General features: G+C 38.2%; 5 protein-coding genes and 1 pseudogene across 5 annotated transcripts; 2 read left to right on the forward strand and 4 right to left on the reverse strand.

The window, feature by feature from the left end:
• Positions 1-247: 247 nt before the first annotated feature.
• On the reverse strand, positions 248-904 carry LOC126696078 (uncharacterized). Its single transcript, XM_050392860.1, has one exon. The coding sequence runs from the start codon at positions 902-904 to the stop codon at positions 248-250; it is 657 nt and encodes a 218-aa protein (XP_050248817.1).
• A 10,829-nt stretch (positions 905-11,733) lies between these two features.
• Positions 11,734-14,437, forward strand: LOC126695076 (uncharacterized). Its single transcript, XM_050391688.1, has one exon. The coding sequence runs from the start codon at positions 11,982-11,984 to the stop codon at positions 14,244-14,246; it is 2,265 nt and encodes a 754-aa protein (XP_050247645.1). The 5' UTR covers positions 11,734-11,981; the 3' UTR covers positions 14,247-14,437.
• Positions 14,438-43,806: 29,369 nt separating this feature from the next.
• On the reverse strand, positions 43,807-47,271 carry LOC126696079 (uncharacterized; annotated as a pseudogene).
• A 1,834-nt stretch (positions 47,272-49,105) lies between these two features.
• On the forward strand, positions 49,106-50,437 carry LOC126693947 (uncharacterized). Its single transcript, XM_050389998.1, has 2 exons — positions 49,106-49,387; positions 49,477-50,437. Exons 1-2 carry the CDS (start codon positions 49,220-49,222, stop codon positions 49,915-49,917), a joined length of 609 nt encoding a protein of 202 aa, XP_050245955.1. The 5' UTR covers positions 49,106-49,219; the 3' UTR covers positions 49,918-50,437.
• Positions 50,438-51,248: 811 nt separating this feature from the next.
• LOC126695077 (uncharacterized) lies at positions 51,249-55,141 on the reverse strand. The gene is made up of 4 exons (XM_050391689.1): positions 54,613-55,141; positions 53,934-54,152; positions 51,890-51,915; positions 51,249-51,804 (listed from the first exon to the last, which is right to left on the reverse strand). Exons 1-4 carry the CDS (start codon positions 54,988-54,990, stop codon positions 51,564-51,566), a joined length of 864 nt encoding a protein of 287 aa, XP_050247646.1. The 5' UTR covers positions 54,991-55,141; the 3' UTR covers positions 51,249-51,563.
• Positions 55,142-56,172: 1,031 nt separating this feature from the next.
• LOC126695078 (uncharacterized) lies at positions 56,173-58,313 on the reverse strand. The gene is made up of 2 exons (XM_050391690.1): positions 57,702-58,313; positions 56,173-57,046 (listed from the first exon to the last, which is right to left on the reverse strand). The coding sequence occupies exons 1-2, from the start codon at positions 58,296-58,298 to the stop codon at positions 56,624-56,626; spliced, it is 1,020 nt and encodes a 339-aa protein (XP_050247647.1). The 5' UTR covers positions 58,299-58,313; the 3' UTR covers positions 56,173-56,623.
• Between the last annotated feature and the right edge of the window lie 13,601 nt (positions 58,314-71,914).

The raw sequence follows: 71,914 nt of genomic DNA on the forward strand, positions 1-71,914 counted from the left end.
GCCTTCACCAACTGACCCAAGTGGTCACGCAAGGTTCTACAATCCTCAGTTGTATGTCCTCTCTCTTGATGATAGTGGTAGTAAAGACTCATATTTCGCTTGGATGGGTCTCTACCCATCTTATTTGGCCATTTAAAGTATGGTTCATTCTTTATCTTTTCGAGATTTAATAAATTGGCTCCTTAAACACCGAGTTGATCATTTGCGTGCCTATTCCTGATGATGGATTGAAAAAATCCCTCCTAGGTTAGTTATGATTGTATCCTCTTGCCAGAAGATCCCTTTTTTCTGGGAAGACTTTGACCTTTCCCTTTCCTTGGATCTGATCTTCCTCGACCCATTTGTGCTTATCAATGCGATCCATGAGTTGGGGCATACTACGGGCAGGTTTCTTTGTCAACGATTTCCTCAAATCATGCTCTGGGGGAAGTCCTACCTTGAAAGTCCTTATAGCTACATCTTCAAAATCACCATCTATCTCATTGAACACCTCCCAATACCTATTGGAATAAGTCTTCAAAGTCTCCCTTTCCCTTATGACCATGGATAATAAGGAATCTGAGGGCCTTAGGACTCTGCTACACGTCACAAATCTTACTGCAAATGCTTTTGTAAGTTCCTCTAAAGATCTTATAGAGCCTTCCTCCAGCTCGTCAAACCATTTCATGGCAACAGGCTCGAAGCTAGAGGAGAAGAAGACCTTGCACATAAGAGCCTCATTCATTGAGTGGATAGCCATCCTCTGATTGAAGTGGCTTACATGTTCCACAGGGTTGGTTCTCCCATTATAAATAGTAAACGTAAGTTGTGCAAAATGATGAGGAAGTTTTGCTCTGTCAATTCTCCTTGTAAAAGATGACTTTGAAATTTGATGAAGAGCCTTACTCATTGCATTATTCCCCATATTCCTAGAGGGTGATCTCTCTCCTCGCTTTCTCCTTTTTTTCTCTAGCCTATCAAGGCATGATGATGCAGAGAAAGGTTCGCTAAGGGGTGTCCTTGACCTTCGTTTATAGGTTCGGTCCCCTTCCTCATCAGATCCTTCACTTGATGGAGGTGTTGGATCATTTCCGTCGCTCTCCTAATGATGCAATTTTTTGCGCAAGTGGTCAATCTCTAATTTTAGATTCCGTGTTTCCTACTCATGTGAAGCATGGCCTCCAATTCTGGAATGGCTCTTATAGGTCTGCCCCGTATACAGAGTTTCCACCCTAACACTTGGGGTGGGATTATGCTTTCTGTCTCTCCTTCTTTCTAGGTTAATAAAGTGGTCATTTTGTTGAGAACCCATTGACTCTTCCCTGTCATGCTCCGGGTTGGCCATAACTTAGGAAGAATGAACTGCAAATGAACTTTCCACAGATGGCGCTAATTGTAGGTACTAGGAAATTGACGACCTAAGCCCACCAAAAACAGTGATGCCTTACTCGTCAACTCAAGCCCACACAATAGAATTTTTAAAGAGAGTGGGAAAAAAGTTCAAGCGTAATTCTGGGACTAAGTTCTGGTCTAATCCGAGGAACTAGAAGCTCTAGATGAATGATTAGGAATGACAATGGGTTGAGGTCGGGTCAGGTTGGGTTTCTTTATGCCCGAACCCGACCCATGGGCTTGTACTCATTACCTGAACCCGGCCTGTTTAATTAACAGTTTTTTTTTTTTTTAATTTTTTTGTTGCACCCAAACCCGCCTCGTCGAGCCCCGGCCCAAAATCACAAACCTAGAAATCAGAACAAACCCAAAATCACAAACGACAGAATATGTATGTAATTATCTTCGCAATCACAACATATTCTTGGCAATTTTCTTGCCATCCAAATGGATGCCAAGATCTAACAAACCAATTTGTACAAAAAATTCAACAAATTACAAATCCCAAAAGTTTTGCAAACCCAGAAATAAAATTAGCAAATTTGAAAATCCCACCAACAAAACACCAAAAAAACCCAACAAATTTGGCTAAAAAAAAAAAAAAAAAAAAACCTAAACCCAAAATTTGCTCACAAAAACACGAAAAGAAAAAAAATCCAAACCACACTGATTGTGGATCTGTAACGGGTGAGGGGTGGTTCATGGTGGATTTGTAACAGGCGAGGTGCTTGATTGCTTGATTGTGGCTGGGCTTATCGGCGACGATTTTCTTGGATCTTGTTTTCTGGGCTTGGTTTTAGTTGTGGTGGCTTGGGTGAGTTGCCAGTTGTGTGGTGCTTGATCGCTTAAGGGAATGCTTGAGGGAAGGCGGTGACAGCTTAGTTCGGTGACAAGATTGAGAGTGAGTGAGAATGGGAGAGGAGAGTGGGCAGCTGGTGAGTGATTGAATGTGTATTGTGAAATGAGAGAGGGTTAGTTTTAGGGTTTATAATTATGTGTGTGTATGTGTGTGTGTATATATATATATATATATATATATAGAAGGGTTTTTTTTTTTTGTAATTGTATTAACTTATAATTAACCGGGTTAGGTCGGGTCCGGGTTTTTACCAAAACCTGGACTCGACCCGGACCCACTTCAGGTTTTTTTTTTTTTTAAAACCCAAACCCGACCCTATTCTTTATCGGCCGAGTAAAACCCGACCCATTAGGGTTAGGCCGGGTCGGGCCCCACGGGTTGGGTAGCAATTGCCATCCCTATGAATGATACAAATTCTACATCAAACCTTCACTGTTCATCCTGTAGTTTATTTTTACACTTAGAGAAAAATTTCCCCCCCCCCCCCCTAAACTAGGAAGTTCCCCTATCTTATATATCCTTCCTCTTGGCATCCTAACCCTCCACCTGTATGCCTCAGGGCTTTCCTTAGGTCACTTGTTCCATCAGAGCTCTGATGAAGGTGGTAGAAGGGGCTTCTAACTGTGAAACTACTGCTCATGTGTCATTTCTTCATTTAATGTAGCTTATAAGGTTGTTGTAGTGTATTCAATGTGGTGGGGAAATGTATACCCTTTACCGGAAGCTTCCTCCCACCACCTTGGCCCTCCTTCCCTCTGATCCTTTCTCCTCCAAATGGGTCCTGTGGGGACCAACAATTGACGGGCCAGGCCCATTCGCTGATGAAGGGCCCAAAGGTCTAAGCAGAAAAAGGGTCATGGCCAGAGTTCAAGAATAGTGTGACCCAAATTGGCCCGGAGAAGCAGCCGAGGACAGTGCAGTCCTCGGCTGACTCAAGAATAAGGGCAGAAAGGTAAAAGGACGTGCTTGAAGGGAAATCCAAAATATCTAAGAAAAGCTTCCTCTGCCACCTTCCCCATACATATCTATGCGCCTAGCAGAGCCTTACCCATTAACTTTATGAACAACTCTCAACGACTTAGGTCTGGGACTGATGGGACAAGTATCAGTCTTGGAAATGTTGACCCTACACGTGGACGAAGGAAATTGAAGGCAGGCCAATATAAAAGGAAAATATGCAACCTAAAGAAGGGGAGATCCTTCCAGAGAAAAGGACCAAAAGGGGTGAACATCTCTAAATCATGCATGAACAACTTAACAAAACCATAGCCGAGTAAACATGACTTAGCCTTTCGACCCCACTCTCTACAAATGATATTGTACGGGTCCATTTACGTGCGAACCCAATCCTGCTGTGGTTTAACGCAAATCGTGCCCCTACAATTGGCGCCCACCGTGGGGAGGCTTGCGTGTTAGCTCGAGCGGTGGCAAGGTTGAGTTTCTGTCGAACAAGGGACTATGAGGATGCCTGTATCACCGGCGACACATTGTTGCTATTCCAACATAGGCTCCTACTAGGGGCTACGTTCCACGGTGTCAACGACATGGGCAAGCCTAGGGGCTTCAAACATCAGGTCGACTTCCTCCACCTTATTCGAGGAGCAAAACCTTCGGAAGAATAATCATACAAGTTTTGGACAGAACCAAGGCCTTGCATGGTCCTCGGACCCAAGCCTCTGGGGAAACCAACTACTTAAAAGGAATCAGACAAGTTTTGGACAGAACCAAGGCCTTGCATGGTCCTCGGACCCAAGCCTCTGGGGAAACCAACTACTTAAAAAGAATCATACAAGTTTTGGACAGAACCAAGGCCTTGCATGGTCCTCGGACCCAAGCCTCTGGGGAAACCAACTACTTAAAAAGAATCATACAAGTTTTGGACAGAACCAAGGCCTTGCATGGTCCTCGGACCCAAGCCTCTGGGGAAACCAACTACTTAAAAGGAATCAGACAAGTTTTGGACAGAACCAAGGCCTTGCATGGTCCTCGGACCCAAGCCTCTGGGGAAACCAACTACTTAAAAAGAATCATACAAGTTTTGGACAGAACCAAGGCCTTGCATGGTCCTCGGACCCAAGCCTCTGGGGAAACCAACTACTTAAAAGGAATCAGACAAGTTTTGGACAGAACCAAGGCCTTGCATGGTCCTCGGACCCAAGCCTCTGGGGAAACCAACTACTTAAAAAGAATCATACAAGTTTTGGACAGAACCAAGGCCTTGCATGGTCCTCGGACCCAAGCCTCTGGGGAAACCAACTACTTAAAAGGAATCAGACAAGTTTTGGACAGAACCAAGGCCTTGCATGGTCCTCGGACCCAAGCCTCTGGGGAAACCAACTACTTAAAAAGAATCATACACTTGCATGGTCCTCGGACCCAAGCCTCTGGGGAAACCAACTACTTAAAAAGAATCATACAAGTTTTGGACAGAACCAAGGCCTTGCATGGTCCTCGGACCCAAGCCTCTGGGGAAACCAACTACTTAAAAGGAATCAGACAAGTTTTGGACAGAACCAAGGCCTTGCATGGTCCTCGGACCCAAGCCTCTGGGGAAACCAACTACTTAAAAAGAATCATACAAGTTTTGGACAGAACCAAGGCCTTGCATGGTCCTCGGACCCAAGCCTCTGGGGAAACCAACTACTTAAAAGGAATCAGACAAGTTTTGGACAGAACCAAGGCCTTGCATGGTCCTCGGACCCAAGCCTCTGGGGAAACCAACTACTTAAAAAGAATCATACAAGTTTTGGACAGAACCAAGGCCTTGCATGGTCCTCGGACCCAAGCCTCTGGGGAAACCAACTACTTAAAAGGAATCAGACAAGTTTTGGACAGAACCAAGGCCTTGCATGGTCCTCGGACCCAAGCCTCTGGGGAAACCAACTACTTAAAAAGAATCATACAAGTTTTGGACAGAACCAAGGCCTTGCATGGTCCTCGGACCCAAGCCTCTGGGGAAACCAACTACTTAAAAGGAATCAGACAAGTTTTGGACAGAACCAAGGCCTTGCATGGTCCTCGGACCCAAGCCTCTGGGGAAACCAACTACTTAAAAGGAAGCATACAAGTTTTGGACAGAACCAAGGCCTTGCATGGTCCTCGGACCCAAGCCTCTGGGGAAACCAACTACTTAAAAGGAATCATACAAGTTTTGGACAGAACCAAGGCCTTGCATGGTCCTCGGACCCAAGCCTCTGGGGAAACCAACTACTTAAAAGGAAGCATACAAGTTTTGGACAGAACCAAGGCCTTGCATGGTCCTCGGACCCAAGCCTCTGGGGAAACCAACTACTTAAAAGGAATCATACAAGTTTTGGACAGAACCAAGGCCTTGCATGGTCCTCGGACCCAAGCCTCTGGGGAAACCAACTACTTAAAAGGAATCATACAAGTTTTGGACAGAACCAAGGCCTTGCATGGTCCCCGGACCCAAGCCTCTGGGGAAACCAACTACTTAAAAGGAAGCATACAAGTTTTGGACAGAACCAAGGCCTTGCATGGTCCTCGGACCCAAGCCTCTGGGGAAACCAACTACTTAAAAGGAAGCATACAAGTTTTGGACAGAACCAAGGCCTTGCATGGTCCTCGGACCCAAGCCTCTGGGGAAACCAACTACTTAAAAGGAAGTATACAAGTCTCGGACCCCCAACACCAAAAGGGCCGATACGAAATGGAGTAACATGTTTCTAAAAACATAATCAAAGTCGCTCGATGCTCAGTCACCCCCTTCAATGAATTATTTGGAGTTCATCGTTCCTCGGACAGCATTCTCGCGCATATCATGGGACATTCAACCGTTACCTAGGTTAGTTTCCTGAATTTAACTTATTGTCAATTATTATTGTGCCTGGTAGTATAGGTAAGTTAGAACAAATTAGAACGAGTTGAATCGTGTTTCAAGGGGCCCCTGCCCTAGGTAGCACTGAGAGAAAGCACACACGGGGAGTACACTCATTCACGAGGTGGTGTGCCAAAAGAACCATACCCAAAAACAAGTATATAAACTTCTATTTTTATTACGATGAAGAAATAGTACATCGTGCAATGAAAAGCTGGAATCAGCCTACGTCAAAGCTTACTACATGAGTACTACATAAGCACGAAAAAGAAAAATGCAAGAAAGCTGTAGAAAGCCGAGGAGGTATGTCGGAGGAAAGGTTGGCTACAGCTCCGAGACCTTACTCCTCCCCCGCACCCTTACCTGCCCATAACTCAGGCAGCCAAAAAGACCCAACTTGAACCTGACACCGTTGAAGAAAAGGTGCAGGGAGTTGAAGGTGATGGGGCTTTCTCTAAATATACACCTGCCGCAAAGCAGAGGCGCTGATGGAGGAAAACCCTTCTTCTGCCATACCAAAGTGTTGGCATGAACAGAGCCTGCTTCGGATTTTGGCTAAAAGAGGGAGAGACGCCGTTCTCCCTCGGTGGAGATGGAAAACTCTCCTGAGCTTGTGCTTCCTGTGCCCATACCTTACTGTTATAAGCCTCATGAAGACACGGCGCTTCTGCGGCGGAGACATTTCTTTCCTCCCAACCCTCACTTTCAACATGTTATGCCAAGAGGGGAGAACTCCGGATATGGGAGCTGTGATGTGGGAGAGAATCTGAAGGATTTGTGCGTATATAAAGCAACTTTCTCTCCTTCCCATTTATTGGAAAAGACAAGGTGATGGCAGTCAACTCATGTAGCGTCCCGAGAAACGCTACAGACAAAACAGTCCTGGCTCAACTTCCAACATCAACTGCAACCACAAGATTAAAGAGCCTCGTAAAGACGCACTTCGGTCATCGTGACATCAAAGAGTACCACGTGGCCAGAAGTTGCAGAAATATCTCTTAATTCATGGGCTAGGTGGATTCGTGGCCCCGGGGCCGCTTTGTGTAAGGGCCCAGGTACTTTGGCCGACGCCGAGCAGCGGCCATGGCCGAGGACAATCACTGTTGGGCACCTCGGGAAATGCTTAAAGATAGGGGAAACCAAGTACTGATGCAGACATTGGTCTTGGACAGAACCTAAGGCTTGCATGGTCCTCGGACTCAGGCCAAAAGGGAAAACCAAGTACTAGTGCAGACATTGGTCTTGGACAGAACCTAAGGCTTGCATGGTCCTCGGACTCAGGCCAAAAGGGAAAACCAAGTACTAGTGTAGACATTGGTCCCGGACAGAACCTAAGGCTTGCATGGTCCTCGGATCCAAGCTAAAAGGGAAAACCTAGCACCGATAAAGACCCAAGTCTCGGACTCAAGCCTAAAGGGAAAGATTCAAGCACATGGGATGAAACGCATAAGTCTTGAACAAAACCCAGGTTTTGCAAAGTCCTCGGACCCAGGCTGATTGGGAAATCAACTGCCCGAATGAAGAAACTTCTCGGCTTAAATAGTGGAAAGGGTTAAGTCTCGCGTATCATGAAAATAGCAGAACAACCTAATGATCGTCAACCTAAAGAGGCCATTCATCCGGTGGGTAACACATCCTCGGATAGCTACCTCTCACATCTTATCGGAGCATTTAATACACATCACGGCCAATTTTAAGATAAGTCTCATTCCTCACTGGTCGGATTGCCATGTTGAATAATAATTTTGTTAAAGTTATCGTGACATCTTTTTAGGAACGATTACCTTGGCCTTAGTTGTAATTGATTCAAATGCTATACTATTATGCCGAGCAGCGCTTTCGCATTTGCTAAAATATATAGACAAAACATACAAAATAGAGTAACAATCACTTTTATTAATATGAAAAATTGTTACAACATACAAGGAAGGGCTTAAACAAGCCTATACAAAAATGAACTGCTAAAACAGTAACAACAACCGTAACATAAATAAGTAAACCATCAAGTGTCTTCTGAACTCGCCTTCAAAGTCTCTCTGAAATCTATGCCTCAGAACTGTTCATATCAGGAGAAGATCCTTATACAAAAATAATGGAGGAGAAGGAAGAAGAATTAGAAGACATGGAAGCACTTCAGCAAGCTCTTGTCACTGAAGAATGCAAGGGAAAAAGAAGATGGAGGACATGAGCGGGAAGGAGGAGAAGAAGAGGGAAGCAATGAAAAGAAAGTAAAAGGAGCAAAAGAGGGAGAAGGGGAGCCATATTAGGTATGCTCATGAGAGAGCAGATGGAGATGACAAGGGAGGTTTTTGACTCAGTCACACCGGAAATAGGATGTGACGAGCCCCTGCTTCGGATTTTGGCTAAAAGAATGGGGAGACAAACCTTGAGTCTCCACCACCCTTGCCCCGACCGAGCCATCTCAAGTTTCGTTAAGGTATGGTGTCTCTGGGAAATGAGGGATTCATTCATGGTTGATCACTATGGGGGACGTGTTATCGAATGAGGAATAACCAGATGGAAGAAGTGGATTCTGAGAAGAGTCTAAGGGATTCGCATATGAGAGAATCACCTTCTTGTCTTCTCTCTTTATATAGGGGAAAAAGACGAGGGTACGTGACACGCTCCGATCCTCTAAGAAATCTGCTAGTAAATGCAAAACCGTTTCGTTTCTCCAAGCTATCCGTAACCGCTAGATTTAAGAGGCCTCGTAAAGGGAAGACATTAAAAGCGCACTACGACTAACCAAACGGAATAAACGCATCACGCGTAAGTCAAGGGAAATATCTCGTAGACCGGCGCATTCCTTGGGGAGGTGAAAAGTCGCCGACGTTGATCAAGGGCCGAACTTAATGAGCCGCAATAAAGTCTCGGTATTATCAAAACCCACCTTTCCAACCGAGGAGTTGGATAGCAGGGTTTTGAGGGGGCTATTGTGGGGACCAACAATTGACGGGCCAGGCCCATTCGCTGATGAAGGGCCCAAAGGTCTAAGCAGAAAAAGGGTCATGGCCAGAGTTCAAGAATAGTGTGACCCAAATTGGCCCGGAGAAGCAGCCGAGGACAGTGCAGTCCTCGGCTGACTCAAGAATAAGGGCAGAAAGGTAAAAGGACGTGCTTGAAGGGAAATCCAAAATATCTAAGAAAAGCTTCCTCTGCCACCTTCCCATACATATCTCTGCGCCTAGCAGAGCCTTACCCATTAACTTTATGAACAACTCTCAACGACTTAGGTCTGGGACTGATGGGACAAGTATCAGTCTTGGAAATGTTGACCCTACACGTGGACGAAGGAAATTGAAGGCAGGCCAATATAAAAGGAAAATATGCAACCTAAAGAAGGGGAGATCCTTCCAGAGAAAAGGACCAAATGGGGTGAACATCTCTAAATCATGCATGAACAACTTAACAAAACCACAGCCGAGTAAACATGACTTAACCTTTCGACCCCACTCTCTACAAATGATATTGTACGGGTCCATTTACGTGCGAACCCAATCCTGCTGTGGTTTAACGCAAATTGTGCCCCTACAGGTCCTCTCGTAATGCCATCTTTAATCCTTTTCCCTTCTCGGATCGGTGAAGTCCTTGGGTTAGATATATTTTTGCGGGTGGAACCATGCGATACTTCATTTTACATTCTCTTTGGTCCTCGGACGCTTTACACTTATCATTTAAACTTCAACAAATTTAAATTCTCTTCAAAGTAAAAGTCTATTAAAAAAAAAAATCTAAACTTTAATCCAAAAAAAAAAAAAAACCACGTTTTCTTTTTAAACAACAATTCAAGTTTTCTTTCTAAAAAAAAAAACAATATTTTGACTTCTACTCCAACTAAAACTCTATTATCAACATTTTAAGAACAACTAATTAGTAAATTAATTTATATTATTTGTTATGATATATTTCCTCAAATTAAGGGATAACATTTAAAAACTATTTAATTTAATAAAACTAAAAGTCTACATCAAAATTTTCTAATCTTAAAAACAGCACAACTCACGATTTTGTTTTTGTTTTTTTTCCTCAAGTTGCATCATTTAATATTTTATTAGGATATTAAGCTACATGATTCTTGACTAAGGGATTATAAGATTTAACAATAATTTAATTTAGATAAAACTTTATCATCTAAGTTTTTAAAATATAAATTCTACTCCAACTAATAGTTTATTATCAAAATTTTCAAAACTTATACACACACACAAAGCTATGACTTTTTGATATAATTACTCTTAACCAATAAAGTCATCCCTATAATTATATCCCACACAATACCACCCCACGTTCTTGTATTTTTTTTTTTTCACTTTTTTTTCCCAAGATACAACTTACACTTATATTTGAATCTAATAAATTCATCTTACTTATTGTTCTTTACTTCTGAATTTGCACAAAGGATATTATGCCAAATGAAGTTTATTATAAAGAAGCAAAACAATGAACACCTATTTAAGTTCTTGGTTATCTTATGTAAGTTTTTTATTATTATTTTTATTCTCAAATTTTGAAATTTTTGTGTATGTTTTGATTATTGTATTTAATTTGTGAGTGTGTTGATTTTTTTAATTAGACTATCACTAGGAAAAAAACTGTATTGTGGAACTATTTTGTTTTTTTTTTTTGTTTTTATATTTGTATTGGCTAGGGCATAGATTAAATATAATTAAAATAGGAATAATTAAACTCATTCCATATCTCATATTAAGAAATTAACCAAAGTACAAAGAGAATTTTAAAATATAAAAATTGATAAACACTGATAAAGTCTAAACTTTAAACCATTAGCACTTACAAGTAAAATTTTTTATAATTAAAATTACTTACTTATTTTAGAATTTATTATTACTATTATTTAATAATTTTGTTTTAGTTATTTTTTTTTAAAAAAAAAGCTTACATTTGAATTTTCATTGAGTCATTGCACGGGAATAAAACTATTAATAATATAACTAAAGTTACCTTCAGAAAAAGAAAATGAAGCAATATTGAAAAAAGTAGGTGTCACACATGTAAAATATCATTGTATGCAACGCCACATATATATTTATTATATCTCTAACTAAGATTATCATATTGACGAGTACTAATATTTTGGTAGATACTTGGTCATCGGTTTGGACAAGGGAAAGAAAGTAGGAAAATTAAATTTTCAGAAAAAAAAGTAGGAAAATTTCGTAAAATCCCAGAAATGAGAAATCTCACATTCAAGGACTGGTTTCAGTTCCGACTTTCAGGTTTTAATAGCTACATGGTTGGTTAGGTGATAACTAGAAAACAAGGACACATACCAAACTGGGTGCGCGAGTGGAAGAAAAAGACCTTAAACAGAAAGCAAAGCAAGCAACTAGCTCCTTTTATTTCTCAGTTTCTCTTTACCACCTTTCTTTATCAAAAATTTTTTCTTTTACCTTTCCCTTTTGCTTGACTTTCAATCACACTCCTAAGCTTCAGAATACCACAACTAGAAGGAAGGAGAAAAAAAAAAAAAAAAAAAAAAAAACCTCGTGTAATAAAGCGGGGCACAATGAAACAAATCTCTTTAGCCAAGATAAAGCAATGAACTTTATCCTAGAAATTCTAGTCCAAGCAACAGGTGTACTGTGGATTTAATACAAAGAGCAAGGGCACTATGGTCATGTAAAGTGATAAAGTAACGCAAGGCCCATAGAACAGAGAACAGACCCTACAGTCACAGAGTTACATTTAGCTAAAGACAAGCAGCATTTCGTCACTCTCCATTAAACCCTCTTTATCTCTTTTTTCTCTCTGTCTTTGTCTATGTGCAATCTTGTACCTCTCACTCTCAGTAACCAAGAAGTAAAACAAAGATCTGCTTCATCGTCATCCAATGGTCAATAGTTTCATGGCCCAAATACAGTGACAAAATAGCAAAAAATAGAAGGTAAAAAAATGGAATCAGAAAGACCCTATCGCACTACAAGCACCAATAGTAGCAGCAATAGTAGCACCACAAGCGAGCTCTTCATTTGCTTCACTTCACGACTCTCTTCTTCTTCTTCCATGAAGCTCTCCTCCAAATCTATTCTCAGTCCAGGCCGTACTAGAGAACCATCTCAAATCTCTCTCTCCTCCTCTCTAAGCCGAAGACTAAGAAGCAACGGTAGCATGAAGGGAGGCCAAGCCTCGCCAATGTTCCCAACTGGGGCTAAGAAAAGAGGCTGTGCTTTTGAAAACCCAGAGCCCTCTTCACCCAAAGTCACCTGTATTGGCCAGGTGAGAGTCAAAACCAAGAAGCAAGGGAAAAAGTTGAGAACTAGATCGAAAAGAAGAGGGGAAGCGAGCTTTCGAAGAGTGGAGCAGCAAAATACAAGTCTTAATGTTACACAACAAGAGGTTAACGTTCAGAATAATAGTCAGTTTCAAAGCCAACAGCTTTTACAACAACAACAACAACAGCAGCAGCAGCAGCATGAGTGTTCGCCGCATAGGAATCAAAGGTGGGTGCATTTACCAGTGACAATATGTGAAGGTTTGAGGGCTTTTGGTGCTGAGTTTAATTGTTTCCTGCCGTGTCGGTCTTCGTGTATGAGGGAAAAGGAAGAGAAAGCTGAGAGATCGGAGGGTGGTGGAAATGGGAGTTCTTGTGGAGCGGTGTTTGCGAGGTGGTTGGTGGCGATGCAAGAAAATGAAGGGAAAGGTGGGAGGGAGATAGAGTTGGTGGTGGGAGAAGAAGAAAGCGAGACAGAGAGTGTGAGGAGAAAGAGTAGGAGGGAGATTTTTGAAGGTATTGAGATTAAGGAAGAGAGGATTGAGGAGGAAGACCAAGAGGAAGGGAGAGTTAGTATTTGTGTTCCGCCCAAGAATGCTTTGTTGCTCATGAGGTGTAGATCTGACCCTGTTAAAATGGCGGCTCTGGCTAATCGGTTTTGGGAGTCTCCGGTTCATGACGAAGATGAAGATAAAGATGAGGATAATGAAAATGTGGAACACGAAGAAGGAGAAGAACAACAACAACAACAACAACAATATAGGGATTTGGAAGAAAGGCAAAGTAAAGTTGAGGTGGATGAGGTTTCTGATAGTCAAGAGCATGGATACCCAGAAGAAAAGGCAAACTTGGTTTTAGAAGAAGAAGCAGCAGAAAAAATAGTAGTGGAAGAAAACCCAGAGCTTCAACAGCACCCAGAAGAGCAAGAAAACCATGAAGAAGAAAAATTACAAGTAAAAGAAGAGTTGTTTGAGGAGGTGAACCAGCCAGTACCAGAACCAGAACTAAAACAAGAACCAGAGGCTCTTGTAGATCCCGAGGTTTTTGAACATAATGTAGTACTTCAAGAAATTGAGGATGTACAAGAAAATGAAGCAGAGGCAGAAGATGAAGAAGAAGATGAAGAAGAAGCAAGCTTTTCCTCTTCTACTTTAGTTTCCATACATTCCGAGCAAGAATCAGAAGCACAAGCACTAGAAGAAGAAGAAGAAGAAGAAGAAGAAGAGGAAGAAGCAAGGGTTGAGGCTTTAGACGAGGATGAAGATAAAGAAGAGTCACTGTCTGGGACGCCTTGGGAAGACGAAGAGACAGTGACCCATGAAAGATTCGAACCCCAAGAAAAAGAAGAAGAAGAAGACGACCCGAATACCCACGAGAAGGAGCCGGGTATAGAAGAGTCAAAGTTCCGAGAAAGTCAACAACGAAAGCCTGAGAGAGAAAGAGAAAGCTCAGTGTTACCAGACTGCTTGCTTCTAATGATGTGTGAGCCAAAGCTTTCCATGGAGGTATCCAAAGAAACCTGGGTTTGCAGTACCGACTTCATCCGATGGCTCCCAGAGAGACCCATCAAGAAAACCAACGGCGGAGATGGAAAAGACCCCAAAAAAAGAGTGATCAGCGCCGCCACCGAGGACAACTCTAAAAATCCTGCGCCACCTACGCACACGGCGGCGCCGCACCACTTGCTACTTCAGCCGCCGCGTTCTTCGTGTTCATTTCCAGCTGCGGTGGCGGCTCCGGGAGCAGGAGTGTCGATGGCGACTATGATAGAGCAGAAGCTGGTGGGGGCAAAGGGGTACGAGCCGTTTGTGTTGACACGCTGTAAGTCGGAGCCGATGAGGTCTTCGGCTAAGTTGATGCCGGAGCCTTGTTTTTGGAAGAATAGGAAGCTGGAGCCGCACCGCCCGGCTACGCTTGGAGTCGGCGCGGCTGGGGTTGGGTTCTGAGCTGAGCTCTGACCAAGGTAATTATTAGAATCTGGTAAAATAAAAAGTGTGACAAATGGTTAGTGGTTTTAGTTTTACTTTACTGTAGGGTTTGCAGGACAGGTTTAGCTTTTTACTGCTCCCGTATGTTTGTACATCTTTGTTTATTGATTTCCAAGCAATTATTATTATTATTATTTTTTTCCCTTTAATTAATTTTGTGTTATAAATAAGTTACAATTAATTATAAAATTTACTGTGGACTGCGAAGCATGTGTGAGTATGATGATTGAGTAGAGTCTATGTTACGTGTAGGGCCCGCAAGGGGTCACCGTTTTAGATGGGTGTGCTGGTGGGACAGTTGGATGTTTGGATTGTGGTAGTTTGCTTAATAAGCTCGTTACGTGTCTCATGAAAATAATTTTAGTGGTTTGGTATATGGTCTTATCAGTCACTTTCCTAATCTGATATTGTGTAATGTTGGAGCAAACGAATAGTATGTGAATTAACCAGTGATGAATGTGTTAATAATAATGGTTATGATTGCGATGGAGGGAGGACATTTAGAATAAAGGACATTCTGTTTTTTTTTTTTGGGTCTAATCATCTTGACTAGAATAAGAAACATTCATGTTCATGTTCGATTATTGACACTTCGACAGTGATCAAATTGAGCTAGAATAAAAAATTATTGAAGTATGGTTGTAGAATCAAATCGTGCTTGGCAAATGTTTAACAAATTAACAAATGAAAAATGAAAAATGAAATTTAAAAAATTGACAAATTGGTGTAGAGTCCAGACCAGAGCGCATGGGTGTTGTGTTGAGTTCAATAATAGTCTGCAGTGCACTAATCAATTTCCAATGCAGCATAAGTTAGTGGGCTCGACTGGACTATCTTTTACAGAGATTTCAGCCTTTCCAGTGTTTTTATATAAAGATTTTTCATTCACCAGTACTCGCTTTGCATGTTGTTCTCTTTAATCTTTATCAGGTGTGAACGAGGACAAAGGTTAAAAAAATAGCGAAAAGTGAAAACCAAGAAGAAGAAAACGTTAGGCTGGCACATTTGCCTCCCAAGGATATAATGTATGAAGTATATGGTACTAGCCTTTTTCTAAAAAACACAAAGGATAATATATATATGGTGGGGTTTCTTGGGCAGCTTCTTTTTGGACTCATTATATGCTCTCAGTTTATTAATAAGAACTACCCTTGGTGATCGATCCACTTGGACAAAGCAATTAGCCAATTACCACAATGGGTGCTTTGCTTATCATCTATTTTTGATCTTTGAACAATTTTATTCCTCAAAAGTTACTTTTAATCTCTTAAATAATGAGGCTATGGCTAATTTGAAAGCTGACACATCCCACTCCTTATATAGAAATTAAAATGGATCACTTCAAGTTGTTAGAAAATAAAAACAACTATTTTAAACTTTAGAGATTAATAAATCATAAAAATGTCCATGAGTTAAATTTAGGGACAAATAGGGTATTTTGAACAAAAGAAAGTTTTTAGAATTTTTTAGTGTTTGGTATTGATAATGAAGTCAACTGCAGGAGTTCTCATTGGTCCATCGGGTTTAGGTTGGAGTTCAAACCTCCACTTGTCTTATTATATCAGACAGGGACGGAACCAGGATTCGAACTTGAGGGGGGCAAAGCTTAAAACAATTTTTTTTTTTTTTTTTTTTTTTATGAAAATAAAAACTAACTTCTATTTCATATTCAACAAAATACTACATATAAAATAAGTGTTTCTTAAACATTTCAACACATTTATCAAAATGGAACTCGGCATTATTTCAGAGGAGATCCAAAAATATATATATTTAAGGGCAAATCTTAATTTTTCAAATTACATATGTATACCAGTTTTTTTTTTTTTTTTTTTTTTAAATGGGGGGTCTATTAGGACCAAAATTTAAAATTTCAACATATATATACACACTAGCTTTTTTTTTTTTTTTTTTTTTTTTTGGGGTGGGGGTGGTGTGGGGGGGGGGGGGGGGGGGGGGGGGGGGGAATGGCCCCCCCCTGCCCCACTGTAGTTCCGCCCCTGATATCAGATGATAAATCTTTGGACCTGTTGTCGATTATCGTTTTGAGCAAAAACCGTTTGCACTTCACTCTCGAATGGACAATCAGGTTTTGAGCGGCCATTACATTATACTTCGGACAATTAAGCAATTAAACAAATTCCTTTTTTTTTTTTTTTTTTTTTTTTTTTTTTTTTTTTCTCTTACATTTCTAGAGAACCAAACATAATTTTCAGAATCCAACACTCCTACTACGGTCTCTCTCTCTCAACAATGGCCACACTTGTTTGGATGCATTCCTTGATGAGTGTTGCAAGTCTTGACCTCAACGCAAAGACCAATCTTTGCTTTAAAAATTTTTATTTCGTAAATTGATTTTCTTGGTTTGTATGTGTTAAAAACGCATTTTTTATGTTTGTGTTGAATATTTTTCATACCTATGTCAATTTTCAATTATGGAGGTTTAGGTGTTTTCACAGGATCTTCAAAATGATAATTACTCTATAACTATTAGGGAAATTAAGAAAATTAAAATTCAATGTTAGCTAGGAGGCTTATGTGGTGTTGAAGTTGAATTGCTTGGTTAGACTGATAATAAGTAATTATGATTCAATAATATATTCATAAACTAATCTAAGTCGGTTTTTCAAATCAACATTTTTTCTCATGTTGGTAGAGTTGATTTATATATATATTTTTTTTGTAATGGTTGTAGAATTTTATTTATTTAATTATTGATTTTGCATAGAACAAAAGTTTTGATTCTAATAGTTCTTTGACAACTACTTATTTTTCTTGTAACTAAACATCATAAAATGTTTTTCAACTTATTTTTAAAGTCTCAACCAAAAAAAAAAAAATGAGTAACTTTTTCCAGAAAATGTTTTACAAAAAACTGATCATTTTCTAAACAAATGTTTTTATTTTTTTGGTTGAAAACATAAAATGAGCTTATTAGACTAGTCATAAGTGAATTAAATAAGATGATCAAAATTTTGACTTCCTACTCCTAACTTACAAAATTGGTGACCCTCCATACTGAATAAATAAATTAAGGACTATTTATTTTTCAATAATTCATTGTCTCACATTTTCTAAAAAAACAACAAAACCCTCATCTCCGCCCACTCTCTTCCCAAAAATAAATAAATAAAATAATTTTAATTGAAAATAAATTAACTTTTATCAGTTAATAAATAGGCTAAATAGATTAGAAGAAATCTATTGTGTTTGTTGCATTGTTGTGGAGAGTCGTCTTCTCTGAAATGAGGTGGAGATTGTATTAACTAATTATGAAGCATTAAAATGATTTTTGTATTAGCTAACTTTTTGCCATAACATATATATATATATATATATATATATATATTGGTCATGTGATCCTGTCCCATACACTTGTTGTTGCTGCGAAAGGCAATATCGTCCAACTATTAATTTAATCATCAGGTGCTCTTTTAGCCACCTTTAGAGCACATATGAAATTAAAATGCCATGGTCAACAAACATGTTGGCACCCACAAATTGATAGGCAACATGCATTTAAAAGCATATCATAGGCCTTACCACAAAAAAAAAAAAAAAAAAAAAACAAGTAAAGATCCCACTGTCCCTCTTTTTTGTAATAATTTCCTTCGCATTGTGTTTAGTCTATTCAAGTGTGTGTCCCACCTATATTTATTCCAACCAGGCAGCTCCAAACATAAGTGCCAAGACATGAACAAGAAGTTGATGCGGCTTAAATAAACTCTTTAAGGTTAAAAAAGAATTCAGCCTCTCGAAATTTACACGAATGGTCAATTTTAGGACAAAAATTTCAAATTTTTTTTTCCACTTTTTTTACTCCACTTTATACTCCATTAATTATAACTTATTAGGTATTCTTTTTAATTTTCTTATAAAATAATAAAAATTAGACGCATAACATATCATAATTAATAGAGCATAAATTACAATACAAAAAGGGCGAAAAGAATTTTTTAGTTCCTACATTTTCAGGCGATTCTCATTTTAGTCCCTATATTTTTATTTTTACCATTTTTAGTCCCTATCCTGAAAAACGTTTCTTGTTTTTATCTCTGTCGTTACATCAGAAATGGAGAAAGTTGACGTGGCAAATGGTAGGAATAAATAATACTAAATTAATATCCACGTGGTCTAAATTAATAATAAAAAATGTTTTTTTGGCATTAAAAAATGCCACATCAGCATCTAAATTAAAAAAATTAATTTATTAATTTTAACTAAATAAAAAAAATTTAAAACAGAATTAAAAACTAAAAATTATATGAATTGAGATCTAAGCGTGTCTTGAACAAGAACAACAAGAACACAAACCCAAATCCAAGAACACAAACCCAAAAATAAAATAAAAAAACCAAAGATTGGCCACAGATCCTTAACAAACCCCAAAAAAAACCCGGATCCTCTATGCTTCTCTCTTTCAGATCTGGACCGATAGACCACCCAATCACTATCGATTAGATCACCTTCCCAACTGAGTTCCCCTACGAGTTTGACTCGTTTGGCTCCAGCTCAGCTCTCAGCTCCCCGATTGAGTTCGTTGCAGGTTCCACCGAAACAGAGAGCAGCGATGAGGAAGACCTCTTCGTAGGGTTAACTCGCCACCTTATTCAGTCCTCTCTTCAGGAAACTCAGAAACTCACCATCCCGAGTAGTTTCTCTCACACCAAACCCGAGGTAACTTTCTCTTCTAAAGCAAAACAACCCTTTACTTTAGTTTCTTCTTCTTTTTAGTCTCTTAGTTTTCGAGAACCGAGTTCTTATATGGGTTTCTCTTTTTGGTGAGTTGACTCAGTGGGTCATGGTCGGGTCGCCTCAGTCGACCCTGAGTGGAATTGGGAGCTAGTCAGGTCAAAGCGGTGTCTCAAGCAATGGAAGCCCAAATGGCCCATCTCAGTTCCCATCTCCTCCAACGACGCCGTTCGGTGCTCAAAACGACACCTGGGATTTAATCTACACAACGGCTAGTCTATCGGTCCAGATCTGAAAGAGAGAAGTATAGAGGCTCCAGGTTTTATTTTTTGGGGTTTGTTGAGGATCTGTGGCCAATCTTTGGTTTTTTTTTTTTTTAAATTTTATTTATAATTTTTGGGTTTGTGTTCTTGGATCTGGGTTTGTGTTCTTGTTGTTCTTGTTCAAGACACACTTAGATCTCAATTCATATGATTTTTAGTTTTTAATTTTTTTATTTAGTTAAAATTAATTTTTTTAATTTAGATGCTGATGTGACATTTTTTAATGCCAAAAATCATTTTTTATTATTAATTTAGGCCACGTGGACATTAATTTAGTATTATTTATTCCTGCTGTTTGCCACGTCAGCTTTCTCCATTTTTGATGTAACAGCAGAGACCAAAACGGAAAACGTTTTTTAGGATAGGGACTAAAAGCGGTAAAAATAAAATGTAGGGTCTAAAATGGGAATCGCCTGAAAATGTAGAGACTAAAAGGTGCTTTTCGCCTACAAAAAGTGGACAGAATATTTGTATTCATTTCTCATCTTCAAAATTAGTATCATTGCCATCAAACCTATCATTGCCAAAGAACCACAACCCATCATCACCTGATGGAACTCTCTATTTTCCAAACCAACAACATTGTAGTTCAACTAACACATTCTAGTGTTTTTAATAAAGATGTATCCCTTCCAATTGTAAATATCAAATTGTTATTAAAATAAATAAATAAATACTGACTAAAAGTTCAAAAACCCACCATCGAAAATTCCTCTCTTGTCATTCTCATCCAACAATCGAAACTCTAGTCTACTACCATGATAAATCTTACGAGTCTCCTGGTCTAGTATCATGCCATCATTGCATCACACCTATATCCCAATTTCTAATTTGACCTCCATTCCTTCACTACAAACCTCATTGCAACTTCAATTTTAACCCTCAAACTCTATCGCCAATTTTCATGAATTACAATTTCGCAATTTTATTTTGTTATTGCACATAAATAGAGTTATAGTACAACATAAATATTACTAATTATAAGAATTCACATGGTAAATCCTAAACCCTAGCCAAATTTGAAGCAACCAAAAAAACATTGAGACTATTATATGTGACTCCAATAATGAACTTAGGAGTTTGTTGAAAGTAGAAGGAAACCTTAGACTTCGTATGATTGGAAGGGTGAAGAATGTTAAATAAAAAAGTGGGAGAATAGAAAATATTTTAATTTTTCACCATGTGTGTTTAATAGGAGAGAAGGAAAAGTGGATTGATAGAAATTAAATTACTATTATGCCTTGTAGTTTGAATAGGTGCAAAATGCAAAAAGATCCTTAGGAATTTAAGTCAATTGCAAACAAGCCTTTTGTACAATCAATTTTGTATGGTTGACCACTAAGTTTTAGGAATTGTCCAAATTGACCCATCTGTGCTAATTCTGTTAAGTGGCCAATTGCACATTACTAGACAATAGTGTAAGGGAAAGGCATCGGCAACCTCCTAGTATAATAGGGACCCGCGGCTCAGGGGTTTCCAACAGAGGCCGAGGAGGAAATCCAAGGTAGCAGAGACCAAGGTTCGAGCTGGAGGGGTGAATACGGCGTTTAAGGAACTAGTTCATAAGATGCTTGAGTGGATAAAGAATGAACCGTACTTTTGGTGGCCTGATAAGATGGGTGGGGACCTATCCAAGAGGAACCAAAGCCAACTGCACCTATTACCGAGAGAAGTGGCACACCACAGAACAGTGCAAGGTGTTTAAAGATCATTTAGAGTAGCTTGTGCAAGCAAGACATTTGAAGGAGTTCATGGTCGGACAAGGAGGTGGCATGGCGGGGTAAACACCGGGGAACTGAGGGAATATACTCCCTCCACCCTTGGGAATTATCAAAGTTATCCACGTAGCCTTCGTCAACACAGGGGCAAGCCGTCATAAGGGGATTCTAAGTATTACCTTGCAACAGGGGACAGAGAGAGGTTGGTGATGTAGACACCGCATTTTTTACCCCTTATGACTCAGGCCCTTGTTCCCTAATGATGCCTAAACTCTAAAGCCCAAGGCCAATTTAGAGCCTAATCAAATATCAAATTGACTTAAGGAGTGTTAAAATGGAAAATATAACTTTTAAATGAGCAAAAATATATTTTTGGAAATGAAATGATCAAAGTGGTCCTTGACCCACGTACGTGGGCCAAAGCATGCATACATGGACCAAAGCATGCGTATGCAGGAACACTCCTGCGTACGCAGCTAGAGTTTCAGAAACATAAAAAATGCAAGTTTTTTGCAATAATGACTGAGATTTGGAATGAATCTCACATCATCTAGTAGCTGTTTCAAACCCCATTTTTTCCATTATATAAAGTCTTACATGTACATTTTCAAGACACACATAAATCCCATAGGAAAAACCTAAGATTCAATAGAAAATAGTGAATCAAAAGGGAGTTTTTCACAAAACACCAGAAAATCAATTTTATTTGATTGGGACCTTTTCTGGCCCCAATCCTTTTAGTTTAATGTTGCTAATCACTTTCTTATTGCTAAACATTTTTTTTCTTTTATTCTCTTCCTTTAAATCTTCTTGTTTACTTTGTTTGTTTGTTTGTTAGAATATGTTTTAATATGATTTTCTAGATTAGTTTTAAATTTTTTTATGCTTAAAATGCATGTTAAGTTGTTAGAATTTTTGTTTTAAAGTTCTACTCTATTTTTGTGTTGTTAGGTTTTCTGCGCGAGGACCTGCATACGCATAATCTTGCTTGCACACGCAGGCTTGATTATGCGTATGCAGGCCTTTCTAGATTAGTTTTAAGTTTTTATATGCTTAAAATGCATGTTAGTTTGTTAGAATTTTCATTTTAAAGTTCTACTCTATTTTTGTGTTGTTAGGTTTTTTGCGGACCTGCATATGCATAATCTTGCTTCTGCACATAGGCTTGATTATGCGTACATAGGCCTGTTCCTGCGTGCGTGAGCCACTGCCTAGAAACCCTAATTTTTATTTTTTTTGTTTTGCTTCTACTTTCATATGTTGTCCTATTTAGTTTCTTTTTGTGTTTTTACGCTTCCAAAATCTTTGTTTCACATGTTTGTTTGTTTATTTGCTATCATATGTTTAGATTAGGGTTTCTTAGTTCTAATGCCTTGCCATTCATTCACATGTCCATGCATTAATGCCATAGGTGCTGTGTTGCTAAAAGGTAAGTGAAGGTCATGCATTGGTATGAACATGCATTTGATGATGTATGTCATTTGAATGTTTGTTTTATGTCCTATTGTTTGCTTTATATGATTTTATAATTGTCATGATGCCTTGCTGCCATGTTTAGGTTGCTGCCTTGTTTTAAGATGTATAGGGTTTCACATGCTAGGGTTTCTTATATGCGTTTAGGTTTGTCTCTCTTTTGTCTAAAGGTAGATATGTATGTGTTTAGGGATGAATGATGCCATGTTGTATGATTAGATGTATGCAAGTGTGTGTATGAGTTAGAATACAAGTATTGAACATGTTTTAATGAGGTTAACACGTAAGACTCAATGATGGGAGGCCAACCTTAGAGTTGGGCCATCTTGGGTGCCTAACACCTTCCCAAGAGCGTACCTAAACTCTAAACCCATATCTCTGGTAGTAAGATCAAAAGGTCCTTCCTTGAGAAGGCGCTATATATATGGTTCCTAAACCATTGCAAAAACTAAGTGGTGACTCCAAAACCCCTTTGTGTCCATAGGTGATCGGCTAGAGAAGAGGCTGAGGCTGAATACAGACCTGATTGCTCTTGGGGATGATGATCTGGAGGAGATGTCCTAGCCGCATGATGACGCATTGGTTGTGGTGTCGAGGATTGGGGGCTTTTTGGTAAAAAGGGTGTTAATAGATCAGGGGAGTGGGGTTGAAATAATGTACCCCGACCTTTACAAGGTTAGGTTAGAAGCAGGAAAACCTCACTAAATATGACACGCCTTTAGTAGGGTTCGACGAAAAGGTGGTGGTGTTCAAGGGGCAAATTTCACTCCCCATTATGAATGAAGGGAAGGAAGTGATGGTAAATTTCATAGTGGTCAATGCTTTCTCTCCTTATACAGCCATCCTTGGTCGAACGTGGATTCATGCCATGGAGGCAGTGCCTTCTATGCTACATATGAAGGTTAAGTTTCCTACTGAGGTTGGAGTCGCCGTGGTCAGGGGGGATCAACAAGTTGCTCGACAATGTCTGGTCGCGGCAATCAACCATGAGATCAAGCTAAAGGAGTAGGTGGAGCCCGAACCATTATAGCAATTACCGGAGCCCATAGTGGACACTGGGGCTGATAGTGCAGAAGAGCTAATACATATTAGAATCCTTCACTACGGAGATAGGTATTTTCAGATTGGAAAGAGTCTACCATTAGGGGATTGAGTTGTTGTGCTTTTGGCCTTCGTGTAGAATTTGGATTTTTTCATGTGGAGCCCATACGAGGTGCCTAGCATTGATCCTAACTTCATCGTTCATAAATTGAATGTGGATCCCTTGTTCCCGCCAAAAAAGTAGAAGCTGAGAAGGTTTGCAAAGCAACATGTGGAGGCCGTGAAGGAAGAGGTAGAAAAGCTGAAATAGGCTGGGGTTATGAAAGAGGTGTTCTTCCTAGAATGGTTATCAAATACAATCATGGTCAAGAATAAGAATGGTAAGTGGAGGGTGTGTGTGGATTTTATAGATCTAAACCGACTTGGGGGGGGGGGGTGCTGATTTAGTGTCAGTGGGCGGAAAGGTTGCTTTGTTACCTATTCCATTAGGAACCGCGGATTTTTTAGTACATCACATTCATGCATTTACGATTCAGCCCCAAAGACCTTTTCCCGATCCCGAAGATCAACCAGTTAGTTGATGCCACCTTTGGGCACAAGAGGATGAGCTTCCTAGACACATTTCAGGGGTATCATCAGATTGCCTTAGACCCTGAGGACCAAAAGAAGACATCTTTCATAACCCCCGAGGGAAATTATCACTACATGGTGATGCCCTTTGGGTTAAAGAATGCAAGAGCCACCTAACAACGGATAGTGACATGAATGTTCAGGGATAAATTGAGAGCGCAATGGAGGTTTATATCGACAACATGGTAGTAAATAGCAAGAAGGAGGAAAAACATGTGGCAAACTTGACCAAAACGTTCGAGATCCTTAGGCGACACAAGCTTCACTTTAATGCCAACAAATATGCGTTCGGTGTAGGTGACGAAAAATTCTTAGGGTACACGATCACTGATCGAAGAATTGAGGTGAATCTAGATCAAATCCAGGCCATACAATAGCTAGTACCACTGAGCAATCCTAAAGATGTGCAAAGACTCACGGGGATGATTGTAGCATTGAATCGTTTTGTGTCAAGGTCGGCGGATAGGTGCAAGCCATTCTTTCAACTGCTGAAAAAGTGGAAAGGGTTTTAGTGGACTGATGAATGTGAGGAGGCCTTCTAGGATTTGAAGCGTTATTTGAGAAGCCCACCCATCTTGTTCGATCCTAAGCTTGGGAAAGACCTGTATATGTACCTAGCAGTCTTCGATCAGGCAATAAACGCCGTGTTGTTGAAAACTTGGGATGGGGTGTAATGGCTAGTGTATTATATTAGCAAGACCCTGGTAGATGTTGAAACATAGTACCTATCATTGGAAAAGTTGTCTTTAGCCCTAGTCCACATTATGAGGAAGTTGCCCCACTACTTCTAGGCCCACACATTCTATGTGTTGACCAAACATCCCTTGCAGTTACTATTAAGGAGATTTGATTTTGCTAGGAGAATAGCTAAATAGGGAACAAGGCTCGGGTCATTTGATGTGAGGTACAAGCCACAGAATGATATTAAAGGACAAGTATTGGCGGATTTTGTGGCAGAGTTTACCTCAACCATGAGTAGTGTGGATTGGGTTTGTCAAGTTTCGTTGAGGCCATAGCAAGTATACATGGATGGGATGTCCAATACCCAAGGGGCTGGAGTAGGCATTGAGCTCATGTCACTCGAGGGTGTAAGGTTAGAGCACTCATTGAGGCTAAGCTTTAGGGCTTCCAACAATGAAGTCAAATATGAGGCACTTATAGTGGGGATTAGGGAAGTTAAGAAGCTAAATGCACAAGTGGTTGAGATTTTTTTAGATTCTTGCTTGGTGGTAAGGTAGGTGGAAGGAAGTTTTGAGGCCAGAGATCCTTAGCTGGCCAAGTATTTAAAGATGATAGGTACATTATTAGCTGGTTTCCAGAAGGAGAAGGTATCGATTTCAAGGGGAAAGAATAGTCATGTAGATTCGTTAGCCACCCTGGCTTCATCCGTGGAGAATTAGGTTCTGTGGATTATTATAGTGGAGGCGCTGTAGAAGCCGAGTATAGAATGTCAGCTAAATGTGTCTGTAGTCTCGGTGCCTAGTCCGAGTTGGATGGTCCCGATTATAGCATTTTTATTCGACGGCATTCTACTGAGTGAAGCAAAGGAGGCAGAAAAAATATAGAGAATTTCAGCTCGTTTCTGGCTGTGTAGGGACAGGAGACAATACCGATGATTGTTTGGTGGACCATACCTTTTATGTCTCCATCCTGAGAAGGTGGACGGTCTCTTAGCCGAGTTTCATGAAGGAATCTGTAGGAGCCATACTGGGGGCAAATCATTGGCACACCGAGCAATGATGCAAGGTTTTTGGTGGCCGAAAATGCAAAGGGATTGTGAGAGACCGGTAAAGGTGCTCTCAAAAAAGAGATTTCCGGGGTGCTTTGAAGGGCACCTTTCTTCTTGGGTAAGTGGTGTGAAGTCGCCACTTATTTTTTATACAAAAAATAAGAAAAAATTAAATACAACTTTACATGACTAAAATGTTCCATTATCATTGATTGAATAAGAAAATAACAAAGCTTTTTGTCCTAGTTACAATCTACCCAAAAAAATAAAAAGAAAGATAAAGCCTAGGTCTACCTATTCAAAAGAAACTAAATTCGGAGGCTAGGTTATGGAATGGGAAGGTGTTAGGCACCCATTTCACCCAAACAGAGTTCGGTCTTCTAGACTCTCATGACCAATATACACTTTATGCATGATATGGATGATATGGCATACATGACAAACTTGGTCTGTTTTGGAACAAAGTAAAAAAATCGGTTTTTGGTTTGTATGTAAAAAAAATCAGATCTGTTTTATAAATAAGAAAATCTAGATTTGTATAAAGAAAAAAAAATCAAATTTATTTTTTAGGTAAAATAAGAAAAAGATTTTTTAGATGAGGACTACACTCATGAAATAAGCCTACACTACTTGCATCAAACAAAACATCACTACTTACGACTTCCTTTTTTATTTCAAAATTTGCTGTGTTAAAAAAATTCAGACCTACATCTAAGGAAGATGCAGATCAGTTTTTATGTTTAAAAAAATTCATATTTGCATTTAAAGAAGATACAGATCATTTTTTATGTTTTAAAAAAGATTTGTTAATGAGCAGATTTTTGAAACTCAACGGGTAAATCATGACAACAAAAACATTAAGAACATATTTCAATGAAAATATTAACAACACATGGCATGAACATTAGAAATTAAAACTAAAAGAATACATCTACTCATGCATCATCAAGTAAAAAGCAGATAAGGAAAAAGAAAGACTACCTCTTGCATGGATGTGCTCTTCTTATTGAGGGAATATTTTAGGGTTCAAAGAAATTTATTCAATTATCTTTGAAACCTAAAATATCTTGCTTACAAAAAAGAAATTCTTAAGGCTAGAGCCTCTAGAACATCTTTAACATAAGAGAGAAAACAATTGAAAAGAGGAGTTTGAAAGAAGGGAAATCAGTGAGCATGAAGCTGAATTTTGAGATAGAGCCTCTATTTGTAGAGGCTGAGATGTTCAAAAAATTAGCTAGATGATCAGAATACGAATTGGGACGCGTCCTTATCTCTAAAAAATCAAAAAGGATGTGTTTCAGCTTAATCCAAGTGCCCTCAGGCTGGGGCCCGAGTTTGTGCCAATCAGCACTTGAAAGTGTCGAATGGCCCTTTTGGGTGCCGATCCCTCGTTTGAGTTTTGGACTCCTTTTTTGAGATTTTTTGAGCCGAGACTTGCACTTAGACACGTTCTTAATCCATATTCTAAAAATTAAACCATTTTTTTGATAATTCAGGTCTTTTCAGTAATGATTATCTTGTAGATAAATACTCCAAAAAGTCTTGATTTTCCTCTTTATTCCTATGCAAGCAAGCCTATTTTTAACACTTACTAACAACCAATCACAAAATTATTTAATTAATTTTAATTGCCTAACCAATCAGAATTAATTTAAATTAATCACGTGTGGTTGATTCTACCTAAATACAATGCATGCTGACCACGTAAACTTGATCTTATGATATCTTTTAATCCGACAGTCCGATTTGGAAATCGGGCATACTGTCGCGACCGTTAGAATCTCTAGATCATTTTTATGATATGCAATGAACAAATTAATGCATGTAATGCAATCGTGAATTTTGGGTATATGGTTGGTCACTTTAGCCATCTTCCTTGATTAAATTATGGGTGCAAAATGGAGTGTCTACAGGGATGTTGTCGAGTATGTAAAGAAGTATGATCAGTGTTAGAAGCATTCCTCGATTATCCATTAACCAAGGGGAAACTTGAACTCAATCTCTTGCCCGTGGCCCTTCGCTCAATGGGGATTAAACATGGTAGGCCTTTTTCCTTAGGCCACTTTTGTCATTGTTGTGATGGATTACTTTACTAAATGGATCGAAGCTAAAGCCTTGGCAAATATTTGAGATGTGGACGTGAAGAAATTTGTGTGGAAGAACATTATTACTAGGTTTGAGGTCCCTGAAACACTAATTTTGGACAACGGGTTACAGTTCAACAGCAAGGCTTTCTGAAAATACTACAGTGACCTAGGGATCAAGAATCGATACTCCACCCCCGTGTATCCTCAAAGCAATGGACAAGCAAAGGCAACGAATAAAGTAATAGTTGTCGAACTTAAGAAGAGGCTGGAAGGAGCTAAAGGTAGATGGGCCGAGGAGCTTCCAAATGTGTTGTGGGCTTACCATTTTTCCAAATGGTAGGAGGTCTACAGGAGAAACACATTTTTTCAATGACTTATGGAGCCGAGACAATGATCCCTGTGGAAATAGGGTTATGTACCATGAGGGTCTCAAACTTCACCCCAGAGAAAAATGACGTTAGTCTGGCTGAGGAGCTGGATCTTAAGGAAGAGCAACGGGAGATGGCTTTGAACAAATTGGCAAATTACCAACAAAAATTGGCTCAGAGATACGACCGAAGTGTAAGATCGAGAGAGTTTGTCGCAGGGGATCTAGTACTGCGAAAGGCGGTGGGAAGTATGAAGAATTTAAGTTCTGGAAAGCTAGCTCCGAACTAGGAAGGCCCATACTGGGTCACTGCAATGGTGGGAGCTAGAGCATATTACTTAGAGGATATGGAGGAAAGACCACTCCCCCGACTTTGGAACGTGAGAAATCTGAAGAAGTACTACCACCGGTTGTAACTATTATAATGGATATCTCGTGTTGTAACTAAGTAAAAAAAAAATGTAGAACAAAGTTGATTACTTTTTCCCTGCACTGTGGTAGTTATTCGTTAAATTACTTTACATGATTTGAAGGGACCAAGGACAGATGCCTAGCCTTATTTGACCCCGGTTACCGACTAGGTGAAAACCTTAAAGGATTTTTTTTTTTTTTTGGATGATAGAAACCTAGCCTCGGCCTGACCTCGGTCACCAACTAGGTGGAAACCTTACAAGATTTTTATAAGGATGGAAACCTAGCCTCGGCCTAACCCTGGTTACTGACTAGGTGGAATAGGTGGAAACCTTAAAAGATTTTTTCCAAGGACAGAAACCTAGCCTTGGCCTGACCTCGGTTGCTAATTAGGTGGAAGCCTTAAAGGATTTTTTTCAAGGATGGAAATCTAACCTCAGCTTGACCCCAGTCGCCGCCTAAGTGGAAACCTTAAAGGATTTTTTTTCCCAAGGAAAAAAACCTAGCCTCAGCCTGACCCCAATCACCGACTAGGTGGAAACCTTTCAAGATTTTTTCTAAGGACAGAAACCTAGCCTCAGCCTGACCCCGGTCACTAACTAGGTGGAAACCTCAAAAGATTTTTTCTAAAGACATATCCTCGGCTTGACCCATCACCGGCTAGGTGGAAACCTTAAAAGATTTTTTCCAAGGACAGAAACCTAGTCTTGGCCTAATCCTGGTCGCCTATTTGGTGGAAACCCTAAAGAATTTTTTCCAAGGACAGAAACCTAGCCTCGGCTTGACCCTAGTCACCGACTAGGTAGAACCTTACAAGAACTTTTCTAAGATCAGATACTTAGCCTCGGCCTAACCCCGATTGCTGACTAAGTGGAAACCTTAAAGGATTTTTTTTCCCTAGGATAGTAACCTAGCTTTGGCCTGACCCTGGTCACCGACGAAGTGGAAACCTTACAAGATTTTTTCTAAGGACAGAAACATAGCCTCGACCTAACCCCGATCACCAACTAGGTTGAAACCTTAAAGGATTTTTTCCATGGACATAAACCTAGCCTCGGTCTGACCCCAATTGTTGAGTAGGTGGAAACTGTAAAGAAGATTTTTTTTTCTTTTTTTTCACGAGGACAAAAACCTAGCCTCTGTCTAACCACAGTCACCAACTAGGTGGAAACCTTACAAGATTTTTTCTAAGGATAGAAACCAAGCCTCTACCTGACCTTGGTCACCGACTAGGTGGAAACCTTTAAAAAAAAAAAAAAATTCAAGGACAGAAACCTAGCCTTGGCCTAAACTCGGTCATCGATTAGGTGTAAACCTTACAAGATTTTTTCCAAGGACAGAAACCTAGCCTCAGTCTAAAACCTGTTGCCAACTAGGTGGAAACCTTAAAGGATTTTTTTTTTTAAGGACAGAAGCCTAGCCTCGGCTTGACCTCAACCACCTACTAGGTGGAAACCTTAAAGGAATTTTTCTAAGGATAGAGGCCTACCCTCGGCCACCGACTAGATGAATACCTTAAATGATTTTTCTTTTCTAACGGTAGAAGCCTAGTCTCAGCCTGACCCCAGTCACCGACTAGGTGGAAACCTTGATTAATTAATCTAAATGTCAGATTATCTTTTAAGAGATATTTTGATTAGGTAATGAATAATGAATATTTACTAAACATCCATGGTTATTATTAATGAATTTTTACAATGTTATCCAGAATTCATTATAATGTATCGCTCGGGTTAAAGGGTCCGGTTAAGGAAATATATACCGATCATAAACACTTGAGATGATTTTCAGAATTGAACATAAAGTATCCAGAAAGAGTTTAGTCGAGCAGATATACATAAAAAATTTTCAATTCCAAAATTCAATAGCCAAAAAGTGTTGTTTAATCCATAAAACTAACACAGAAGTAGAATAAACACTAACAATTTTTTTTTTTAAAAAGTCATTATTATCAAGCATCATTAGTTAAACGCATTCAAGGGACAAGGTATGGGTAACTACATGGGGGATAGAAGAGGCTTCCCAGAAGTTAGGGGGAGGGGGGGGTCGGCACCAAGTTAATCTCTGGATTGTTCGGGCCCTCGGCAGCAACGTTGGAGGTTGAGGTGTCCACATTGATCACCTCCACATAAGAGTTGATTTGCTCGGCCAACTCCCTCATACAGGGGCTCTCTTCCCCCTCCTCATCACCTTCTTTATCAAACTACTCATCAGTTGGGGCCTGAACAAGCGGATCGTTCGGTAGAGGTATTTGGGCGGGATCCTTGAAAAGAGAGACTTAGGGAGGCTCAGAGCATTCACGATTGCCATCCAGCCTTCGGAAAAGCTGTGCCTCCAAGCCTTGAAGATGACAGTGCCGCATGAATTCACGGCATTGGTAAAGCCCATGTTGTAGAACATCTGCTCATACCACTTTCGGGTCGGTAAGCTCCTTATCACGGGCCGAGACTACGCTTTCAGCCTGGGCCAGCTTAGTCTCAGTCCCTTAGTTTGCCCTGCATCACTCCAGCTTTCTGTTTGGTAGAATCCTGGGCCATCTCGGCAACTATTGACCTCTGCTTCATGGAGGCCAGCTCAAGGACCCTCTCATTAAGGGTGGATTCAGACACCTGCTTCAGGGCCTTTTCCTTATCCGCTTCCTTTGCAGCAACTTTGAGCTGTCCTTCATGGATGTGGGTCATTTGGCCAGCTTGGAATGATAACAAAAAAGAAAAAATGTTAAACTCAAACCAAGGACTGACACTTAAGCAAAAAAAGAAAAAAGAAAAAAGAAAAAGAAAAGAAAAGAAAAAACAACAACAATGAACACACTAAATCAGCAAAGGATGATAGGGTACTTCTAGCTATGGTATGCCACTTTAGTTTAAGGGCAATATCCTCATCTCGGCAACCCGAGTAGTGTTGCATATCCTTGGGAAAAAGTAGCGCTTGACTAAGACTGTCTGCAACTTGGCCTCTTAACATGCTCCTCCAAGTCCGAACCATAGAGTCGTTGAGGAGAGGTATGTTCCCCAGCATGAAGATGCTCTTCCATCTTGAGGAAGAGGGTGCAGAGGTAGAGGCCACGTTGAACCCAATAACCACTGACTGTTCGGTTGGTCTTGTCTACGAAGCAATGTCCCTACGAAGCAGTGTCCCTAACCAACGGTGTCACCATGACAATAGTGACCGAATTAAGGATGTGCTTGGTGGGGGGAACATCAGATCCCGTGGAGGGCTCATTAGAAATCCTCAATGGGAATATGTTTAACTTTGCCTTGAAAGACTGAGTTTGTCGAACTGTCTCGAGTTGGCATTAAAGAGCCCTCTTTTATGAAGCAAGGGCCTCTTTCCCAAGCTTCGCCTATTGTAAGACCCCTCGGTAGGAATCCGGGAAAACGAATGTCAATGTACGACAGCAGGGGCCTACAGACTATCAAGGCATGTCTGGGATCCTAGTAGCTTGTGTAGGATGGAATGCAATCGAGGATCAGGTGTGATGCCTTGATCTGCCCGTCGTAGTGCACGAAGATCTCTAAACATAGGACAATGTTTAGGTCCCACACCTAGACGGTTTGGAGGTCCGATTTAAAGTTCTTGGAAATTACCTAATAAATCAAAGACAAGAAAGGGATAGGGAAAGGTCGAACAAAGGCAATCAACCCTACACTATGTGCGCTTGAGAAGTAATGGTGCTGATTGATTTGCCGAGGTGACGTCGGACACGTGAGTTCACCCACGAGCTAGTTCTCTCTCAATTTGACGAACTCCCTCACGGAGTTCCTATTGAAGTCGAGGAGACACGATATTAGTCTCACCGTGGGGTCGCAAGTATTTAGGTAATAACCGATTTTGAGGCCATCACAAATGCTATACATAAAGTTGATGTCATGGTGGTTAAGCCCTAGACCGTATAGATTGTTTAAGCGAATCACACTATTAACTATCCTATAGAAATTAGGGAGACATTGGTTAGGGCTGAGTCCATAGAAACTAAGGGTTCTAGGCAATATAAGGTCTACGAGGAATCTAACCCCACCCTCAAGAATCAACATAAGGGGGAAGCAAACCACCCTTGGGAGCCTATTATTCTCAATGTTCCCCTCAGGACAGAACTTGACATTGACATCTAGAGGGATATTGAACCTTCTCCCAAAGGCCACTATGGTGGCCTTAGTCCTAAGCAAGTATGCAAAACCCATTTTTGGGGCAACTAAAAGAAAAACTATGAGGAATAAAGGAAGGGTTAGATGACTTATAGTGGTGCTTTTCGTTTGGAAGAGTGATCTCGAAAGGAAGGCTTGGGAGGACGAGACAAATGAGGATAAAATGGAGAAGTGAAATAAAGAATCTAGCCAAAGGAGGTTAGGGCATATTTATAGGGAAAAAAGCTTTAAATGATTTTGGAGGGAAAAATTAATAACTTCCCCTACTTATCCATTACAAGCGTGCCTCGGTATACAAAACGACAGTGGATCCTGACTGTTTGATGTGACAGCTACCGTTTCATGAGTAAGGAATACAGATGGACCTGTCCATCACATTTAATGACTAACGGTTGGCTTTTCCCAAGGAAGAACAGTACACCGAGGAAGTTGTCCACCGATGAGCAAGGGTTAACCCTAATCCCATCCCTATTGCAAGGGAATGGAATCGTGGGGGGCTATTGTATGAGCATGATATATAGGCCCAACCCATTAACTTCTGTATACCCAAGAATTGTGGGCCATATTAGTCCAGAAATCAACTACAAATCGGGGAACAAACTGATCAATAACGATAGTGAAGGGAAATCGCTTGCCGAGAACCAGATGGCAGCGAGTGCAAGTTTCAAGACAGTTACATCTATCTTGAGAAGTGAGTCCCATCTGGTAAGGAATAGAAGGTCTAAATTGACAAAATATGGATTGAATTGAAAACTAATGTAGGATTTTAGGGCTAAATTGTATATTTAACCAAATATTAATTTTAAGAGTTAAAGTTTGTGAAGTATATTTTGATTATTTTTCACTCCATACGTCCTTTCTTCTTTTTCTTCTTCTTCTAATGATCATAATTATAGTATTAGAATATATAAAGAGACCAAAACTTTTATAAAATTATATCGTTTCATAAGGAAGCAATGCATATGTTTGACTTATCTTAGAACTTCAATTGGTTGGGACCATGCCACATGAAACTAAAAATCTCCCATTCCCCCCCCCCCCCCTTCTTCTTAGAGCCAAAACTTACATAAAAAAGAGCGAATAATCTATATGAAATTAGTTAGTTTAAAATTATCAAATTGAACTTTCAAAAATATAATGGTTTACTTCATCCAAATCTTGTAAAAATTGTTGCCCATTTTCCCTCCTTTCTTCTTTCATTTACCTATGGGAAGGTTTATGTAGAGAAAGAACCCAACACTTCATAATGTTGGGCTTTGGGAATGCATATATTTGACGAAGTTAGCATACAATTGAGACTTCACATAAATGCTAGTAAATCATTTTCTTTCAAAAGTTTAATTAATATTATTCATTTTTTTTTCCTTTATCTCTTCTTAAATTCTATTGTTTCATTTTGTTCAACCTTTCATCTCCTTCAACCATTCATTTTCTATCCTATTTTCCGACCCCTTTTCCCCATTCTTTCCATGCTCCATCCACACACACACACACAAAAACAAAACAAAACAAAAAAAAAAAAAAAAAAGAAGAAGAAGAAGAAGAAGAAGAAGAAGGAGAAAATTGCATTTTACCACCCTAAACTATACCATTAATTACACTTTACACTTTGAATTTTTCGAATGCATGTTTTCCATGCTCCATCCACGTTTTGCACCCTTGTTATACTTTGCACCATGACGTTAAGTTTTTTGTTAACTTGGATGGAAAAATATGGTACCACATGAAAGACCTATTTGCCCCTCTTCTCAATGCTTTAAAAACAAAAGATAAATTACACTTTGTCACCCTAAACTAGACTCCTGATTACACTTTGCACCCTAAATTTTGAATTTTCATTCAAGTAAACAGAAAACTTAACGTAGGGATGCAAAGTGTAACAAGTGTCATAGTTTAGGGTGTAAAACGTGCATTCAAAAAATTTATGGTGCAAAGTGTAATATAGAGTATAGTTTAGAGTGGTAAAATGTAATTTCCCAGAAAAAAAAAGTCACTAGTCTCTCTATTTCTTTGATTTTATTTCTCAATTGGTGAATTTCTATATTGTTTTTACCACTATTTTCCTTCCCACTAATGGTTCTTTATGTTATTGTTGATTTAATTGTCATATCATTTTTTTTTATTTGCAAGCTTATGCATTTAGGTTTTTGAAGTTTCAATTTTCAATCACAAGTTCTTTCTCTTTCTCACTTTTGTTTGATTTGAGTATGGATTTATAATAAGTTGTTTTGGAAGTGAGAATTTGCGTTTTTATTTTCTAATTTTTAGTGATCTATTTAGATGTTGAACTATGAGGTTTTACTATTTTTTTTTTAACCCTTTTGGGTGAACAAATTTGTAGTTTTGTGTAGAAAGTACTCTCAATGGTCGTTTTAAAAGTACTCTATAGTGACACTTATTTAGACAAAGAAAAAAAAAATTAGTCAAATGAAATAAGCGGACAAGTGACATATTTTAGCTCTTGCAATTGGATTTTTATTATTGGTTTTTAAAATATATATATATATATATAATGACATGTATAGAAACTTAATTATAAGATTTTGCTAAGATTTTTTATTTGATAATCTTTTTCAATGGACAAATTTGTGGTGGGGTCAATAAGCTATCAACAAGTTGTTTTTCTAATTAGTCTAGTTAATCATTATTGAGCAACAACTGTTGATATGATATTTTTTGTGTTTGAGCTGTGCTAGAGGCACAAAAAAAATCACATAATTTTTCACCAAATATCTTTTGCTATTTGTATTAGGTCCCACCACAATGCAAATAGCAAAAGTTGTTCAATGAAAATTTTGGTGTTTTGTTTGCAAAGTATTTGATATGGGTGTATTTTGATTTGGTACATATATACAAATGTATTGAGATAAGTAATTTATTCAGAGAAAAAGATAATGATCATACCTTTGTATACTTCAAAAGAGATAAATGTATAATATTAAATGATAATATAGTGGTTTGAGATTAAAAACAATGTATGCAAGTTGAAATTTATTGAATGGAGACAAAACTCTAATTTTCTCTTTCTTTTCCAACTATCATAATTAGAAAAACTTAATCCTTATCATATACTACCGGTAGCAAATTGGCTTATAATAGGAGTAGATGAAAATTTTAAATGAAAACAAAAGTGTGTGTGTGTGTATATATAATGTTTTTCTTTTTCTTTTTTATAGTGAACACAAAAATTTCATTAGTTGACAAAGAAAGCTACAGTAGGGTGAATATTGGGCCTCATTATAATGGGATAAACATTGGGCCTATTTTAAGCATTGGCCCAAACAGAGGAAATAAATCCAAAATTGACTAGCCCATTCTAATAATAAACGAAGATCCTCGGATCATTGGTCAAAACCAATGACCTTCCAGGCCCAATGCCGAGACCATGTCCAAGGAATGTCCAAGCTACCGAGGTAAGTCCCAGAGAAGGTGCGCTTTTTACTTTTTCAAGGTAGCTTCCTAAAATTTCCTAATGATTCCACAATATTCTTTGCATCAATTAAGGTCACCTGCCTGGCACCATCATATTTAATGCAAAAGGACAAGCCTGAACAATAAAAAAGTCACCAGAAGTCTCCATTCATGATGAAGAACCAGAAAAGGAGAGCTCGATAAGACCAAAAGTTATCTAGGTGGATGTCTGAATAATAAGAGGTCCCAGAAGTCTGCATTTATGATGAAGAACCAGAAAAGGAGAGCCTGATAAAACCAAAAGTTATCTAGGTGGACAAGGACAAAATACAAAAAAGAATGAGATGGCTCATATAAAAGAGAAGAACAACACGTAATATGCAAAGAGAGAGAGAGAGAGAGAGAGTGTAAACATTCCATAGCAATATCCATGTAACATCATATCAAAATAAATAAAGAATACTTCATTTTGAATGATTTATGTGTTATTGTCCAAATTTCCAATTGTGGATCAATACAAACCCATAGCATAAATTAGTTGTATCGTTACCTTGCTTAGTGCCCTAAACTACTAAGTTAAGATATCAACACATACAAAAGCATTATGATATAATTTATTTTAGCAAAAAAAAAAAAAATGTCATTGGTTGGTTTTTCTAAAATTCAAGATATAGAAAAAAGCGTATTTAAATTAATAATTTAATACATCTAAAATGAAATATTAAAAAAAGTACACATACGACTATTCTTAAAGTAAGAACCAGAAAATTTGAATGGCCCAAGCTCACTTAGAGTAGTGGATTGTGCACTTCAACCTTGGCCCAAATCAATAAAATTTGTAAGAGAAAGGAACGAACAACAACAGAGGGCCCTGCTCGAGGATAAATGCAAGGAAGAAAAAGGTTATATTAAGAAATAGATGAGCATTCAGTTGCCCACAAGCTTGTCTCGATCCCCTTTTTCAGTGCTCCCTTCTTTTTCTTATATACTTCCTCTCCTATCACATCTTTACCCTCCATTCTTACCTAACCCCATCCTTTTATGACACTTGTTACTTTTTACATTTGAAGAAGATGGTGGAAGGAACTTGCTTAGCTGTGGCTTACACTGTTCAAGTCACTTCCTCATCAATGTCGCTGATTAAGCTGTTGCCCACCATTTAATGCAGATGCAATAGGCTACACCAAGCTAAAAGCTTCCCTGATGTCCAATGACTTCCTTTCTCTTCAGGCTCCAGCTCTTACTTAGAACACTATAAAGTATTTTGACTTATCTGTTCCCTTCCTCGGGCGGTTTTCTTCCTTGGACCCATGGCCCGAGGCATTCCTACACCAACACTGCAACCCTGCAACTTCATCCTCGATCCTTAAGCACCCATAATAGCCCCCTAAAACTTTCGCTATTTGTTTATGAGACAAAAGCGAAGTTTTAGTCTCAAAGGTAAAACACGTATGTGCCATATGCATTCCCACGTATCAACGTCCCTTCATCTGTCTTTTGCACGCTCTTGGTGCTTCGGAATCCAAGATCTCACATTTATGGCATCAAGCAGCTGTTTGTCTCCCCACGTTCTACGGCTCGATCAATATCCTACGGTCCTCTTTTCCCCTCATTTATGGGCAGGAATTTTACCGCTCATCTTTTCACTCCTATAAAAGGACTTAGAGCTGGCTGAGGCTCATTTTGAAAATTCTGGCGATCTAAGTTGAAGAGAAAAAAAGCTCCTGAGGAGAACTTTTCGCATTTACTCATAGGTGTGTTGGTTTCCCTATCTATTCTTCTTAATAAGTTTAACACTTCATACCACAAAACTCCATGGGTAGATACTCTAAGTTGGTGGACACTGCCAAGGCTAGGGCAGTCTTTAGGGTACAGTATAGGATCCCCAACAGCGCTGAAATCCAACACTGTAAGGAGGGTGAGTGGTTGGTCTTAAATAGACCTTCTGAGTCCGTGGTCATTCCTATGATCGCCTTCATTGAAGGTGGGATGGAACTTCCTATGGGAAGGGTAACTCGAGATTATCTCATAAGCTATAGGTTAACCCCAACCCAGTGTTCCCTTAACATCTTTAGGATCCCCGGGTGCGTAGATGTGCTTGCTCACTCCCAAGTGCAGGAGATCGTAGCAATATAATTCTCGGAGTACCGAGGTCGAACCACGAGCAGGATAGATTCAAAGACAATATAATTAAACAAAAATTTGGGTAAAGAAGAAAAATATTTTTTCTTGGTGATTGTTAACAACAATAATAATAAAAACTAATTTAAATCAATAATGTAAATACTAGGGCATCGGGGTGTTTCCCTGTATCGATATGAAATTCTTTGTGATCTAAGAAAATATCTATTTCATAATTGATTGTTCTTATACAATTAAAAACCTATGATTCGGTTGAACTGAGATAATTCAAGAATGTATGATAACCTCGATTAATAATGCGGTTAGAAAAGTTTTCAGAAAAACCCATTCACTTTAAAACCTGATTTCTATTTGAAACTATTAGAAATTCATCTAAACAATAAGAAAAACATGATTGAACTTATTGAAAGCATGGAAGAACTAATACATCAAAAGAAATCTAATTGAACAATCAAATATGTCGTTGATAAAATCCTAGAAAGAATCACATTAAATATTCATACCGTATAGAAGAAACATAACCCCTAGCCCTAGCAAAGAGTTTACACTGCCATTAGAGAAAGGAAAATACAAGTTTTTCTCTCCAAAATTCGTTCTCCATAGCCTCCCTTCTAAACCCTAATGTCTAAGTGTCCAAAGAAAATAAAACATTTACTATTTTAATTTCCGTCCAGGTTTATAGTGGTAACTTGTGAATTAATTTCGGCCTTCAAAAATTTTGAAAAACTCACAACTGGAAAGTTGTAGATATTTAAGTCATGGTTCCAACCCATCTGGCCTTGTGTCAATTGGATTTTTAAGGAGAGAGATACGCCCAAAATACTGATCAGTTCTCAAATCAGATTTTTCCTTTTCAGATTCTGCCTCTTTGATTTATTTCCTTATTTGAAGCTTCCAATCATGGTAGACGATCCAAGCACTCCAGCTGCACCTCCTTAGACATTTAAGCATGGTCCTTTAGCTTCACTTTAATTCTAGTTTGGCCTCCATTCTCTCACAAATTCTTGTAAACTAATCTTTCTCACATAATTTCCTGAAAGTAGAAAATTACACACAATGAATAGCATTTTATTCAAGAAATTATGTAAAGATAAATAATAGGGACTAATGCAAATCATGGCTTAATTATACAAATTAAGCATAATAATAAGGAGATAACGCCCATATAAATATATAACAAGTATACATTTTAAGGCGTTATCAAGATGCAAAAAACTGTAGAATGGGGGGCTAACCTTACCTGGCACGATGTAAACTGGGTGTACAACTGCCTGAAACGGGAAAAAACCAAATATTACATGAAGTGTAGGGTTCCCGCCATTAGGCTAGTCTCCTACCTGCCTGACTCAAGCAAAGGCATGGATAGGGATTTTCTTCTTGTCTTGGGAGGCTGGCATGATAGAATACATTGCCCTACCCAGGAAGGGGAACCAGGTAGGGTTCCCGAGGACCGGAGTGATATTTAGGATTTTTAGTTAACTTCATTCACATGAAAGCTCTTCATTTATCCAGTTCACTAACAACTTTTCTTATTTATTCTTACAGACGAATACCATATCGCCCCAGCTAAGCATTTGGTGAACTTCAAAGACCTAAACAAGATCCTTAGGTTAGAAATATTTTTGCATAAGGACGGATAGCTTAGGGCAGCCCACGTCATCCTTGGGTACACACCGTCCACCAAACGCGTCCAAAGTCCAAAGAATGTTATTAGAGCCAAGGACCCTCACTTGGCTCTAATTAACGTAGCAATACCAGGTTTTTTCCTAACAGAGCCTTCTCCTGAGGGGACCCACAACGCTCAGCTCCTAGCCCCCCTAGCTGCTAGACTCATCTATTCACAAGAACCACCCATCCCATCAGATGACAAGTCTGGGGAGTCTTCGTTCGAGTCTGTTCAAGAAGTGATAGACAAATATTTTGAAATTTTTTACCCCCCAGAGACTCCGAGCACATCACAACCTCCTACATCGGTAGACATGGGCTTTGAGGAAAAGTCACCAGATCTTCTTGCCCTGCTCACAACCCACGCAGGGGGCTCTTCCCTAGTTGTGGCAATGGTACCTCATCCACCCACCCCAGCAACTACACATACGTCTCCTACTGATGCCGGGGACAAGAAAAGAAAAAGGGCCCAGGGAGGCAAAGACGCCGAGGGTACTGAGGAAGGGGAGATAACATAGTCCTCCCATCAGCCCCCAGCTAAGGAAGCTCGGACCGGAAAGAGGCAATCAAAGAAGTCCACTTCCTCTGGGACTTCCAAAGAGATTGGAGGAGACCAACCAAAGAAGGCCTCCATCTGGGGGGCCATTTTTACCCTAAGCTCAAGCAATCCAGTGCTGGATGATGCCAACCTGAGGGACCCAAAAAATGGTAGCTCAGGCCTGGAGAAGGCACTGTGTCTGCCAGAAGATATGGTAGAGTTGAAATCCTTTAGGAAGCGCGAAGTCTTCCTTGCTTTGAAGCAAGATTTGGCTAAGGTACAAGACTGGTCCCATTTGATTGCTCTACATTAAAACTTTATGTACACCATATGGCACTTGTGCATTTTTTTTTTTTTTTTTTTTTTTTTTTTTTTTTTTTGTGTAGGTCGTCCAAGCTGCCTTCATAACTGAGGAATGGGTGGACCATTCCCTGGATGTAGCTAGGGATGCCAAGAACAAACTGGAGGTTGTCAAGAGGGCCCACTTAGATGCGGACAAGAAACTTAGGGAGACTCTTGCCCAGTTGGCTGAGGTGGAAAAGGCCCACAGGAATGCAGAGTTTGCCTTTAAGGGCTACGAAAAATAGGTAGCAAATGCCTTAGAGGGCCAAAAGAAGGCCGAAAATAAAATGGCCCTTATAGTTGTGGAGCTGAAACAACTAAAAAAGCAGCTAGAGACCAAGGTGGCTGAGAAAGCTAAGGCTGAGCAAGCTGCATATGATGTAGGCATGACCAAAACGGTAGAGTGCCTTATTGCCCAACTCAGAGATGTTACTCAAGCCTTCTGCTTAAAGGTGTGGGGCCAAGCCATGAACGCTTTGAGGGTGAGCACTGAATTAGAGCTTCGGGCTCCTGATAAGGTGTACTACCCTCCGGCTCTGCATTTGTCCCCTACACTCCCTCAACCTCCAACAGATCCCAATTCTACTCCCCTTTCTTCCTCGGCTCAGCCTGGTGACGCTCCCTCTTCCACTTCGTCCAAAGGCAAAGAGAAGAAAAAAGAACTTCCAACTCTAGTGGATGTGACAGATATGGAGGCTGAAGAGGAAGCGACTGAGGTGGAGCAGTTGAAGAGAATGGAAAAGGACAAAGGGCCGGAGAAGAAAGGGACCAAGGAAAAGGAGCCAACAGTTTAGCTTAATCTTAGACTAGGAAAGACTTAGGCAATTTTTGTAATGGGCTATATAGCTAGTGCCCCCCATTTCCTTGTTTTTGTACCTCAACTCTGTTATTTTTAATGAAAAAGTTTGATGTTTAACCTTTTTCATTTATTTTAATACTTGTACATTTCTTTACTATTTACTTTGCGTTAGTTATTTTACATATCATGTCAGCTTACTTCATTCATAATGATCACACCAGGGCAATTTACAATGCTATCATAACCTAAAGAGTAAACTAACTTATGGATTTTAAGCAAATTATCTCTTGAAACTTACTTGAAATTGGACTTGGAACTTTCAAAGTGAACTTGCTGGCACTACTCCAGAAACCCGAGGAAGTCCCCATGGTGTTTACTTCCCCGTCCCTTTAAGCAACCTTTCTCACGGTCCACCTAGTTCCCCACTTGTGACCCTAGGAGCTATGTCAGACCCGAACTCCATTCAACCCAAGGAGCTAGACAATACCTAGGTTCTATTTAACACTTAGAATATTTAACAGACCAATTATCTCTATAGACGCATCCATAACAAGATATAACAAGCAAGATATGAATGGCAACAGAATTGATTGATAATAATAACGCCGTAGATTGTTTACATTCCAAGGGCGAGGAATTACATTTTCATCCAAATCTTCCAGATGGTAGGCTCCAATGCCAGCAATGGAAGTGATTCTATATGGCCCTTTCCAGTTAGGGCCTAATTTTCCCTAGGCAGGGTTCTTTGCTGTCCCCACCACTTTTCTCAAGACTAGATCTCCTGGAGCTAATGACCTAGAATTCACCCCCTTATCATACCCTTGCTTAAGCTTATGTTGATAATACACCATCTTTACCATTGCTACCTCTCTTCTTTCCTTGGCCATATCCAGGCTATCAAGGAGTAGATGGTTGTTCTCTTCAACATTGAATTGATCTGTTCTCAGAGTTGGGAATCTAGATTCAAGGGGGATTATTTCCTCTAAAGGTCATTGAAAAGGGGTCTCCCCCGTTAATGTTCGAGGTGTAGTACAATAGGACCATAACACATGGGGTAGTTCATCCTCCCATTTTCCCTTAGCGTCATCCAACATTTTCTTCAGTTCTGACACTATAACTTTATTGGTGGCCTCAACTTACCCATTTCCATGAGGATAAGTAGGTGTAGAATACCCGTTCCTAATCCCTAACTCCCCGCAATATCTCCAAAAGGCTTTGTTGTCAAATTAAAGACCGTTATCTGAGATCAGTGTGTGAGGAACTCTAAACCTAGTGACAATGTTCCTCCAGATGAACCTCTTAGCATCCACATCCCTGATGTTGGCAAGGGGCTCAGCTTCCACCAACTTGGTAAAGTAATTCGTGCCGATGAGGAGCCATCTTCGGTTCCCTATGCTCGGGGAAAAGGTCCCATTATATCCAAGCCCCACTGAGCGAATGGTCAGGGGCTAGACAAAGGATTTAGTATTCCCCCTGGCTGATGAATATTTGGGGCGTACCTCTAACATTGGTCACACTTTTTCACATAATCCTAAGAGGTTTTTCGCATGCTAGGCCACCAGTATCCCTAGGTGAGGGCCTTATGCACTAAAGACCTTCCTCCTGTATGACTCCCACAAATACCCTCATGCAACTCTTCCAATAAGGGTTCCACCGCTTCTGGATGCACGCAAAGCAAATATGGCCCTAAGTAAGAGCGCTTGTACAACTTCTGTACCTTAGATAACTAGTAGCGAAGGGCACTTCTGCGCACCTTCTCTGCCTCACACTTGTCTTTAGGCAACAATCCCTATTTCAAAAAGGTTACTATGGGGTCCATCCAGCTCAGCCCCACATGGATGCTGCACACCCCTATCAAAGGTGCCCCTGTAAGACTTGAGCTATCCATCTCTTCAATAACAACAATCCGAGGAAGACTTGATTCTAGTGAAGTGGCCAACATTGCTAGAGAATTTGCATGAGAGTTTTGTCCCCTCGGGATTTGCTTCACAATAAAATTCTTAAACTAAGCTCGGGCACTCTGCACTTTAACAAGGTACTTCTGCATCCTTTCATCCCAAGCTTCAAAGTCACCATTGACTTGGCCCACGATCAGCCTAGAATCCAAGTATAGCTCAACCATTTCTACTCCCAACAGCTTGACCATAGCCACCCTTGCTAGCAAGGTCTCGTACTCAGCCTCATTGTTGGTGGCCGAGAATCCCAATTGTAACAATTTCTCCATTATCAGCTTCTCGGGGGTGACCAACACAATCCCTACTCCTGCCCTCTTTTCGGTTGGAAGCTCCATCCGTATAAACTTTGCACGAGGGGACAACAACGGCCAACGTGACCAATACTCCCATCACAACCTTCTCCTCCTCGGGGACACCTTTGGTGAACTCTGCTACAAAGTCTGCTAAGACCTGTCCTTTTACGGCAATCCAAGGCATGTACCTAACATCATAGGCTCTCAGCTTAGTTCCCCATTTAGCAATCCTGCCAGTGTAATCAAATTTCCTTAATAAGACTTGCAATGGGAGCTGAGTAAGCACCACAACGATATGGGCTTGAAAGTAATGAGGTAGTTTCCTAGTGGCATGCATTATGGCCAACACTGCCTTTTTCAAAGGAAGATAACGCATTTCAACCTCCTGCAGGGATTTGCTAACATATTAGATGGGCCTCTGAATTTCGTCCTTATTCTTGACTAGGACAAAGCTAACAGCGTAGTTGGTGACTGCTAGGTATGCATACAACACTTCCTCTTTGTCGGGTCGAGAAAGTATCGGTGGGTTGGACAAGTACTGTTTTAGGTCCTCAAAAGCCATTACACACTCCTTGGTCCATTGAAAATCCTTCCATTTATGAAGTAGCTAGAAAAAAGGACTACACCTATCCGCAAATCGAGAGATGAACCTGTTTAAGGATGCTACCATCCCAGTCAACCTCTGCACCTCCTTGGGATTCCAAGGACGATGCAAACTGTTAATAGCCTTGATCTATTCTGGGTTGACTTCAATTCCCCAGTGAGTAATCATGTAACCCAAAAATTTGCTCGAGCTGACCCCAAAAGAACACTTAGATGCATTCGGGCGTAGTTTATGCTCTCTTAAAACTGAGAAAGTCTCCCCTAAATCGGCCAAATGCTCCTTTATCTGCTTGCTCTTAACTACCATGTCATCAATGTATGCTTTCATGCTCCTCTATTTGCATTACCATTCTTTGATAAGTGAATCTTGCGTTTTTGAGGCCAAAGGGCATTACACGATAATGATAGTTCCCATTGGGGGCACGAAAGATTGTCTCCTCGTAGTCAGACAATGACAGAGGTATCTGATGGTAACCCTGGAAAGCATCCAAGAAACTCATCCGAGGATGCCCCACCGTGCGTCCACCAGATGGTCAATTCTAGGAATGGGGAAGGGGTCTTTTGAGCAGACTTTGTTCAAGTCAGTAAAATCCACGCACATTTGCCACTTCCCATTTTTCTTTTTAACCACTATGGTACTGGCCAGCCACTCGGAGTAGAAGATCTCTTTAATAACTCTAGCCTGCTTCAACTTGTTCACCTCTATTCTAACTGCCTCAGCGTGATCTTTGGATGACCGCCGAGGAGGTTTCTTATGCAACACAGCCTCGAGATTTACGTTCAACTGGTGACATACCAACTCGGGATCAATTCCTGGAACGTCGTACACATTCCATGAAAAAACATCAATGTTTGCCTTTAGGAACTTCACCAACTCTGCCTTTTCTATGGGCGGCAACTGTGAGCCCACTTGGAAATACTGCTCCCGATCCAGCCCTATTATCACCTTCTCCAATTCCTCAGATGATTCAACTGATGTCTCAATCTGCTGCCCCCCTGCAGGCCCCTTTAGTTACTATGGGATTGGATTTTCAATCGTCGCAGCAAGAAATGAAGACCATTGCGTTATTGCTAAAACCAGGCACTGCCTAGCCATGGCCTAATCACCTACTAACTCTCCCACTCTCCCTCGAGTAGGGTACTTGACCTTCAAATGTAATGTTGAGGGCACTGTGCCAACGGCATGGAGCCAAGGTCTAGCCAGGATAGCTGTGTATGGGGAGAACGCCTCTGCTACTATGAAATTAACTTAGACCTCCATATTAATAACCTGTACGAGCAGTCTTAACATTCCTCGGGGGACCACCATTTTGCCATCAAAACACATCAGCGGTGAATCATACTTATCCAGGTCCTCGAGCCTCAAGTTTAGCCCCATGTACAAATCTGGGTACATGACCTCTGCTCCACTTCCTTGGTCAACCAGTACTCTCTTCACATCATAGCCCCCAATCCTAACAGTAACCACTAGGGCGTCATTATGTGGTTGGAGGGTTCCCTACTTATCCTCCTCAGAAAAACTCAGGGTAGAGGTGACCATCACCCGTGCTCTTTTGGGAGTCTGATTATCAGCCTCCATATCACAACCCCCACCTACTGACATAATCCTAGTGCCCAAAGTTTCATCATTCCCTAGCCTGGCAAGAATTACATTGATAGTGCCCTTTATGAAATTTAGCTCCCATGTGGCCGAATTGCCTTGTAGGTTGATGTAGAAATTGGTTGAGCCTTCTTGCCCTAGCCAATTGGTTCAGGTGATCTCGCAAGGTTCTGCAATCCTCTGTAGTATGCCCTCAGTCTTGGTGGTAATGGCAGTAGAGGTTTTGGTTTCTTTTGGACGGGTCCCCGCCCATCTTATTGGGCCATTTAAAATAAGGCTCATTCTTAATTTTCTCCAGTATGTGATATACCAGTTCTTTAAACAATGAGTTAACCAATTGAGTTCCTAAGGGCGACATTTGATTAGGAAACTCCCTTTGGGGACGATTGCCCTGGTATCCACCTCCCTAAGAATCCATCCTCTCCGGGAACATCTTAGTCTTCCCTTTTCCTTGCACTTGGTCATCTTCCACCCGCTTATACTTATCTATGTGATCCATGAGTTGACACATGTTTGAAGTGGATTTCATCGTCAACGACTTCCTCAACTCATGCTCGGTGGGGAGCCCAACCTTAAAAGTCCTCATGGCTACATCCTTAAAGTCTCCATCAACTTTGTTGTATGTTTCCCAGTATCTGTTCGAGTAAGTCGAGGGTCTCCCCCTCTCTCATTGACATAGATAGCAACAATTCTAATGATTTGGGGACCCTACTGCATGTTATAAATCTAGCCCTAAAGACCCTAGTCAGCTCCTCGAAAGATCATATTGTCCCCTCCCCTAAGGCGTTAAACCAACGCATAGCCATAGGCCTAAGACTGAAGGGGAACACTTTGCACATTAAGGCCTCATTGTTGGCATGATTCGCCATCTTTTGATTAAAGTGGCTAACATGCTCCACAGGGTCGGTCCTCTCATTGTGGATGGCAAATTTCGGTTGAGAAAATTGCCAAGGAAGTCTAGCCTTGTTAATTCATCTAACGAAGGGTGATTTGGAAATCTGTTGTAGGGCCTTACTCATTGCATCATTCCCCCAGCCGTGGTGGGAAGGCCTCTTCTCACAGTCATGACTGCTCCTCTCCCACCTGTCTCTATGCGTAGAGGCTGAATAGGACTTGCCGGACAGGGTTCTAAACCTGTGGTGGTATGAATGATCCCTTCTTCCTCTAGAATCACCACTTAGTAGGGGAGAGGGGCTTCTCTTTTCACACTCCCTGTGCCTCAGTTTGTTGCGCAAGCGGTCTATCTCTTGTTGCAACTTTCGCGTTTCCTAATCATGTGAGGCGTGGCTCCTAGTATTTGAGTGACTCCGCTCGGTAGGCTCAGTGGGGTAAGACTACCACAACGCTTAGGGTATGCTGCCTATCTCTCCTGCACTCCAAGTTAACAAACTGGTTTTCCCTCCAGGAGTCAACTGACTCCTCCCTATCTTGGCCTTTGTTAGCCATAAGTACTCAGGACAGATCCTCCACAACTTGTTCCCACAAACGGCACCAAATGTAAGGACTAGAAAATTTGAGTGGCCCAATCCCACTTAGAGTAGTGGATTGTGCAGTTCAACCTTGGCCCAAATCAATAAAATTTGTAAGAGGAAGGAATGAACAACAATAGAAAGCCCTGCCCGAGGATAAATGCAAGGAAGAAAAAGGTTATAATATTAAGAAATAGATGAGCATTCAGTTGCCCACAAGCTTACCTGAGGAGGCTATTACACAAGAGTTATACTATTCACTTTCTTCTCTCAATACTCTACTTTCTTTTTCTTCTTTTTTGTCTCAATCCCTTTTTTTAGTGCTCTCCTCTTTTTCTTATATACTTCCTCTCCTATCACATCTTCACCCTCCATTCTTACCTAACCCCATCCTTTTATAACACTTGTTACTTTTTACATCTAAAGAAGATGGTGGAAGGAACTTGCTTAGCTGTGACTTACATTGTTCAGGTCACTTCCTCATCAATGCGGCCGATAAAGCTGTTGCCCACCATTTAATGCGGATGCAACAGGCTACACCAGGCTAAAAGCTTCCCTGATGTCCACTGACTTCCTTTCTCTTCAGGCTCCAGCTCCTACTTAGAACAGTATTTTGACTTATCTGTTCCCTTCCTTAGGCAGCTTTCTTCCTCGGACCCATGGCCCAGGGCATTCCTACACCAATGCTACAACCCTTCAACTTCATTCTTGGTCCTCGAGCACCCACACTTAATATTTCATAAAATAAATATATATTATATCACATTATAAAATAATTATATATTCTCGTACGGGGTTTGTGACCAGTATATTCCAATAGGCTTTGAGCCTTTGATTCACTTAATAATGCTATATCAACTATTTATTTTTTCCAATTTAATCTAATGAATTTGAACTCATTCAATAATATCATATCAACTATTTTTTTTTTTTTAAATAAATTTTGGCCAAATGGAGGAAGTAGAAAAGAGAGATTCCAACTAATGATTTCCATCTCATGATCCTCAGGACCTCGAGTCATTTGAAGTTATATCAACAATTCACATCTTTTTGGTTTTTTTTTTTTTAAGAGAACAGTATTCTTATTCTCTAAATCATACAGAGACATTCCTACGTATTGGATTAATGCAATATCCATATCCAATTACTTCTATTTCTATAAAAAAAATTAAAAATGATCAAATTAAAAAGTCGACAAGAATGTCCCGTGTACTGAATACACAACCTCAGTGTTCTTTTCTGTACTCCACATGGTGAGTCTGATTTCCTAAATTAGAAACATGTTCACCAGCTAGTCGCATGTGAATTGGGAGAGCAGTATTTTGCATGTTGTCATTTCTTGGTCATCATTATCTACACCACCATATCCACTATCACTATGGACCATTAATTGGAGCTCACATTCTTTTCCAGAATATTGTCTTATGAATCATGATTAGAGACTAGTAATTATTTATCATCTATTCCACCATAAGGATACTAGCGAGAGAGAGAAAGAATGGTTTGGAAGAAGGGATACTTAGATGTAATCTTGGTCCCAAGTGGATTATTGATCATGTTTGTTTACCATCTTTTCCTTCTCTATAGATGCTTAAGATTTCCTGAGACCACAGCCATTGGCTATGAGAACCACTACAGAAAAGCTTGGGTTGAGAAAATGCTGCAGGTACCTCTCTTCACTAGAAAATAGCATTCCTCAACTCAACATGATTTACCTTTTTCCACCACAATAACTTTAGTGGGTACTTGCTGCAGGTTGAAGCTAAGGAAAGAGGTCCATGTCTAAGTGTGATCTCCAGCACCATATCAGCTGCAACTTTCTTTGCTTCAACCTCCCTGGCTTTAAGCTCTCTTATTGGGGCCTGGGTTGGAAGCACTTCAAATGATTTCTTCAAGAGTATTTTCGTATATGGTGACACAGATCCATCCATCATTTCTGTCAAATATGTTAGCCTTCTGTTTTGCTTCTTAATATCTTATGCTTCTTTTCTCCAATGTATAAGGAGCTTCGTCCATGCAAATTTCCTTATCAGTATGCCAAATAGTGATGTCCCAGTGGAGTATGTGCAGATGGCACTGATACGGGGAAGTGCTTTCTGGTCAGTTGGGTTACGGGCAATTTACTTTGCAACCACATTACTGCTGTGGATATTGGTCCAATACCAATGTTTGTTTCTTCAGTGGCTATGGTGGTGATTTTGCACATTCTTGATACAAACTCAACTCCATTGCATCACTTTCAACCGGCCAAGAGTCGTAACTTGTTGAGGAAGATAGGTCAGAATATAACTGCAGTCTCAAGGGTTGTTGAGCACCAAAAAGGATTGCATGGTGATGCGAGCACTACTACTTCTGGTGCTCAAACATGATCTTCACTTTGATTGAAAAGAGGGAATTATCATCACCTGCAGGAACTGGGATTGATAATTGTGATCGAGTTCACTAGAAACAAGCATGTAGAATATTTGCTTTTCAAGGCTTTAAATTGGCTATACAACTTTAAAGCCCCGGGACTTCAAAAGGGTTTGGTTTGGAGCTTTTTATGTAGTGAATCTCCCCATGGTCTGCAAGTAAAAACGTAGCAGCTACTGTATCTGAATGTAATGCTAGTAAATTTCCTCAATTTGACATTCTGTTGACGAGGTATAATTTAACTATCCTAGCTTAATAGCTTTAAAACCATATAACAACAATAGTAAGCATCTCAGATCAGGAATCCAGAAAGTAAAATTACACTAACAATGTATGAAAACCTCATTTATTCCATGACTACATAATGATTAATGTACTATCGGGATATAACATACAAATATATAATGCACGTTGTGTGCTTTCAAGGAGTTTACGCCATTGAGAAAGTGGCTTGGAACACACAATTCATCTTCTTCGGAGTTCCTCCTAACAGGAGAAACTTGATTTGGAATTGCAAATAAAAATAATGCATATTTATTATGAATCAAAATAGCAAAAGCAAAAATTTAAGAAGGGTGTTGGGCTCTTGGCTTCATCCGATGTTTCATTCCCCTCTAGTAAACGATAATTACTCAAAAACAAGATCTAGTGAACTCTAGGTTGCCAATATGATGAATCAGAAAAAGACATGCATAGATTAATTTGTTAGCTGTGTACTTTTTTTTATACTTTAAAATGAAATTTAGAGTTAATTGTACTTTTTCTGTGCAATTACAATGTCCTCAACGATGCATAATAAACACTTTTACCAGATGCTGCTAGGTTTTCAGTTAAATTTAACAGCAATGTCAATTTTTTTTTTGAAAAACATATCTAACAGAAATCTGTATTTTTTGTTCAATTTGACAGAAATCCGACAGTAAGGAACGAAGTGCTTAATATCAACAGCTAAAGGGAGCACAGTTCAATTTTGAAATTTAGGTAAACACTGCAACTGCACTATAGTTAGGGAGGAGTGCAAATTACCCAAAAATTAAAAAACCATAAACAAATTACAAACATCCTTCCACATTACATCACCTCTAAGGTAAGGTCAAGGGTGAGAATTCAAAAGATTCAGTTTGAAGAGCCCATTTTGCCATGAAATAAAGAACAGAATTCATTTCCCTGTACAAGCAACAAGACTAATTTTAGCATTCTACACTTCTTTAAATCATCCCTCCTTGATCATCGCCAAAACCAAAAATGATTCAGTCAAAAAATTTACATTGGCTTTTACAAACTATTTCATGTTCTACAATAATAATCTAGTGCAAGGAGGATAGAGTACACAACTATCAAAGAGTAAAAACTATGTTATGAAAATGCTCAAGTAATTTTTATTAGATCTTTTCTACAAATTCCAACACTTTGATTTCAGATCTCTTCCATTATTGTGTATCATTTGAACTTTGATCCCCCTTGCTGCTGCTTACCTCAGTGGTATCTGTGGCACTCTCAACTGTTGAATTTGGTGAGCCTAACCCCTCGTCACCTTTGCTTTTATTTTCTTGATTTGTAGAATCCTCCATAAAGGAGTTGATGGCAAGCTGACCAGAATAAAGGAATAATCCGACAGAGTTGATGCCAAAAAGAAATGTTGCAAGGTAGCACAACCCATTTACAATAGTCCTGCCAACAGCAGAAACAAAATTGATAATGAGTTTCTTCACAAAATTTAAAATCAGGATATTCAGGAAGAAGTTGTAGGATCTACCTTATGGTTATGGTTATCTGGCGTACCTGGTAAGTGGGAAAAACAATAATGGAGTTAAGATTATACAATGACTTTTGCAAGACATAGCAAACATCTTTGAGATTTTCATAAACAGGCGAAAATACCATGTATTAGGTAACAATAACTTAAAAGGCGTTTTATTGTGGGTTTTCTTTTATTAATTAGCTTAGGAAAGTCTTTCTTATGCACGTGTGTTAAAACTGATATCTCCCTCTATATTCTTTTCTTGTGGAAAACAAATTGAGTACTAAGAAATATGTATCTTGCATGTTTCACATTGTTATTCTAGTATACAGGTGATGCTTCTTGCAATTATATAATACTAAGCAAAAAGAGTTCTGGTGTTCTCTCTCTAAGGGATACCAATAATCATCCATTGCAAACCTAACTGCTTATGGTGTCTTAGTTCAAGTTCCATACAAATGTGCTTATCAAAAGAAAAGAAAAAAAAGGTTCCATACAAATGCTGTCTAAAAAGTTCATATCTATGCAACATCAATTGTTTGTTCTGCAAAATGTGCATATAAAAGCACATACACAGCAGTGAATTCATAACACCTACTATTTTCAGAACCACCAACGTAAGCCATAGCATGTATTGAATAAGTACTCCTGAATTTCCAACTAACGCCATTTAGTGATAACTACGCTAATTGCAAAACTAGTATACTATCTACAACCAGGCTTCATGTATATTACTCACTAGGCTTTCACAAAGGCAATTACTCTGATTTTAGTTTTGCATATATCATGATTATATAGCCAAAGGTCATCTTTGGGAAATATTTCACAGAGTAGCGTTTTTTGTTTGGACGGCAATTTTGGGAAATATTTTGATGATTGGTAATTTACACAAGAGGGAAGATGTGGATTCTAGATTGGTGTTACATGTGTGATAGCAATGGAGAATTAGTAGATCATCTTTTACTATATTGTTCTATTGCAAATAAGCTATGGTCAATGGTGTTCGCCTTGTTTGGTATTTACTGTGTAATGCCAAAGTTTGTGGTGGAGCTTTTAGCATGCTGCAAGGAAAGTTTGTTCGTCATTGTAATGGTGTTATTTGGATGGCTGCCCCTCATTGCTTGATGTGGTGCATTTGGTGGGAGAGAAACAACCGGTGCTTTGAGGATTCAGAAATGATAGTAGCTGATCTTAAACTTTTCTTCTTTAGAACGTTGTCTGATTCAGACTGATTGGATGTGCTTCATTGGGGAAGCCATTCTATTTTGTCAAACTATGATTTGATGGATGTTTTTAACTTAGGATGTTTGTAACTTATGTACTTGATTGTTATGATCCCCATCTGTATACGTCGTGTATATTTGGGTTTTTTTTTATTTTTTTTTTTATTTTTTTTTTTTTTTTTTTTTTTTTTTTTTTATGATTGAATAGAATTTACATTACTTATCAAAAAAAAAAGGGAGTAACACACTACTGGGAAATTGTGGTCTAATGTGTGTACTGGAGCCAAGGTACACTACTGGGGGAGAAAAAGAAAGAGCAGAGATATTGCAGAGTGGTGACCCAGAGAAATTAATCATTCAGATAAAGAAAGAAACCTCATCTATGGTTGCATTAATAATGCTGTTGCAGCTGCACCAGGCTAAACTTCATTTTTCAAAGTAAGGAGAGCTCAAATATATTTTAAACAATCTATGAAGTGAAGCGCAGAAGGACAACCCACAGCCCTAGGTCAATGCTGCTTCTTCCTTCAATGAGGGAAGTACATCTTACCTTTAGTGCAGAGTTTGCATTTTTCTCATTCTTGCAAGTTTTAATAATGAGAATCAACTAAGCATATAAACCAAACATTGAACAACACAAAACAATCAACTTTTTCACTTCCGTTGGCACCCATTCAATAAAGACAAAGTATAGGAATTTTAGTAGTTCAAATAATATGAGCAGGAACCTGACAGTCATAGGTCCATTTGCATTAATTGAAAACCCATATGGTCAAAATCAATCTGCAAAAACAATTGAACACTGATAATGAAAAAGTAAGAAACTAAGAACAAACCGAGAAATTATCTGCAATTGTCTGGCGATTGAGAGCTGCCTCAATAGTAGTAGTGAACTTGTAAAGAATAAGCGCAATAACACCTGCTGATATTCCACCCAACAATGCTTGAAGAGGTGAAGGTGGAGAGTTAGCTTCAACAGGACTCGACCCCATTGCTTTCAATGCATCCACGGCCTCCTCCTTCAATGACTTCTTCACTCCTGAAGACCTAAATTTCTAGACCCGCCAAATCCACTTCATCAAAATCCAAACTCCAAGTACACCAGTAATAAGTAATAACAACACACAAGGCAAAGATACGATCAAATTTGAACGTATCATGTCCCTTCCTTAATGATTGCTTTTGTCTAAGACACTAATTAGCTTTTAGTGCAGACAATATTCAAACCAAGTCTCTTATTTGACAACAAAAGATTTTAACTGAAACCAATCTCATAAGGAATTGAATTCAAGCATAATACCAGAATTAAAATATGTGGAATTGAAGTGAAGTGAATACTAAATAAAACCCAGTACTCCGAAGTGTAAACTGAGTTCCCATAACACATGCAAATGTCACAAAATGAAAATCTAACCAAAACCCAGTTTGTAAAAAATAAAAACTCAAACAGAAGCACATTAACAACACAGTAAAATGTAAAATTGAAAAGAAATGAATGAAAGACAAGAAGAATACCAGTTCTTTGGCTCGCTTAGCGCGGCGGCGGACAGAGCGGAAGAGGAAAACAGAGATAGCGCCGGTGAGGAGAACGCTGGTTGCGACTTGGATAGTAGAAGGGTTGTCTGTGGTGGCGAAAATGGAAGGAACACTCGGTGGGAGCTCCATTGGACCCTCCTCTGGTTCAGGAACCTGGGCGAGCAATGGTTCGGGTCTGACTGGAGGGAGGGCTGAGACATGGTGAGGAGTAGTGGGTCTGTAACTGTAAGGGAAGTTTGAAAGAGGAGATGATGAGAGAAGAGAGGGCTTGTAAGGGTGAGAGTGAGAGTGAGAGTGAGGGATAAGGATGTTGGTAGTGAGAGAGTGGTAGGAATAAGAGTAAGAAGACTGCAACATTTGAGTGGTTTTTTTTGGGTTATGGTTATGTCACTTTGGTTCTTCTTGATGATTTGTGTCTCATGAATCAAAATCTTTGTTGGGTGTTCCTTTTCTGAATGGATGATACTACAATGATATCTTGTGTTTTTGCAGGTTAGATTTTGGTGGGGAATCCAGATATGATATATATAATATCTGGCATGTATTTTAGATTTTTGCCTTTTTATTTTATTATTATTTTTTGAAATATAAAAATAGAAAAGGCTTTTTTGGCATTTTTCTTTTTCTTTGAGATGATTAGAAATAGGGCTCTCCAATTATCTCCAAAAAAAAAAAAAAAAAAAAATAGGGCTCTCCAAACAGGTGTCCAAACCAACCCACCCGATCAACTGATCCATATTTCATTAGTTTCGAACTTTCAATGGCTGTCAACGACAGGATGAGTGGTTCAAACTTCAAAACTTATCTCAAATGGGTTTTGTGTCAAATTTTCATCTTGGAAATCCATTGAACTTGACTTAATCGAAAAAACCCAAACCTTTGGAACATTCAAATTGGTGGAGATTGCCAACTAGATCTTGGGGAGATTTCGTGATCTCTGATCAAATCTAATGGAAACACTCCTCATTATTATTTCCAAATAGTTTTGACACCAACTACTACTTGTGAACAATCAACCTAGACTCGAATCGAATTGTTACTTCTCTTCAGTCGATAGCTAATCTCGTCTTTTGCCACTCAATGTGATCGAGTCGAGTTTAGGTTGAGTTCAAAACCAACTCAAATAAACTCATGGACACACCTAGTTAGAAAAACAAGGAGAGGTGGTTTTTGGCATTTGGTAATATATGGTTTTCTTATTTTATAAACAACGTTTGCAACATTATGTAAGAAAGAATGCATAATATTTAGAACAGAGCAAATCATCCGATAGTTAAGAGGGGAATTTCAAATGAATGTGCTGAATTTTATTAATATTTCAAATTCAAAATTTCACAATTTTAAATTAAAAAATTTTTCATTAAAACTTCTAACTTTTTTATTGTAGTAAAGAAAAAAAAAAATATTTTGAATACTTAAAAGTACATTAGATTGATTGTGCAAAAGTTTTTTTTTTTAATATTTTTCTGGACAGCTATTGACAATTATATGAGAAAGATTTATAAAATTTAAATTAGCAGACCATCAAAACAGGCAACAGAATCGAAATTTAGTCATTATTAACAAATTCCCATAGTACATATCATAAATTTGCAAAACGGAAAAGAAAAAAAATCAAATCGTTTACATAAAATTTATTGGATTAACCTTGGATTTTAACCCTCATAGCTTTATTTCCATTCGTCCTATAGCAATTCCTTCAATTTTTGCTTGTCCTGTACATTTGGGCTCTGAGTCTTGCTTTGGAGGAATTGCTTACAGTCCCAATGTACACCCATGTAAATTCAAGAATTGTAAAATACCAAAGAATAAGTGTAGCATATAAAATATTCAGCAAAAAAAAAAAAAAAAAAAAAAGTGTAGCATATAAAATCATTATGGATTAGATACATGACCATGACACCCAGCCTAATTCTAAGGTTAAAGCCTCATACGTTTTTGGTAGGTCTTCAGCAATCATGTTTTGGGCTATTGATTTGGACAGAAGTCCTCAGCACTCTTGCCTCATATTTGATGCCACAGATCTAGCCCAAAACTTGATTTGTGCCTTCATGTCTTCTGTAGACGCCTTGGGAGCCCAATTTGGAATTGGAGGAGGGGCACAGCTTTGCACACACCATGCCTCAGAAAGATAAGGCCTCCTCACCTTATCTTGGTCTAAATCCTCATGCAGCTTCTGTTGCAAACCAGGAAGTATGTTAACCACACTTGGGCTTAAATCTTTGTCAAATGTGAAGCCCAAGTCCTTGAATCCTTGCACTTCTTCAATTTCAAGATCACTTGGGCTCTTCTTCGACTTGGTTTGATTAAGGTATCGCCTCCTCATTTCCTTGGTGCAGTTTGATTTAATGGTTTCTACCTCCAAGTTCCTTGGTGGTCTACATCTTGGAAGACTAGAACTGTGTGTCAAGCACTACAAATCCAGAATGTAAGTTACATTATGAATTAAAAAAAGAAGAAATGACATAGTTTACTGAGAAATGACATGCTAGAAATTTGTGTCATGCACTACGAAGTTCAAATCCAGAACCATCACAATTGCACAGTTTAGCTTATTCAACTCAAGCCAGATGATAGAAGTAACTAAGAAGTACAGACAATCAAACACTCTAAAACCCCAGTGTATCCATACATGTAAGTAGCACTCCTACATTCTTATCCTCGGTGTGTTGGAAACAGAAAATATATGCCTATAAATAAATAAATGATAACTAAATACATAAAAGTAATATGCCTAAGGGCATTGGTTGACATTTCCCATATATATATTCAATGTTTTAATTTTTCAAGAATTATCATGTCAAAGTTTGTGTTTTCGTGTTCTTGTCCATGTCTCTTGGTAATATAAAGTGCTGTATAGCCTTACAAGTAATAGGATAGATACCTTATATAGAAAAATAAAAATTATTACAAATATTGGAATTGTTATCATAACTATTTAAGTGGTATTGTGCTGTGTTATCTCATTAGCTCGAAGTGATTTTTTACTATGAAAAGGAAGGAACTACATGAGTTAACTATTCATGAGGACGACCTATGATAGCTTTGGAAGTTGGTGATTATTGTACCTTATGTTGCTGAACGTTAGGCGATGCTTTCCTAGTACATTTGCTCATTCTAGGATCACTTTCCTCTTCTTGAACCATTTCTTTCCTCCACATATCAAGCGGTAGAGATGGTGTTCTAAGCAAATTTTGACGCGTTGCTTGGCAACTCAATTTGGTACTACTGCCATCATTTTCCTTTTCTTGAATTCCTTCTCTCCTCCCTATACATGTTGGAGACTGCATTGGTGTTTGAAGCAAATTCGGATCCACTGTTTGCAGATTCAACTTTCTCATAGTGCGATCACTTTCTTTTTCTTTAGTTCCTTCTTCTCTCCCTAAACAAGATGGTAAAGATGGAGTGCGAACCAAATCAGGACTGGCAAAATTGTTATCTTCTGTGAGCTTCCTTGTCAAGGAAGTGTTTTCCCCATTTAAGTTCTTCACCAGTATCTCTTGACCAAAATTTGAGGAAGGACAAAGATCAGAATGGCACTTAAACATCCTTGTTTTTCTATAAAGCAAGTTCTCAAAGAACCAACTTTCCTCCAAAAGATCCACTGCTTCTACCTTTTCATCTCTACTTGAAGAAGACTCAAAAAGGTCATCAACATGCTCCATCCTAGCTTGCACAACTAACCCCTCAACAAGTTAAAAGCATCCACATGGGCTTTCTTTTGTCTCTGATTATATGCTATCTACTAAAATATTCAAAGCCCATGTGGGATATAAATAAAACCATGTGCATTGGACTTGGAACAAGGTATACTATATGAGGAAAATGGTAAAAATTGTGAAGATGTTTGATGAGATGCTCAAATAGAGGGATGTGAATTGAAGTGAAATATGGGGGACAGTTGGTTGCTTAGACGACAAATGACACTGTCATGACAGCAAATTTTCCATGTGATGGCCTATTTGTTTAGGAATAAGTCTAGTGCCACACATTTTGGCATAACAAATGCCACAACTCGTCACATGGTAAGTTGTGGTTGGTGGAAGGGTGATGATGGGTCCATGTGGAAACATCTATCCACCAATCACAACTCGCCACATGAGTGATTTGTGGCATTTGTTGTGCCAAAATATATGGCACTAGACTTATTATTTGTTTATGCAGCTACTCAAAAGAGTCCTTGTTCTTTGAATTTTTATTTTTTTATTTTCCATTTCTGACAGCTAAGGTTCTAGACTTCTAGGTGTTAATCTATTGGAAAAATAGCCGCAAAGAAATTTCTTTTATAAAATTGTTAAGCGGTTAGGACTAGGAGGCTCTGTAACTTGTAGAGAATTGAAAAGAACCCATGTTTTTTAGCGGAAATAGGGGCATTGACCTTGAACGTTGCCTTGTTCAACTGATGTTGAGTTTAGGGCCTAAGTCATGGTCACAGAAATGTAGTCGTAGACCTTGGCCCAAAAGGCACCACATGGCTGATCTTAGGCCCAGTCAGTGAGGAGCAAATATGAATAATTACTATTGATATTAGTAATGAATTGATTGGAATTATATTTGACGTGAATGGATTCTTGTACAACTCGAAAATTTCTTAACTTTTCTTTTCTTTCTTTTTGGTTTGTTTACAAGAAGCTTGGGAGGAGGGATTCCAACCGAAATTCTTTCTATATAGGAAATTAAATAATGTCATTGAACGACACACTCATTTTTTTTAAAAAAAATTAATTTAATTTTGGCTCATCAATGTATTTTAATATTACCAAAAAAAAAAAATTTGCTATTCACAAAAAAATTATAAGAACTTTCTATAAAAATGACATGGTGGTAGGTATCCCTAAGACTATACCGGGTTTGGAGATCATTGCTCAAGCTAAAGGTTGGGGATGGTACAAAAAATTTCCTTTGGCATGATCTATGGCCACCCAGATTACACTTTATTTCAATGGCATGGACCTAGGGTTATATATGATGCTGCTAGTCATTTGGTCTCACTAAAGGTTGTTATGAAGTAAGGTTTGACACTTTGACTGCTATTCTTATTAAGCTAAAGGTTGGGAACCAAGAATTTCAGAACAGCCAGTCAAATAGAATTCCTCATTTGAATTGGAAAAACCTTTGGTCCCTCAAACTCCCATACAAAGTAATTGTTTTTGTTTTAATGGAGGCTTAGCCACAAAGCTCTTCCTCTTAGAACAGTTTGTCCAAAAGACACATAAAATGTGACACTGTTTGCCCCTCATGTAAACCGAGGATGAAACATTTGACATGCTCTTTCACAAGTGTAGTATAGTGGAGCTTTGATCTAAACCTAAGAGTAGAAAGACTACAAACCTTGCCAATTGATTCCATGGTTAACAACCTGGTCCAATGAGATACAATCTGAAAGGGATCCTGCCGTGTCCCAAGGCAGGATCACTACTACTACTGGGTGATCACATTGCAGATTAGCCTTATGGATTGCCTCAAGAAGTTGTTTAGTTCAATAAGAATTCCTTTCAATAGGAGATTACATTGCCTTAGGTTCGGTATTATCCTTTATTGTTATTTAATTTTATCTTGGGAATGATTGTTATCTTATCTATCTGTTACGGCTAAGATTTGATTATATGAGTTGTTATCTGATTATGTATTTAAATTGAGCAATGAGAAATAAGAGGCGGTAGAGAAATTAAAACCCAAATTCCTGTTTCTCCCTTTTGTTCTTGGAGATTATACCCAGATAGTAGTGTTCCTACAGTATTGGCTACTACACTTTTGAGTCTCTCTGAACCATTTGGAAAAGCAGTAATGAAGCTGCTTTCAAAGATAATACACCTGACACTAGAAGGTGATAACCAATTGGGCTACAAGGCCCTTAGTACAAGAAAATGCATGTCTTCTTCAGATTTCTAAACTAAAACCTTTTATTTCTTGTTGCATTAGTCATGGCGAGTAGTACTAGAAGTCAATGCTGATATTAAAAGAACGTATATGAAACATTTAAAGGATGCTAAAAACGATTAGAGATATTATGCTTACATGAAAAATGGTAGATGCTATAATCAAAACATATCATGCATGATGCATCCTCTAAAACATACATTCAACTTTTATTTGAGAGATTTGATAGAACCAGAATGAAAGAATGTAATAATAGTACTGTTGAACATGTCAATTATTTGTAAGTTATTGCAAAAGAGTTGTTGTTCTAGGAAATCTAATTCTGATAGGATCTAATTCCTCATAGGACGCAAGTATCTTCAATTTTTTATAACTTGCCTGACTCATGGGAATATATAATAATCCCTGTAACTATGAAAAAATTATCAACTCTTTTGGGGATAAAAGTAGAAAGAAGTTCTAAAAGAACACATCTAAATCTCTCATAATAGTTGTTTCTGCTAGTGAACCCTTAAAGAATGGAATCCGTAAAACTGAAAAGAAAAATTCTTTCTAAAAGTTTCAAAAGCAAAGGAAAGAATTTGAAAAATAATGATAAGAATAAGTGGAGTAGGGGGAAAATGATTTAAGGTAAAAAAAATTAAAAATTAAAAAAAAAGGTTATTATCAAGCTAATTGTTGTGAAAATAAAAATAGCAACAATACCAACAAATTTAATTTTGAAGACTCCAAAGATATAGTTTGTGTGATATTGAATCACTTTTCGTTAACATTGACTATGAAGCCTAGTGGGTAAATTTTGGATCTTTGTGTCATGTGGCAAAGATGAGAAACTTCATTGTTCACATGAAAGAGGTTAAAGTCGATGATCATTATGTATACATGGTAATAATAGTTATTGTAAAGTATTAAATATTGGAACTATAAAAATCATGATACCTGGAGAAAGAAATTTCAATACGTCTGATGTATATATTTTAATGGTACCCACCATGAAAAATAACATGTCTCTTAAATGGATGCAAATGGATTTTGAGATTCATTTTCATTCTAAAATGTGTTGGGAAACATTGTAAAATCTTAATATGAGAGACTAAGATTGATGAAGTCTTACTAACTTATTGTCGTTTCCTTGCTAATAATAATGCAGTAGTTGGTCCATTTGCCTATTTAATGCGGAGGTGAATGTTGGTTTATGTTGGGTTTCCAGATGGGGAGTCCTTGAGATGGATCCCTGGGCCCATGGATTGGCCCGACTTCCCCTCTGTACTTTGTAGGTTGGGTTTGTTCTCCAAGCCCACCTCATTTCCTTTAAACATATAGCTATATTAGTGGCAAAGGAATTTACACACACACAAGGGATTTACTTCCATTAGAATTTTAATGTCCATTATTGCTACAATGATTTTTAGACTTAGACCATTCAAAGAATTGGAAAAGGGAGAGATTTAAGGCTTTTAAGGTTAGATCAAGATTCAACTGAGGTCGAACCATAATGACGTCAAAATTAATGTAATAATAATTAAAATACAAAAAAAAGTATTAAAATGGTAAAATTAACAAAATTTTATCAAAAAAATATCTTCAAACTTTTAAACAACTTTCAAATGAATTTTCACCATTTTTATAAATTTAATAGAAAATTATAAATCATAAACAAGAATAACAAATTTGCGTTTCGTGTGCATGTCATGTGACCGGCCAAAGTCACCAAATTCATTTAACCACAGTCAGCACCAACCCCTCTCCCCCCCCCCCCCCCTCTCTCTCTCTCTCTCTCTCTCTCTCTCTTAACCAACCCAAGTAAAATAAAAACCCCAACCATCTCTCTCTTTGCCAGTCATCCCATCTCTCTCCCACTTCACCACTGTTCACTGCCACTACTGTCCCTTAGCAGCAACACCATCAATGAGCTCGACTCAACTAAGCCATTATCTCTCCAATTTACTCTTACTCTCTTACAAAAATGGGAAAAAAATAATAAAAAAAGAATAGAGGAAATATTTTTAGATCTCAAAATTTGTGACTCAATGTGCATGCACAATACTCAAATCTGATTACTAAGTGCACCACATCAGAAATTACAGACAAAAACAACAAAGACCTTCTTTCTTTCTTTTTTTCTTTTTTTGCAAAGCCATAAGGGATTTAGAGCTTTAGAACGAAGCAACCAAGGAAAAGAATTTCACAGATAAAACTGAAGCTAAAGGTTTACAACAAAAGAAATAACGAACTTTTCATCTCCATGCTTCCTGAAAAAATAAAAAATAAAAACTTCTGGGCATCCAAAATATTCCCTCCAACTCACAATATACCTTCTTCCGGACCAGCAAAACTCGGCTTCCTCTACAGTAGTTTAACAAATCAAATTTGTCTTTCAAACAAGAAACGAATTGGCCCATTTGTACTCTCAGTCCCCATTTCAAGCCAAACTTCTCAAAAATAAATCTTTTCTTTTTACCTTGATAGTTCTAGACAAGAAATTTGATCCAAATCAAATGCTATATTTACAGCTAAATCCACTCACGAAAGAATATTTTTTGTTTTCCTATTTTTGTAAGAGAGTTAAGACTAAATGGAGAGAGAAAGGAGTGTTTTTTGCTTATTTGAGCCAACCTAATTGAGATATCATCGCCAAGGATGACAATGGCAACAAATGGTGGTGACGAGAGAGAGAGAGAGAGAGAGAGAGGTGGACCGGCAAAGAGAAAAATGGTTGGGGTTTGTTTTACTTGGGTTAGGGCTGTGGTTAAGTGCCAACTGTGGTAAAGGAAATTTGGAGACTTTGGTCGATCACATGACATGCACATGACTTAGGACAGATGTTAGGTTCATAAGTTACTACATAACACTATTTGCAGCAACTCTTGCAAAGGAAATCATTGGTCATAATGTTGTTGCATTTATATGTGAAGTTCAAACATTTCTAAAATTCTAGTTTGAACTGAAAGAGTTGGGTGAAGCATCCTATGTAGATTTTAAAGTAAACCAGGTGAGATCTATTAGGCAGTTGTTAAAAGTCATAAATTGACTTTTGAATGAGGAATATTTGAAAATTGATGGATATTTTGATGTTAATTTCTATTGTGACACAAATAATCAGTGGCAAAGCCTTAAACTTATCTCAAGGGCCCAAGTTAAATGAATCATTATATTCCAGTATTCTTAATTCTCTCAATATAAATTTGTATAACTAAAAACACGTCTAAGTGCAAGTCCTGGCTCAAGAAAACTTAAAAAAGGAGTCCAAAACGCACTCGAACACAAAAGCAAAATTGGCATCCAAAAGTGCCAATCGGCACTTTTGGAGTGCTGAACAGCACTTTCAAAGTGTCAAATGGCACACATTAGGGTTTTGGCCCAATGGTCTTCGAGTGACATTAAAACACATCCTTTTCGACTTTTTAGCGGAAGGATGTGTCCTGGTTCGTATTGTAATTGTCTAAGCAATTTTTTCAAGTCTCCCAGCCTCTATAAATAGAGACTGCATCTCAAAATTCAGCACACTTTTTCACTTTCCCAAATTTCTCATATTTTCTGACTCCCCTTTCTGATATTATCTCTCTTACATTAAAGTGATTCTAGAGGCTTTAGTCTTATGAGTTTCTTTTTTGTAAGCAAGGATTTTTAGGTTTCAAAGACAATTGCATAAATTTCTTTGAACCCTAAAAGTATTCTCTTGAAAAAAAAAAAGAGTACGTCCATGCAAGAGGTAGCTTTTCTTTACTTCTTCTTTTATTTCTTTTAATTTTGTGATGCATGAATAAAGATGTGTTTAGTTTGATTTTCCAATGTTCATCTCATATGTTGTCAATATTTTCTTTATTAGAACATGTTTATGATGCTTTTGTTGTTGAGATCTTTTTTTTTTTTTTTTTTTTTCAAAAATCTGCTTTTTATCATATCTTTTCTTAATCAAAAAATTGATTTGCATTTTCATTAGATGCAGATCTGGATTTTTCTCAATCAAAAAAACTTATTTGCATCTGCACATCTGAATTTTTCTCAATAAAAAAACTTATTTGCATCTTCCTTAGATGCAGATCTAAATTTTTCTCAAATCAAAAATTGATTTGCATCTTCATTAGATGCATATTTGAATTTTTCTCAAATCAAAAATTGATTTGCATCTTCCTTAGATGTAGATCTGAATTTTTCTCAATCAAAAACTGGTTTGTATCTTCGTTAGATACAAATCTGAAAATTTTCTTTTTAAAAAAAACTGATCTGCATTTTCTTTAAATGTAGATCTGATTTTTTAGCATAGCAGACTTTGAAATAAAAAAAGGGATCATGAATAGTTGTGTTTGTTTCGTTTAGTGCATGTAGCATAGATTTATTTCATGAATATAATCATCTTCTCAAAAAAATATTTTTCTTATTTTTCTTTACACATATAAAAACAGATCTGATTTTTTTTTTTTATTATCATAAGGCAGATCTGATTTTTCTTTCACCAAAAAACCAATTTTTTTTAGTTCTAAAAAACAGATTTGATATTTTTTTTAAAACCAAAAGACTTTGATTTATTTAATAAACACAAATCTGAATTTTTCTCTCCAAAAACTATTTTTTCTACACATAAAAAATAGATCTCATTTTTCTTAACCAAAATCAATTTTTATCACAACACAGATCTGAATTTTTAATAAAGAAGAGGATGCATTCATAAATAAACTTATGTGATTTAGTTTTGTTCATGTGTGCAACATATCATTCATGCAGGGGCAGCTTAATGCATTTAAGGGCCTAAGGCGAAAATTGATTACCTTATTTTAGATGCAAAATTTATACTAATTAATATGAACTACATAGAATTTTTTCTTTTTTTTTAGAAATTTTATAGATAGAAAAAGTTTGACAAAATTTTTCATACTTGTTGTGGCAGATTGATAGTGGTAAGTAAAAAAACGGTATTAATGGTAAATTTAGATGAGAACTAGTAAAAGTTTGCAAACTCAACTCTTATTTTTATTTTTTTTTTTTAGAAGTGCAACATTCACAATTTTTTTTACAACAAATCTCAAGTTTTAAGTTGCTTTTTGTTTTCTATTTGAAAATATCACTATAATTATTTTTTTTGTCATCAATAACAACCTACTACTTAACATTAGTTGTAAAAGTGTTTTGAAAAATATTGTGACGTTGCATTTTTCTCTCTCTTTTATTTGTTTTTTATCTGGTAAAAAAATATTATTTTATTTATTGATTATAAAAAACCTTATTGGTTAAAATTTAGGGGCCTTTTTTTTACTTGGGGCCTTAGGCGACCGCATTTTTTGCTCTAACATTCAGCCAGCACTGCATTCATGTCATGCATAGAGAGGTACATTGGTCACAAGAGTCTAGAAGACCAGACTCTGTCTGGGCGAAATGGATATCTAAAACCTTCCCATTCCGTAACCTAGCCTCCGAATTTAGTGTCTTTGGATTGGTAGACCTAGGCTTTATCTTTTTTTTTTTTTTTTTTGGTTAGATTGTAACTAGGACAAAAAGCCATGTAATTATTTGGTAGTTTGTAACTAGGACTCAAAGCCATGTAATACTCAAATTATCAAACATGTATTCTTTTTTATTCAATCAATGAGAATGGAACAATTCAGTCATGTATTTTATATTTAGTTTTTTTATTTTTTTTGTATAAAAAAAATAAGTGGCGACTCCACACTACTTACCCAAAAAGAAAGGTTTCTTTCAAAGCACCCGAAAATCTCTTTTTTGAGAGGCATTTTTGCGGTCTCTCACAAGTGAAAATGCTTCCTTGACAAGGAAGCTTAAAGAAGACAATGATTTTATTAGTCCAAATTTGATTCGCACGCCATATTTACCACCTTGTTTAGGGAGAGAAGGAACTTGAGACAAAGAAAGCAATCACACTATGAGCAACTTGAATCAGAACAGTGCATCAACATTTGCTTCAAAAACCAATGCAATCTCCAACATGTATATGGGGGAGAGAAGGAATTCAAGAAAAGGAAAGTGTGTAGACATCTCATTTTGTATTCGTTAAAGACTTTTGGTCCTCGGCCCCAATGATAAGCTTGACATATGTCATCCAAGGGTAATTAAAGAGTTCACAATAGTTTGGAAGTAATTACAACTTAAAAGTGCTCAAATCGCTTTGAAAACAATGTTGAAAAATGACATTCTGTTTTTCATTATTTTGACCATAACTTTTTATCCACAAAGATATTTTGAATTAGGTTTGTTTCATGGAAAATAGACATCCTAAGCTTCAATTTGAATATAATTTTGCGTGATTTGGATTTATGTTGAGTGAATTATCATTGTTTGAAGTCAGGCCAACAATGCAGTCGAATATAGGGTTTCGGGAAGCATGTGTACACATGGGATTAAGGGTGCATATGCACCCTCGAAACCTGCATATGCAGGCTCGTTCCCAGGTGCTCAAAACTTCAATTTTAAAGGCCCAAAACATCATTCTTTGATATGGGTTGGCCCCTTATCCCTTAGGAATTCCAAAGGTCTCTAAAAAGCTTTGAAAACCCCAGTTTTAACATAAATACTCATTTTATGTCTCCAATCAAAACCCAAGCTAGAAAGAGAGTTTATTTTTGTCCTCAATCTTTTCTAAAAACCCTAGTTCATCTTTTCTAAACTGACACACAGCACCTAAGATCATTTTTTACAGATTAAAAAACTCTCTTTAGTTAGTTCTAAGGCAGAAAAATTGTTTTCTAATTGTTTTCAAAACCTTTTTCAAAAGAAGTTGTTAGTAAGTTATAATTACTAAGTTATGTTGTTTTCTCTTGATTATCTTTGTTCTCTCAATCTAATCTCAGTATTGTAGGCACTGAGAGGTTGGTTACATAAACTCTAAACTCATAATCTTAAGTAAGGTGAGTATTCTTTCTATGAATTCTTTCTTTGTTTAATATGATTCACATGAGTTTCTTAACATAGTTTTTATGATTGTTTTATTTGATTTGTTTGTTAATTTTAATTTTTTTGATATGTATTAATCTAATTTAAGGTTGATTATAATTTTTTTTTATTGTCCTTATGCATTTATTTCATTATTGTGTCATATTCATATGTCTTTTTTAATGTAGTTTATTAGATATTTGTGTTTAATTTGTTTAATTGCCACTCTCCTTTTCTTGTCCTGTTAATCTAATTTTGAGTAGTTGATCATATTTATTTTTAAGTTTTCTCTTGTGTTTCTTTGGTTTTGTGTTTGGTTGATTTAATAAAATTTAATTTTTCGAAACTGTGCTAAAGGATGCATATGCATCATCAGGGGCGTAGCCAGGAATAATTACTTGGGGGGGGGGGGGTTATAATAGAGATATACTAAATATAATTCTTAAGTCTATTGGATACAAAATTATCAACTTTCATATATCATCATATACTTGAACATTAATAAACATGAAAAACTGTCTAGTTCAATGTAGACATACAAAAAAGAACATTCACATCAAATCATGCCTGATGACGATTTTTCATGGAATAAAATTCATTCATTATCATCTCTACAGTGAAATTTCCTGCAATTTCCTTCTCTATATAAACTATCATATTATCTACCAAAAGCTCATCCTCCATTCTATTGCGAAGTCATGTTTTTAACAACTTCATAGCTGAGAAAGCTTGTTCTGTAGTTGCTGTAGAAACTGGAAGGGTCAACACAAGACAAATAAGTCTATCAATCAAAAAAAAGATTTTAGACTTTCCTGAAATTTTTAATCCCCTACATAGCTCGGAAATTGTACTCATGTTCTAAAAATCTAGATGTTTTATCACATCAAGCTCATAATGTTACAATTGAGACTCCAAAAGTTCTTGTTCTTGTTCAGTGAAATCTTGAGGATAATATTTCTTAACCAAATTGCATATATCAACAATTTTGAATAATCTAAAAGTATCCTTGGGATTTAAAGCTGAACTAAGAATAACAAGTTCCGTTGTTAGCTCACAAAATCTACTTTTCAACTCTTGCAATTGAAAGTCTATTGCAACTGTAAATATGCCAATTCTAAAATGATGTTCCATTGTTAAATCTTCATCTTGACGACGATATCTACCTCGAGCTTTAGTGTAATAAGCATTTATATCAGGAATATCAATTTCATGTTGCTCACAAAATGATATAACTCTAGCAAGTAAAGGCTCCCATCCATCATCTCTCAACTTTTGAATAAGTGATTTTGTAGTTGAAACTAAATGCATGACATTTAAAAGGTCTTGAGAATGTTGTTGCAAAGCTTGACAAAGCATATTATAATTCCCATCATCTCTTTCATCAAATGCAAAATTAAAATAAATTCAAATGATGTTAATACCTGATAAGCTCCCTCAGCATCACCGCGTTGTTTATAGTTAGCCCCTTCCTCAGAGATACTGTTAATAACTTTGCAAGTAGCATCAAACATTTTAATCAAACTACAAATTGATTGAAAATGAGATCCCCACCTAGTAGCTCCAGCTTGTTGCAAAGTACCAATCTGGTTTGCACCTCTTCTAGTCTCAATTTCATTAGAAGCAATCATATTCTCAACTTGTTCTGCTTGAGCATGTTGCAATTCATCATTACGCTTACTAGAACCAACAACAATATTGATAATATCAGCCAAATAATCAAAAAACTGATGAACATCTTTTACTTCTCTAGATGCTGTAACTAGAGCTAATTGCAACCTATGAGCCATGCAATGTACATAATAAGCATATGGGCAATCTTTAAGAAAAAAAATCTTGTAATCCATTCCATTCACCACGCATGTTACTAGCCCATCATATCCTTGACCTCAAATATTTTCAATGTGGAGGTTGTAATGAGAAAGGACAGCACATATCTCATTCTTTAAAGTTAATGCAGTAGTGTCTCTAACATGCACAACATGAAAGAAATGCTCCCTAATGAAACCTTCTTTATCAACAAACCTCAAAATGATGGCCATATTTTGCATCCTCAATTTCTTCACGAATAGCATTTCGCACTTTACTAGGTAGAATATGCAAAATCCCCTTTTGAATTGTGGGTGACGTATATTTGGCATTATGTGGAGCATTTTCCAAGACAACTCTAGCTACATTTTCATTGAAAGTTGATGTGTGTTTTATCAATTCAATAAAGTTACCTCGATTTTTTGAATCAAGGCTTTCATCATGACCTCTAAAAGCACAAGCTTGGAATGCTAGCCATCAAGCACACTCTATTGAGGTCTTGAGCCGCAATCAATTATTCTCCATTTCTTTTTATGTTTGTTTCTCAGCTAGTTTGTCAATATGTCCTGAATAATTCAATAGATTCTCACAACATTTCTCAGCAATTTTATGCGGTGTATTAGGTTCTTTCACCTCATGACCAATTAAAGAACAATTCATCCCATCCTTCACCTTTTTCTAATTATTAAAACCTTTTTCAGTGAATGCATCTGATCCAGGACGATCTATTGGTTTCTTACAAAAAAGGTAGTAAGGTAGACAACAGATTGAATCTGTTGAAGGTGAGTATTCCAACCAATTTGAATGTGAATCAAACCATGAAGATTGAAAACTACGGCGATGATTTTTCGGTCCTTTGTATGGATACTTTATGTCTCTAGGTTGATATGGACCGACTATGAGATAAGCAAGTCGAATTTCATCTTGTTCATTGACAGGGAATTCATATATTTGTTTACATGATCCTAGATCATAGTCTATCCCTTTAGATTCAATTCTTGAACATTTGGAGGGACGCTCGTTAGGCATTGAAGTATCAACATTTGTTTCTACAGAAGTCCTAAGTTCTGAATGACTAATATCTTTTTTCTTAAAGAATGCATCAATTATTTGTCATTTGCTCATTGTTTGACACCTAATTTCAATCCCCAAAAAAAATCAATTCAACTAAATAAACAAATACACTTGTAGTTAAGTAATGACTAATGACCTTTTAGGATAAAAAAACTAAATAAACAAATCACTCAAAAGCATAAACAAACAACATAAACCAAATACCTAGACTCTGACTCATGGCCCACTACTCCAATTTCCTTCCATAGATCTTTTTTTTTTTTTTTTTTTTAATTTACTTACACAATGACAATGCAAGTAGGCAAGCCCCACCCAGCCCCCACTCAAGGGACAAGACAATTAGACAAACAACACAAAAGCCTAAAGGGAAAAGGCTGGCCGCTGGTCTTAGTGGTATGAGTCTCAAAGACAATGCAAATAATAAAGAATACAATAACAAGTAACAACAAACACAAAAAGACAAGACAAAGTAATAAGTATAAATTGCCAGCAAAGGGAAATCACATACTGACATACACATATTTCATATTTGATATTTTCATATTTCTATTCAAGTATCACTGTATCAGTATTTAGTTCAACTTCAACACTTCAGTAGTAGAGAAAAAGGGACAGAAGTCAAGTAAAGAATGATTGAGATACCTTGAGGAGGCAGTGGCGTCACGGTGAGCTAGTGGAGGCAACAGCGTCACGGTGAGCTGGCGGGGTTTCTGAGGCTGTGAGGTAGTCAGGCTGACTCAAGCAGAGGCATGAACTAAGAAGCAAGAAGGTAAAAAACTAAGGGTCAGGCTGTAAGGGCGTAAGGCAGAGCAGAGGCGTGAGGTGAGGCGTGATAAGCGTGAATGAAGATTGTTCATTTGTTCTCTCTTTTAGATTGTTTAGATGGTGAGGGTTTCTCTTTTTCAGACGATGAGGATTGAATGCCTTTTGTTTGTGTTTAATTAGGTATTTTAGATTTTGGTTCAGGCTGGGCTGGAAGTGTTATGGTTTAGAAAAGAATAACTTGTTTCAGTTGTTTGCTTAGGGAATTGGGGCTGGCTACTGGGGCTGGATGTGGGCCAAGTTTTTTGGTAGGGCTTCAAGTTGTATTGGACTAAAAGTCTAGAACTCTAGAAAAAATTTTGAGAAAAATATGGGGGGGGGGGGGCAGATCTTAAATTTTAGGGGGGCCAATGTAATTTTTTGACATAGTTTAGTGGAAATTTGAAAATTTTTAGGGGGGCCAGGGCCCCCCCAAGGAGCCAAGTGGCTCCACCCCAGCATCATTGGGTATGCATGCGCATGATTTCAACCATGCATTCGTACGCACCTAAAACCTAGATTTGCGCAAAAATCTTGTTTTATTAATTTAATCATTTTTCACATGTTGTATGATTTGTTTAACTCTACTTTAGTTTAATTAATTATGTTTATTTGTTTTTCATGTTCGTTTTAGCATTTTTTTTTCCATGTTTGGTTTATTTGTGATATTTTTCCTTTTGTGTTTATTTAATTATTACCTTTTCCTTTTTAGTATATGTTTGATTTTGGTTTTAATTTGTTTCCTTTTATGTTGTGATGTGATTTTACATGTTTTGTGTGCCCTTTTTTATTAAGTGCATGATGTGTATTTAGGGTTAAGGATTAGAGCTCTCTT

This window comes from Quercus robur, chromosome 8 (assembly GCF_932294415.1).
Source record: "Quercus robur chromosome 8, dhQueRobu3.1, whole genome shotgun sequence".
Taxonomy (NCBI): Eukaryota; Viridiplantae; Streptophyta; class Magnoliopsida; order Fagales; family Fagaceae; genus Quercus; species Quercus robur.

What these genes read in the sequence shown, in the direction of transcription:
- LOC126696078 (XM_050392860.1), bottom strand. Translation starts at nt 904, where the DNA reads ATGGGGAATAATGCAATGAGTAAGGCTCTTCATCAAATTTCAAAGTCA.
- LOC126695076 (XM_050391688.1), top strand. Translation starts at nt 11,982, where the DNA reads ATGGAATCAGAAAGACCCTATCGCACTACAAGCACCAATAGTAGCAGC.
- LOC126693947 (XM_050389998.1), top strand. Translation starts at nt 49,220, where the DNA reads ATGGTTTGGAAGAAGGGATACTTAGATGTAATCTTGGTCCCAAGTGGA. An exon ending in GGGTTGAGAAAATGCTGCAG is followed by an intron (nt 49,388 to 49,476) that starts GTACCTCTCTTC and finishes TACTTGCTGCAG; the next exon opens with GTTGAAGCTAAGGAAAGAGG.
- LOC126695077 (XM_050391689.1), bottom strand. Translation starts at nt 54,990, where the DNA reads ATGTTGCAGTCTTCTTACTCTTATTCCTACCACTCTCTCACTACCAAC. An exon ending in CTAAGCGAGCCAAAGAACTG is followed by an intron (nt 54,153 to 54,612) that starts GTATTCTTCTTG and finishes TGGCGGGTCTAG; the next exon opens with AAATTTAGGTCTTCAGGAGT. An exon ending in CAGATAACCATAACCATAAG is followed by an intron (nt 51,805 to 51,889) that starts GTAGATCCTACA and finishes TGCTGTTGGCAG; the next exon opens with GACTATTGTAAATGGGTTGT.
- LOC126695078 (XM_050391690.1), bottom strand. Translation starts at nt 58,298, where the DNA reads ATGGAGCATGTTGATGACCTTTTTGAGTCTTCTTCAAGTAGAGATGAA. An exon ending in CTAACGTTCAGCAACATAAG is followed by an intron (nt 57,047 to 57,701) that starts GTACAATAATCA and finishes CTGGATTTGTAG; the next exon opens with TGCTTGACACACAGTTCTAG.